Raw genomic sequence first — 72,089 nt, forward strand, 5'->3', positions numbered from 1 at the left:
TAAAAATGGCGCCCCATATTTAATTGCTAAGGTGTTGGTAGATGGTTGAATTGTGAAACTTGTACACCAATGGAAAAACAAATATATAAATACGCCAAAATCTCTTTACATGGAACTTGACGGAATTATTTATTCACCTTTTAGAATAAATAGATTGATGTATTGGACTTGGAACTCTGTTAATTCTGCTTTTAAATCTGTGACCTAATTTTTAGATTTCTTCAAAGATGTCCTACCCAACAACTCTGTTTGAAATTGGTGGTGGAGGAGGGTCGGCGTTTTCATTTACCGGTCAGAACAATGGTGCAAGTTTAGAGAAGATTGGTGTCTGGGTGGAAGACTGGCAGGTGAAGGCTGTCAAGGCTTGGCTTTCAGATGGCAGAAGTGATACCTTTGGCAAACCAGCCGGATCGTATCAGGAGTATACATTCCAGCCTGGTGAGTGTTTCACCTCACTGTCCCTCTGGGGGAATGGAGCAGGAACACGTCTTGGAGCCATCAAATTCAAGACCAACCATGGTGGAGATTTTTTTGCAAAGATGACGAGCTGGGGTTTAAAAACCGAATATCCCATTGATATTGGCTCTGGTTATTGTTTGGGAGTTGTAGGAAGAGCTGGTGCAGATGTTGACTGCATGGGATTCATGTTTCTCAATTCAGTTCAGTCAACAGTTCTCACCAATGTCAACTATCCCACAATAAACCAACTGATACCACAGGTGACCGTGGAAGAGCTCAAATCAGTTGCTTTCACAAATGACTCCTCTGAAAAACAACAGCAAAAGGTCGAAACCTCAAAGAAAATGATCAAAACATCTTCATGGTCGATGACTAACAGCTTTACAGCAACATTTAGTGTGGGAGTGAAGGCAGGGATTCCAGAGGTTGTAGAAGTTTCTACAGGATTCAGTTTCACCGTTGGAACGGAAAGCACTTACAGCCATGAGTACACTGATGAGAGAACCGAAACTCTGACTACCACTGTAGATGTGCCACCAAGAAAGAAGATTGATGTTGACATCACCATTGGAAGAGCCGCATTTGACCTGCCTTACACTGGCACAGTGATCATCAATTGCAAGAACGGCAGTGTGTTACAGTATGAAACCAAGGGTCAATACAATGGTGTCACTTACACTGATATAAAAGTGAATACTAAAGAATCTGATCTGTAATGTTAAGACTGATTGATTGTTTTTGGCTGGGCTTTATCTGACTTTTACCAGCAATGTATCACTCTGTTTGCTCCGAAATACTCTGCTTTTCCAAACATTCTCTAATTCTATTACAAAATGTTTGTCACTTCATATTTGTGCATTCTCTTTAAAGTCAATCTCTAATACCAGATTTGTACTTTTATACAAGAGCACTTAATAAAAGCATTTAATGATCCCGGTGTATAGACCGTTTTGTCTATTTAAAGTTGTTCGGACATATTTGGTTTAGAAGCCCTGCTGAGAATCTTTTAACGAAGCAGGTTGTTGAAAGTAAGCCTCTGGAAATATGCAAAATACGACAATGACCAAGAAGGCTAAGTGTTCCACAAGAGTACTGTACCATTTATTTAAATGACTGAATAACCATTTAAACTAAAATACAGGGTAATTTATTAAACCGCAAATATTTTGATGCATAGTTGTATGCTGTATATTGTGTGCCAAAATGTTATAACACTTATGCAAAAAAAAGTTTGAAGCAGGATGGGGTAAGAATCACAAGTTATAGATAAATGGAAGTAAAAATGCAACCTGGGTAGGGTTGCCTCCAATCCCTTTTAAAATATGGAATTGTCCCATGTTTAACCCAAAAAATGTCAAGGCCATAAAGATACCTCAAATTAACTTTTCCATTTTCAGTATCAGGATGTACAGCACTCAACACTTCATCTGGGCTTCTTTTGCCTGAATTACTGTAGCAATATGGCGTGGCATGGAGTCTATCAGTCTGTGGCACTGCTCAGGTGTTATGAGAGCCTAGGTTGCTCTGATAGTGGCCTTCAGCTCTTCTGCATTGTTGGGTCTGGGATCTTCCTCTGCACAATACCCCATGGCTTTTATATGGGGTTAAGGTCAGGCGAGTTTGCTGGCCAATTAAGAACCGGGATACCATGCATGGTCCTTAAACCAGGTACTGATAGCTTTGCCAGCTGTTGGAAAATTAAATGCATCTCCATAAAGTTGGTCAGCAGCAGGAAGCATGAAGTGCTTTAAAACTTTCTGGTATATAGCTGTGTTGACCTTGGCCCTCAGAAAAAACAGTGGACCAACACCAGCAGATGACCTGACACCCCAACAGGGGTTTTCAACTCCTGTATTCACCCCCCCCCCCCCCCCCCCACCGCATCCATATTTTGCATTCAGATAAGAAGCTCGTTAGAAGAAAGCAATGTGAATGAACTGTGTTTCCCTTTTGAATGGTCCCTACAGTGTTCACTACTCCCTATGCCCTGACCAGGGGAAATCCACTAAAGTTTTCTTCTCTTTGGAACATTAATTCATGGATTTGCGCTGCTGCCTGCAGCATATTCACACACACATATGAAACTTACTAGAGAAGTATGACATAATATACCATTGTAAATAAAGACAATTTAAATTCTCGTCTTGCACACTTTAATGCCCTTTGAATTGAATACATTCTCACATCAAACTGGAATCGTGGTGAAAATTTGGTGATGTCCACTTCGCAAGGCAATTATGGACAAATAGAACAAATGTCTGAAGTGATAGGAGGGGACAGGAGTTGAAAACCGCTGCTCTATAGCACTAATGGCATAAACTGGTACCCCAGTTCAAATTAAGTGGTAAACTTAAATCAAAATATGATTTCAACTGTTATAATAGTGATTTTAGAATGTCTAAAGATAAATACAAAAGCAGAAGCTAATAGTGAATAGAATGGGCCAGTCTCCATTGGATTTTGAGCTTAAGGCATGTAACCTTGGAAACAGAGTGAACAGATGTACCGAATGAAGTTGTTCACTTAGAATTTTGACACTACAAAATATTGTGCATATTAATCATAATAATGTTACGGTGTGGTGATTCTGGTGTGTTTTGAATCAAATATTGTATCAAGTGGCTACTTAGAACAGTTTTGTATTGTCAGTAATAAAATTAATTATACAAAGTTCACATTATCAATCAATTGGAACAATAAGACTTCAAATAAAACCATTATTGTAAATCCAACAAAGAGCATTTACAATATTAAATAGAGATTTATCTGCTATTATAAACTTCAGTCTACACATGGGGCTCATGTAATGCTTTTATTAAATGTAAGAGTAAACACATTTGAAATTCTCATGTAAAGAAGTACATCAAATTATTAGAGATTTTAGTGGATATTGATGAAGGGCTTACACAAAGTATGATTCTATATGTATATTCTGTAAAAGAATCAGAAAATATTATTCAGACAAAACAATGGAGAATATGTGTTCCCCCTGTTTAAAATCATTGAGCAACGTGTCTTTTGGACCAGAGGAAAAAAGCCTCCAACAAGATAATTAAATGTAGAACAACTGATACATTGCTGGTAAAATTAGATAATGACCAGCCAAAAACAACCTGTCTTGACACAGATCACAGATCAGATTCTTGAATATCCATTTTGATATCGGTGTAAGTGATGCCTCTGTATTGACCCTGGGTTTCATACTGTAACACACTGCCGTTCTTGCAAGTGATGATCACTGTGCCAGTGTATGGCAGGTCAAACGTGGCTCTGCCGATGGTGATGTCAACATCAATCTTCTTTTTAGGTGGCACATTTATAGTGTTAGATAGCGTTTCGGTTCTCTCATCGGTCTGCTCCAGCCTATAGGTGCTTTCTGTTCCAATGGTGAAACTGAATCCTGTAGAAACTTCTACAACATCTGGAATCCCTGCCTTCACTTCCACACTAAATGTTGCTGTAAAGCTGTTAGTCATCGACCATGAAGATGTTTTGGTCACTTTCTTCGAGGTTTCAATTTTTTGTGGTTGTTCGGCAGAAGAGCCATTTCTGTAAGTGACAGATTTGATCTCTTCCACGGTCACCTGTGGTATCAGTTGGTTTATTGTGGGATAGTTGACATTGGTGAGAACTGTTGATTGAACTGCATTGAGAAACATGAATCCCATGCAGTCAATATCTGCACCAGATCTTCCTACAACTCCCAAACAATAACCAGAGCCGACATCTATGGGATATTCGGTTTTTAAACCCCAGCTCGTCATTGATGCAAAAAAGTTTCCACCATGGTTGGTCTTGAATTTGATGGCTCCAAGACGTGTTCCTGCTCCGTTCCCCCAGAGGGACAGTGAGGTGAAACACTCACCAGGCTGGAACGTGTACTCCTGATACGGTCCAGATGGATATCCAAAGCTATCACTTCTGCCATCTGAAAGCCAAACTTTCACAGCCTTCACCTGAGATCCTCCCACCCAGACCCCGATCTTCTCTAAACTGGCACCATTGTTCTCACCCGTAAATGAAAATGAAGAACCTCCTCCACCACCAATTATCTCTAGAGTTGATGGGTAGGACATCTTTGAAGTAAATAGATCTGAAAGTTACATCACAGATGAATATTATCATTGGCAGTCAAAAATATTTTATATTACTAGTACATGTCCCTTGAGTATTATTATTTAAAATCAATAAGTATTTCCCGCAGTTGTTTTGAGGTCATTTAGAATATATTTTTCCTTCATATATTAAATAAAGCATAACTATAGAAGTGCTTCCCACACCTGTTTCTAGAGGCTTACCGGCAGTACACACTTTTTGATTTCTTTCTTATATATTTCTTAATTACTTTTGTAACGCGTTACTTCTGAGAAGTACATAAAGCCCATTTATAAGAAGTACATAAAAAGTAAACTAAAAACATACTTTCCTATTTTTAGTTTAAAAGAAGTTTACTAATAGCACACTTGAATAAGCTTCTTTTTTGTGAGGGAGTGTCCATCATACTGGGAGTCAAATGCTCTCATGCACTCAAATTCATTTGAACTAAAAAAGACAATTTGATCAATTAAATAAATGACAAGCAATAGCACAAACAAAAAACATAACAAGTTACAAATTAAACTAACAGCACTTTATGTTTTTCAGGTAGGTCTAACAGTAATGTTTCAGTACAGAATTACTAAACCGAATAATCTATTAAACTGTAAAATAACACTGGATAGTTTTCACTGTATAAATAATGTTTGGTACACACTAAAATATTTTTTTTAATCTTAAAAGATTTAAAAAATTTGAGAGACCACAAAAATGAAGACTAAAAAAATCCTAGATTTAACCGTTTTGCTCCTATAGTGTGCCTATAATACACTAAAACACAGTGTGTTGAGTTCAGTTGTGATTGTGTTCAGCTCTATCCAGACCGTCTCATCACATGGACATATGTCCACCAAACAGGAGAGTCTCTTCTTGTCATGTGTTTGCACAGGAAGTGCTGAGTCTATTACACAGTCTGTGTGTTTCACAGTGTGTCATTAATAGATCAGTATGGAGATCTGTTCACTTCTTCTAATGCTCTGTGAGTATATTTTCTCATTTATGCGCTATTTTCATAATGCTATAGTGATTCAGTGTATTGTATTTAATCATACCTATTTCACATTTTTATTATTCATGTCAATAATAATTTGTGATAGAGTATCAAATCTGTAGCTCTTGATAGACCTATCTGTATGTGAAGACGAAATACTCCGATGTGCTTCAGTTGATCTTCACTAGCAGTTAGTTCGTCTACATTTAGGCTTTACTTGTGATGTATAACTCATACACTGAGATCTTGTTCTTCTGGAAATTGATTTGTTGAATGGTATAGCAATATAATAACCATATATAGATGAGATGGCTTGTAGTCCTACAGTAACGCAGACACTGACCAGTGACGTTACTGACCACAATGATGCCACTTCCCACATGAATCACTGATGTCATGGAAAATAACATCTGCATTCAACTACGCCTTAATTTGTATCATGACTGCATTACCTAGATATTTTTGTGCATTACCTAGATATTTTTGCACTTAATGCACATGAATATTTCCTTCACACTTCCTTGCTGAGCGAACAACACAATCCAGCAGTGTTGGTCTGAAATGTCTTAAACCAGTTAATTCAGTGTAGCCTGACTGTGACTCTGTTGTTAATGTGCTGAAAATCAATGCTATAATTTCTCAAGAATGAAGTTCAGATGAATTGAGGATGTCTTTAAGATCTCTAGTTCTCCTCATCACTACAGCAGAGGTCTCAACATAAGCACAAGATCAAGATCAGTTTACTGCTTGCCAATTTCTGCTTGTCTTACAGTAATATTTACACAATTATTAGTAAATTGGTGTTCTGTTAATGAGCCTGGTTTCATTTCAGTCTTCCACCTTATAATCAGCATGAATTGTTCATATAGTGATTGAAACTATACATTTATGAATGAAAATTAATGTTGAATTTTCTATTTGTGCTTTTTTTTAGTGCTTATTTCAAACATCCACACTGGACACACTCAAGGTGATTTATATATCTCTTTAAATCTTCCTTCATAACTCAGTGTAGGAAGTGAATATAGCATATTGTGTGTTATGTGTTTGTTATGTAATTTGTTGTGTCCTAAATGATATAAATGAGCTCTGAATTAAATGACCATTTATAAGATTACTCATATTTTAATTACATCTGAGTGTTGTTTTATGTTATATTATATTAAGGGAAATCTAAGGCTGCAGTGATTATAGAGCATGATAATCATGAACCCCTCACTGTCAGATGTGAAATACAATGTATTGCACCGACACAAACTAAACACATACATGTGTAGATTATTGTGACTTATTTAGATGTTTCACCATAACTTCTGTTTGTTCTGTTCTTATAGAGGCAACTAAACCTCATCTGAGTTTTGAGAAAAAACCATCACAGATATTCAGAGGAGATACTGTCGAACTCGGATGTGAAATACGTGGGATTGATTTGACATACACATTTCAGTGTGGAGATAAACAGCACAACTCTATAAAGGATGAGTTCTTGATCACTGCAGAGCTCACACAGTCCTGCAAGTGTAAAGTCTGCAGAGGATCAGTCTGCTCTGAATGGAGTAATGCTGTGAATCTGACTGTTTCAGGTGAGTGATCATCAATGATACACGTCAGGATCTTACTCAGACAATATATTAAGATTTTTACTTTTTGTTGAAATATTAATCTCAACACAGATAAGATGAATCCGAGCCATCTTCAGTAAACAATGTATTTTTTTTATCTCCTTTCTATTCCTTACAAACTTTCGTAAACTTAAGCATCAGACTAGATCTCCAATCTGTCCCAAAATTGATCATGACCATGTGAACACTTTTTTTGTATTATTATTATTATTTTTTTTTTTTACAAATATTACAACCTGAAAGAAAATTAGAGAAGGTCTTCTTGAGCATTTAAGCATGAATTGATTATTTATTTTTTGGATCTCATGATTTCTATCCTCATGTGCCTTCATTATGAGAGTTTGTTAATAAAACTATTATGTTTTATGAACATAAAGATGAATAAAGAATTACCTGAATGTGAAGGCTAATGATGTTAAATCATCATTAATATAGATTATAGAAGTCATAAGTACTGAAAGATAATCTCTCAAGACTATTTATTAACTCAAAATTGTATCATGAAATATTTACAGATGATCCCATTGTAACTGTAAAGCCCCAGAGTTCAGTGTTCACTGGAGACACAGTTACTCTGATCTGTGATGTGGGATGGTCAACTGGACGGACAATTTACTGGTTCAAAGACTTTAAGAGAATAAAAGCTGGTTCGGCAACAGTAACACTGAGAGAAGTGAGAGTCTCTGATGGAGGAAGATATTCGTGTGCTTTACAAAATAAAACCACACAAAGCCAAGGAGTCGTGCTAACAGTAAGAGGTCAGTGCTGTTTTTACAGGACAATCTGATTTAGAGTTTACAATAATATTATGAAGATTAATGTCACCTGTTCACAATATCATGTGCTGTCAGTTAAAGTAACTTCAGTTTGTTTTGCACAGAGAGACCCAAGCCTGTAGTGCGTGTCCAGCCTGATGGACGTGTGTCCAGAGGACAGACAATCACTCTCTCGTGTGACATACAGCAGACAGACGTCATCAACTGGAGATACAGCTGGAATAAAGATGATTCAGAGATTCATGTCAGTCAGTCTCAGGAATACCGAATCAGTTCTGTTAATGAATCTCACACAGGTGATTACAGCTGTACTGGAAGAGAAACAGGAGGATCACGATACTCACACACCAGTGATAAAGTTACACTCACTGTATCAGGTGAGAATCTCATCAATCTGACAACATTCAGACACTAATCAACTTTTGCATATGTGGAAATTATTATGTGATTGATTAAATTAATTAATAATTATATGACACATTTTAAATCAAGGCTGTGTTAAACCAAGCCAACTCTAATGCCTACAAAATGGCAAAATTATAATTTACAGTTTTGCATGTAATTGTTCTTTATTTTATGCCAGCATTTCAAAAGCAAAAAAAAGAGGGTATGAGGAAAAAGTATTTCATCGATTATTTGACTGGGTTTTTTTTTTTTTCCAGGTTCTGAAGCCCCATTGCTGCTTCTCTCAGCTCTCAAACTGCTCAGTTTTCTGCTGGCAGCTTCTCTATATCTGCTAGTGTCCATCATTCTGGGAGTCAAGTGCTACAGAGCTCATGGTGAGATCTCTCTCTTTCTCCGATGTTCTTCTAACGATGGGTTTAACCTGATCTATCATTGTTAACTTCAATTAAAATGTCACTTACTCCATATGTTGTGTGTTTTACAGCTGAATCAAATGAGGTCAGTCAATATACTGTTACAGAGGAGTAAACATCTCCAGTCCTGATGAATAAAAAAACCTATGTTTTTTCTCTTTTTTAAAAATTGTTTAGTTAAATTTAGTCTATAATTTTCTGACAAAATACATGCTGTGTGTGTGTGTGTGTGTGTGTGTACTACTATGGATGTGCACTTAAATTTTTTAAATGCAGAGCTCAAATTCCAAGTAATACATGGCCACACTTCACTTCACTTCACTTTATTTCTTTCTCAAATGATCTATAAACTACTGCAGCTCCCCTTTGAGTTGTTTCTTGGCTTTTTTCTGTGTTTAAAATGCTGAGGCAAATGCATATCTTCATTACTGTTAGTCAAGCTGGTTTGAAACAGTGCACTGTAAAAAGCACTAACACCTTTTGCTGTGTTCGAAATGCCACACTATCTTACCACTCTTTCCAGTACGTATAATGGACACAGTATGCAAACTTTCTGTATGCATAAACCCGGATGAACTACTCTATTTGCCAGAATATGTTAAATGTAACTCTGTACACTGAAATCAGTGTAGAAGCTGTTTTGTTACCCACAATGCGCTCCATGTGATGTTAAATCTTCAAGTGTGTGAGTGAACTGAGTAATAATTATAAATGTTACACTTTTATATGTACATATGTGCATGCGATTGTAAACTAAAAAAAAAAATGCTGTGTATCTGAAAACAATATCAGCAGTAGCACATCAATTCTACTGTAATCTACAGTAAATATCCGATAAAGTCAAATGACGTCATCTTTATCTCTATAGCATTTTATACAGTAGGCTACAGAATGTTTCAAATATATTACAGTATTTCACAATTGCTAAAACACATTTCTTGAAACCTTCACCTATATTCTCAAAACTTTAAACAAAAAACCCAGTCTTTAAACTACATTCACAAAACCCCTGACTCTTCTGGCAAAATCAAACAGTTGCCTCAAAACCATTTGCTCTGTTCTCAAAATCAAAGAATGCTTTCAAAACATAAACACAGCCAGTCAATATATAAACACTCATCAGCATTCATTAGACACTACATAAAAAAATTGACAACACAGCGTTCCAGGGCATGTAGTTACAGATATATATATATATATATATATATATATATATATATTTTTTTTTTTTTATTGCATAGAAAATAATTTTTCCATAAATAAAAGTAAATAATTCACAACTCAGTACAGCAAATATATTGCATACTGTTAGTACTGCAAGTAATACAGTATAGAATTTTTGTATTTTCAGCATAAAAATAAAGTAAGCCCAAAGAACAAAGAGAACTCTAAATGCAAAGTGTATTACACAAAACCTTGTGCAATTGCAAAATCAAAGTCAAAATGTCAAATGTTTCCCATCCCATATATACCATGAAACACATGCATCAAATTTGTTCCACCATATTAATCGATATAGAAGCCTGAAAAGAACTAGGAAGACAAGACCAATTTTCCAAATTTGAGTTCAGGTAGGTGATCCGGATCCGCATCTGACAGCCTAGGTAAATCAAGGTTGGATAGAAAAGACGCAGAAGAGTCAGGGTCATCATCAGCAAGAAGAGTAAAAAGAGTGTAAGGCAACATTAATGTCTTTTGGGGATTCTTGATTTGATGTCAGGTTTTGTTGTACTGGAAACTGCTGAAACAGAGCTGAATAGTTCAACACCAGAATTACCATGTTTATAGCACAAGGCTTTTGAATGTTTGATTCTGATTGGTAGCGGAACTAGTGTGTTGTTTTCCAGTAAACGCACAGCTATGAAGTAGCTCCAGGTCTGTACTCTGCCAAATTATTCAAAGATTCTTACAAACTATAGTGAAGAGCAAACAAACCAAATGATGAACAATCTCCACACCTTTCCCATGGAATTAACTTTAATTGTTTGTAGAAAGTAGGCTTTCTTCTTTTGGTTCTTTCTCCCCAAGCTACAAACATACAGTATGTGCAGATCGACACACACAGCGGTTAACTTTTTCAATATTTGCAAAGAGTCTGCAACCAAAAAAACATTTCTCAGTAGCAAGACACATGACCACACACATGCCTCTTATTATTGCATAGTAATGGCTCAAGTTTCTATTTGCTGTAAAGTTATATTTTGAAATTATTGTAGCAACAGAGGTTTAGAATGAACTGTTTTGAGAAGTAGATCTGCTGACAAGACCATTTATTAAGGACAAAATCCTGATAAATATCTTGAAACTTAAACTTCTGAACAAAGACTTGAGGTTTTGTAACCGGGGTGGAAGCTGAATAATTGACTTAAATAGATGATGTTGTGAGACGTTGCACTTTTGCAGTTACGCAAACTGTGCCCACAATGATGAAATCAACCATATGAATTACTCATGCCGTCTGAAATAAGATCTGCCGTCCAGTGACTTTGAATTTACACTGTGGTTTTCAGTTATGAATCTTAGAAATGCACATCTCCAGTTCCAGTTATTGAGACATTGAATTGATTTGACAGAATGGAGATGGAGATAACTGAGCTGATTGAATATAGAATGATAGAGCTGAGCTGTTGAGGTCTGGTTTCTGATTTTTGGCTGTAAATGCATGTAACAAATCAGTTTTCTACTGTCAGCTTCTCCATATCTGCTAAACCTTACCAAAAAATAGTGTACTTCAAGTTTATTTTACTAAGTGTACTTAAAGTAAAGTTCTAGTATATTTGTATATGTGTATACTTTATGTAGGAAGTATACACATATCAGTGTTCTAGTAGTATACTTGTAAGTGTTCTCTTTCAATACTCCTTGGGACTAAATATTGGCCCACTTTCTAGTATATAAAAGTATACTTTTAAGTATAACTGTAGCAAACTTTGAGTACATTAGTAGTTTACTATGTTTGAATTTTGTATTGCAATTATACTGAAAGTGAACTTAAAGGTATACTGATAGTTTACTAATTAAGTATACTGTATAACTGTATAATTAATACAGTTTTGATGCTGTTTGATGTCAGATGATTCTGTTAGATTACATGTGATAGTATGTTGTTTCTTTTTCTTCATAATGTGTTTTTTTTAATCCTTTACAGAAGATGTGTACTAGCGCCCTCTACTGTATAACAACAAAAACACGGATTCTAAGACTTTTTGTAAGTATAAGTTAAATATATTAAATGTTATTTTAAGTATATTTCTGAGAAGTACCTAAAGCCCATTTATGAGAAGTACATAAAAAGTAAACTAAAAACATACTTTCCTATTTTAACTTTAAAAGAAGTTTACTAATAGCACACTTGAATAAACTTCTTTTTCGTAAGACAGCGTCCATCATACTGGGAGTCAAATGCTACAGAGCCTCTCTCTTTCTCAAGTGCTCTTCTACAGATGGGTTTAACCTGATCCATCATTGTTAACTTTCATTAAAATGTCACTTATTCCATAACTTTTTTTTTTCTTTTTTTTTTTTTTTTTTTACAGTTCAGACTGATGAGATCAGTGAACAAACAGATATAGAGGAGTAAAAGTCAGATTTGTTTCCAGCTGTGTTGGCAGGACTATTTCCCACACTGTAAAACCCGACAAGTTAACTCAACTCAAATCGTTTGAGTAAACTGATTGCCTTGACTGTAATACCCGACAAGTAAACTTTACTCAAACGGTTTGAGTAAACAGATATCCTTAAGTTATGTTAACTCAAACCGTTTGAGGAAACCGATTGCCTTAAACCGTTTAAGTTGAAAAAACTAACAGTTATGAGTACTCTGAACTTAATTCAGTTGAGTTCACTGAAAGAAGATATACATTGCAATTAAGTGATTAAGTGATTAATTGAGTGATAATTGAGCTTTAGTGATGAACACCTGCTGTTAACAAACAGAATCACTGAAGAAAAGAGAGAAAGGAACAACAGCTGACTTCAGACACAGCCTCACTCAAACCTGACAAGTTATGTTAACTCAAACCGTTTGAGGAAACTGATTGCCTTAAATCATTTAAGTTGAAAAAACTAACAGTTATGAGTACTCTGAACTCAATTCAGTTGAGTTCACTGAAAGATATATATTGCAATTAAGTAATTAAGTGATTAACTAAGTGCTGATTGAGAATTAGTGATGAACAGCTGCTGTTAACAAACAGAATCACTGAAGAAAAGAGAAACACAAGAACTACTACAACTGACTTCAGACACAGCCTTAGATGAAATCAACTGAAATAAAATACATGAAATCTCTGATCTGATTGAACAACCTCACAAACAGCATCTCCAGCTCCACTTATTAATAACCAGACTGACTTTATTTCTGTCAGACGTCTACAGAAGATCTTATTGAGAATGAACTAAGATGTTTAGATGTTGATTTATTGTTTCATTTGAAGTAACCATGTTAGAGATCAGTGTTTGCTTTAGTTGGGCTCTTGACCCTTGATTTCTGTCTTAGTTTTTTCTCTGGCTGTTATAGCCGTGTGTTTCTAAAACACATTTGTTGTAACTCGAAAGCCCAGAAGAAATGCCATCAGGTGTTAACCTGTACCTAGGTGTAGGTTGTTATACTTTATAAAGGTGATGGTAATTATTCATTATTATTCACAGTTATTGATCCATGTGGAGTCTAATCTCTGATGTGTAATTAGTAGAAGTGGACCTAGTAAAAATGACACTAAGAGCCAGTGATTCTGTAATATTCAATTAATATTAAAATGACTTCATAAACATTTTGTACACATTCTTTTGTCTTCTATGCCAGTAACTGGTCAAATACAGACATCAATTATCAGAATATGAACCTCTACAATGGTGACAAAAAAACATGCTGCAATGCATGCTGGGTACTATTGTAGAACAAAACTCATCTATGGCTCCCAGCATGCTCTGCAGGATTTTTTTTTTTTATGGTCACCATTGTTGAGGTTCATATTCTGATTATTGATGTCTGTGTGTGACTAATTGACACCATAGAAGTCCACACTGTTTGGAAAGTCTTTGTATTAACGGATTATCACAGAACCACTGCATCTTAGGATCACTTTTACTGTAATCAATCAAATTACATAACACTTACTTCATCAGAGATTAGACTTCTTATGAATCAATAATTGGTGATTATCACCAATATAAAGTATAACAACCTACACCTAGATACAGGTTAACACCTGATGGCATTTCTTCTGGTCTTTTGAGTTACAACAAATGTGTTTTAGAAACACACGGCTATAACAGCCAGAGAAAAGACTAAGACAGAAATCAAGGGTCAAGAGCCCAACTAAAGCAAACACTGATCTCTAACATGGTTACTTCAAATGAAACAATAAATCAATATCTAAACCTTAGTTCATTCTCAATAAGATCTTCTGTAGACGTCTGACAGAAATAAAGTCAGTCTGGTTATTAATAAGTGGAGCTGGTGATGCTGTTTGTGGGGTTGTTTAATCAGTTCTTGAGAGATTTCATGTATTTTATTTCAGTTGATTTCATCTAAGGCTGTGTCTGAAGTCAGTTGTAGTAGTTCTTGTGTTTCTCTTTTCTTCAGTGATTCTGTTTGTTAACAGCAGCTGTTCATCACTAATTCTCAATCAGCACTCAGTTAATCACTTAATTACTTAAATGCAAAGTTTTAAAACTTACAGGGTTTAAATCAAGGCAATCTGTTTACTCAAACGATTTGAGTTAAGTTAACTTGTCGGGGTTTACAGTGCATGGACAACGCCCCTTCCTCCTGGTGCTTAAACCTCCCCTCCCACGAACCACATGCACTCAAACTCATTTGAACTAAAAAAGACAATTTGATCAATTAAATAAATGACAAGCAATAGCACAAACAAAAACCATTACAAGTTACAAATTAAACTAACAGTACTGTAAGTTTTTCAGATAGGTCTAAAAGTAATGTTTCAGTGCAGAATTACTAAACTGAATAATCTATTGATCTGTGAAATAACACTGGATAGTCTTTACTGTATAAATAATGTTGGGTACACACTAAAAGATTTTAAAAATTTGAGAGACCAAAAACATTAAGACCATGAAACCTAGATTTAACCGTTTTGCTCCTATAGTGTGCCTATAATGCACTAAAACACAGTGTGTTGAGTTCAGTTGTGATTGTGTCTCATCACATGGACATATGTCCACCAAACAGGAGAGTCTCTTCTTGTCATGTGTTTGCACAGGAAGTGCTGAGTCTATTACACAGTCTGTGTGTTTGACAGTGTGTCATTAATAGATCAGTATGGAGATCTGTTCACTTCTTCTAATGCTCTGTGAGTATATTTTCTCATTTATGCGCTATTTTCATAATGATATAGTGATTCAGTGTATTGTATTTAATCATACCTTTTTTTACATTTTATTATTCATGTCGATAATAATTGGTGATAGAGTATCAAATCTGTAGCTCTTGATAGACCTATCTGTATGTGAAGACGAAATACTCCGATGTGCTTCAGTTGATCTTCACTAGCAGTTAGTTCGTCTACATTTAGGCTTTACTTGTGAGGTATAACTCATACACCGAGATCTTGTTGTTCTGGAAATTGATTTGTTGAATGGTATAGCAATATAATAACCAAATATAGATGAGATGGCTTGTGGTCCTACAGTAACACATACACTGACCAGTGACGTTACTGACCACAATGATGCCACTTCCCACATGAATCACTGATGTCATGGAAAATAATATCTGCATTCAACTACGGCAACTATTTTCTTCACACTTCCTTGCTGAGCAAACAACACAATCCAGCAGTGTTGGTCTGAAATGTCTTAAACCAGTTAATTCAGTGTAGCCTGACTGTGACTCTGTTGTTAATGTGCTGTAAATCAATGCTGTATTTTCTCAAGAATGATGTTCAGATGAATTGAGGAAGTCTTTAAGATATCTAGTGCTCCTCATCACTAAAGCAGAGGTCTCAACATAAGCACAAGATCAAGATCAGTTTACTGCTTGGCAATTTCTGCTTGTCTTACAGTAATATTTATACAATTATTAGTAAATTGGTGTTCTGTTAATGAGCCTGGTTTCATTTCAGTCTTCCACCTTACAATCAGCATGAATTTTTCATATAGTGATTTAAACTATACATTTATTCATGAAAATGAATGTGGAATTTCTAACCAGATATTCATATAGTGTTTATTTGTGCTTTTTTTTTAGTGCTTATTTCAAACATCCACACTGGAAACACTCAAGGTGATTTATATATCTCTTTAAATCTTCCCACGTAACTGTGTAGGGAGTGAATATAGCATATTGTGTGTTATGTGTTTGTAATGTCATTTGTTGTGTCCTAAATGATATAAATAAGCTCTGAATGAAATTACCATTTATAATATTACTCATATTTAATATACTCATGTTTTTTTTTAATGTTATATTAAAGGGAAACCTAAGGCTGCAGTGATTTTAGAGCATGAACCCCTCACTGTCAGATGTGAAATACCAGGACCTGAAGATGACTGGACATACAGCTGGTTTATAGAGGGGTCATCTCATCCCTTCAGCTCTGACAGAGAACTGAGCATCAGAACTGGTGTATCTGACACTAGCAGTAACGTCACATGTAGAGGAGAGAGGAGAAGTGATGGACAGAAGTCAGAGATCAGTGATGCTGTTACACTGACTATATCACGTGAGTCTGATGAGCTTCACTACATTATAAGTATATGACATTTAGTAGCACAGAAGAAAAGGAGAAGGTTGAAAATAAAGTGAGTTTATTGTTCTCATCGTGCAGGGCCAGTGGCTTCATTGGCACACAGCAGTAAGTGCTTTCAATATACAGTATTTCACCATTCCTGGACAAAGACAAGAAATAAAAACGGATACATGTGTAGATTATTGTGGCTTATTTAGATGTTTCACCATAACTTCTGTTTGTCTGGTTCTTATAGAGCCACCTAAACCTCGTCTGACTGTTGAGCCTAAATCATCACAGATATTCAGAGGAGATACTGTCACTCTCGGATGTGAAATGCAGGGTTATGATTTGACATACACATTTCAGTGTGGAGATAAACAGCACAACTCTACAAAGGATGAGTTCAAGATCACTGTAGAGCTCACACAGTCCTGCAAGTGTAAAGCCTGCAGAGGATCAGTCTGCTCTGAATGGAGTAATGCTGTGACTCTGACTGTTTCAGGTGAGTGATCATCAATGATACACGTCAGGATCTTGCTCAGAAAATGTAGTAAAAATTTTACTTTTTGTTGGAATATTAATCTCAACAGATAAGATGAATCCGAGCCATCTTCAATAAACAATGTATTTTTAATCTCCTTTCTATTCCTTACAAACTTTCGTTAAATTTAAGCATCAGACTACATGTAGATCTCCAATCTGTCCAAGTATTGATCATGACCATGTGAACACTTACTTCCTGTATCTTAAAAAAGGATTTGTATTTTTATTTTATTTTTTACAAATATTACAACCTGAAAGAAAATTAGAGAAGGTCTTCTTGAGCATTTAAGCATGAATTGATTATTTATTTTTTTGGATCTCATGATTTCTATCCTCATGTACCTTCATTTTGAGTTTAATGTTCATGAAACTATTATGTTGTATGAACGTAAAGATGAATAAAGAATTACCTTAATGTGAAGGCTAATGATGTTAAATCATCATTAATATAGATTATAGAAGTCATTAGTACTGAAAGATAATCTCTCAAGACTATTTATTAACTCAAAATTGTATCATGAAATATTTACAGATCCCATTGTAACTGTAAAGCCCCAGAGTTCAGTGTTCACTGGAGACACAGTTACTCTGATCTGTGATGTGAGACGGTCAACTGCACGGAAAATATACTGGTTCAAAGACTTTAAGAGAATAAAAAATGGTTCTGAAACAGAAACTCTCTCTCTCTCTCTGAGAGAAGTGAGAGTCTCTGATGGAGGAAGATATGCGTGTACTGGAAATAGAAAGACCACACAAAGCCAAGGAGTCGTGCTAACAGTAAGAGGTCAGTGCTGTTTTTACAGGACAATCTGATTTAGAGTTTACAATAATATTATGAAGATTAATGTCCCCCAATCACAATATCATGTGCTGTCAGTTAAAGTAACTTCAGTTTGTTTTGCACAGAGAGACCCAAGCCTGTAGTGCGTGTCCAGCCTGATGGACGTGTGTCCAGAGGACAGACAGTCACTCTCTCGTGTGACATACAGCAGACAGACGTCATCAACTGGAGCTACAGCTGGAATAAAGATGATTCAGAGATTCATGTCAGTCAGTCTCAGGAATACCGAATCAGTTCTGTTAATGAATCTCACACGGGTAATTACAGCTGCACTGGAAGAGAAACAGGAGGATCACGATACTCACACACCAGTGATAAAGTTACACTCACTGTATCAGGTGAGAATCTCATCAATCTGACAACATTCAGACACTAATCAACTTTTGCATATGTGGAAATTATAATGTGATTGATTAAATTAATTAATAATTATATGACACATTTTAACTCAAGGCTGTGTTAAACCAAGCCAACTCTAATGCCTACAAAATGGCAAAATTATAATTTACAGTTTTGCATGTAATTGTTCTTTATTTTATGCCAGCATTTCAAAAGCAAAAAAAAGAGGGTATGAGGAAAAAGTATTTCATCAATTATTTGCCTGTGTGTTTTTTTTTCCAGGTTCTGAAGCCCCATTGCTGCTTCTCTCAGCTCTCAAACTGCTCAGTTTTCTGCTGGCAGCTTCTCTATATCTGCTAGTGTCCATCATTCTGGGAGTCAAGTGCTACAGAGCTCATGGTGAGATCTCTCTCTTTCTCAGATGTTCTTCTAACGATGGGTTTTACCTGATCTATCATTGTTAACTTCAATTAAAATGTCACTTACTCCATATGTTGTGTGTTTTACAGCTGAATCAAATGAGGTCAGTCAATATACTGTTACAAAGTGAACGTCTGCAATCCTGATGAAGAAAAAACAAAGTTTTTCTCTTTTCCAACATTATTTAGTTAAATTTAGCTTATAATTTTTCTGAATTAGACAAAATACATGCTCAAAATACATGCAGGTGTGTGTGTGTATGCACTACTGTGTGTGCAAGTATGGGTCACCACTTGGCCACATGCACTTCGCTTCACTTTCTTTCTCTTTCTTTCTTTCTTTCTTTCTTTCTTTCTTTCTTTCTTTCTTTCTTCCTTGCTTTCTTTCTTTCTTTCTTTCTCAGATGATCTATAAACTACTGCAGCTCCGTTTGAGTAATTTCTTGGCTTTTTCTTCTGTTTTTCAATATGCTGAGGCAAAGGTATATCTTTATGTGGCGAGTGGGGCGGGGCCGAGAGGCGTGGGAACGAGGAGTGAGGCCAGGTGTGGTGATTGGAGATGAGCTACACCTGAGCCCCACCGCTAGTATCGAGTCCCACGTAGGAGATGGAAGGATATAAAACTGGAGCGACGACCGTGAAGGACGAGAGAGGACCAGGCCTGGGACATTATTTTATGTGTTTGTTTTTTATTTGTGCGCGTCAGTCGCCGTGAGGGGCTGACGCGCTGTTTTGTTTATTTTTGAATTATTAAAATGTTTTTGATTGTGCGCCGGTTCCCGCCTCCTTCTTCCCGATGATTAGGGAGTTTTTATCGTTACACTTTATTACTGTTAGTTAGGGCTGGTTTGAATCGGTGTGTTGTAAAAAGTGCTTAACACCTTTTGCTGTGTTCGAAATGGCATACTATTATACTACTTGTACAATGTACAATTACCATGTATAATGGTTACAGTATGCAAACTTTCTGTATGCATGGCATTCCTGGATGATCTACTCTATTTGCCAGAATATGTTAAATATAACTCAAGTAAGCTGAAATCAGTACAGAAGCTGTGAAATAATATAATACCATTTAAATACTGTTGCATTATGCAATGTGTATAGTATGTGAAATGTTTGTATTCAAGGAATTGGCAGATTACCTGCTACATTTGCGGAAATCTGATCTTTGCATCTCAAGACAATGCATAGGATATTTTGTCCCACAATGCAATGCGCTCCATGTGATGTTTATAATCTTTAAGCGCATGAGTGAACTGAATTGTATATCAAGTCTCCCAGGGCAGCAATAATCTTTTGTAGATCCTTTATTAATGTAACAAATTTATGTTTTGTTGATGGCAGAGGTACAGAGAGCAATTAGCCACTATCATGATGAATAACATTTTTATGTTTTATTTTATTTTTTATTTATTTATTTAATTATATCAAGAAAGCCTTACAGTAAAAATAAAACAAAAAGGCATCAGATACAATCGAGGATAAAAACACAATAAAGTCCAGGACTTATTTCCATTGTGGTCCTCAACACATAACATCAGGACAAAACAATTGCATATTGTGTAATAATCAGTGACATAACATACTGTACAAACATTAACAACGTGCAGTTTGTGTATGAAATGATTTATAAATAAACTTGCCTTGCCTATTGGGTGGTAGTTTTTATTTTGTGTGGCAATATGAAGACCAACAGATGTGAATTTGAACTGTTATATGAGGGATGTGAAGAGGAGCTGGAGAACAGAAATGTTCCCAATGTGGAAGCAGGAGAAGATATCCTTTATAATGGCATTTAAAAAAAAATCCTGCTTATCAATTATTAATAATTACACTACAGTGAAGTTGAATGCTTGAATCTGATTGGCTGATGTACGTTCTGAGGTGTGCAAATATTTTCTGGGAAACACACGTTGAATATAGTTGCCTGCAGCTCTCCTGACCGCATTACATGTCCATATCACTTCGCATAGTAAAACTGTAATAACAGAAATTACAGGACTAACAAAAACAACAACAAGACTGACAATTTTCCGAAAGTAATTAAACATGACATTTCTGGCGTAATAACAAAGCTGTTTAGAGAAGCTCTCTCGCTCTCTCTTTCTTTCTCTGTATGTTTCTGTCTTTCTTTCTAAAGACTTAATTAATAACTGCATTAGAATGCTATCAATGACTCAAGCCTTCATTACTAGCTTTAAAATTACGTTTTGGAACCAAAAAAAGAGGCATTGGATGAGATGCGGAAGAAATAATCCTTCTCACAATAACGATTTAAGTGCAAAAACTGGACCAGCAGACATGAAAAACAACCTGCGGCAACATTGTTAAAGTAGCCCAATTTGGCAACAGGGCGTCCATCGTTTAGTTGGGAATTTCCAAGCTGCTGTCAACGTCGCCTCTACTCCAGATCTTGTTATCGATCTGCCTTTTCAAGACACCCTTTTGCAGACAAAAGAGGAATAACTGAAGCATAAACTACTTAAACTGAGTTTGTGGTTTTGTGCGGCATTTCAAAGATTGCGCCTATGAGTGGCTAACAGCTAGCACCGAGCACAAGAAGTTATTTGACCATGTTTATTTTTTATATGAGCAAAGGGACATGGAATGACAGACTCACAGACTTTATATTCAAGTGACAGGTGTGTGCTTTACTATTTGACAAGTATTGATTCATGCACATTGTTACTGAGGTGTACGTGTTGTTTGAAAATACTGTTGCATGGTGTGTGGATGTGTGTATGTCCAGCATTTGTACAGTTCTGCAGCTGTGAGCGCGTCATCATTTTAGAGTGACGTGAATGTTCATAGTGAATCGTGTATAGGTGGATCCATGATCCATGTAGGGAAATTTAATCTGAATTTAACCCACCCCCATCTAGTCTACTGTTGAAATTGTTGATCATTGTTATTTCATTGTCGTTGAGAGCCTGTGTGCAGCATAATATGCAAATGATATGCATATGGCTGTGTTAGCTATTAAAGAGATGTGTATGATAGATGTGTTAAGGAATGTAGTTTACAGTTGCTTACTGAAGACCCTGACTGAAACACAACGGTATGCTACTGCCAATGAATAACTTTTTTATGTTGTGTTGAGATGCATTTGCTTGATTTTAAATGTCGTTTCCATCAGTTGTTCCTCCTTCTTCAACCACCATGATGTGAAAATATAAACATGGCACTTTAACTTCCCTTTAAGCTTGGACAATCTTGCAACCAACGCCGCACCCATGTTCTGTGCATTTGCAATCACTGTGCAATCGCTGTATTATGACAAACCTTCCAAGTAGTCCTTAAAGGGAAAGTCTAATGCTGTTTCATTGATTCTGACTTATTTACGCGGTTAAAGAGTTGGATGCTCATGCTAAACATGGGCAAAGTTTAAAAGAACGAGTTGGACATATGATGGAGTATTTCTTTGTCAAAGATGCTCCTTCGGGGTTCGTATAAAATTCTGAAAGTTTTAGAGTATCTGACTTTAACAGTACTTAAGCATTTTATTTATACTAAATATACACACTGCCAAAAGCACCAAAAGGTGGTAATTTTACCTGACCATGGTGTTGGTGTGCTTGACTGGCCAGCAAACTCACCAGACCTGAACCCCAGAGAGAATCAATTGGGTATTGTCAAGTGGAAAATGAGAAACAAGAGACCAAAAAAAAAAAATACAGTTGAGCTGAAGGCCACTGTCAAAGAAACCTGGGTTTCCATATCACCTCAGCAGTACCACAAACCCATCACCTCCATTCCACGCCAAAATAAGGAAGTAATTAAAGCAAAAGGAGCCCCTACCAAGTATTGAGAACATGTACAGTAAATGAAGTATTCTAATTTGTTGAGATAGTAAATTGGTGGGTTTTAGTTAAATGTGAGCCAAAATCATCACAATTAAAAGAACCAAAGACTTAGGCCCAATCCCAATTCTATCCCTTAGCCCTTCCTACCCCTCTGTTTCGCGTGTTCACTTGAAGGGGTAGCTTGATTCTCTTTTGGCTGGAGGGGTAGGGGAAGGGGAAGGACCAGATAGCCCTTCAAACGAAGATTTTTCGGGACCACACTTCAAACAAAGGGGTATGAGTTGTCTCGGCAACATGGATGCTACAGCGAAGAAAAAGACACATAAATGTAAGCTTTTTAGGCATAAATAAAGATTTTAACGAAAAGTAATCAAGTGTTTTATGTTCCATTCAATTGTGAGTTCATATTAACGATCATGCTACTCAAAGTAATGTTTGCAAAAAAAACGCTAATATTTGCTAACTTCATATCATTACAGACTGCATGATAGTGCCACAGCATATGTCTGATCAGGGCCATAACTGCTGTAGACAAATCCCCCCAATAATTAGAAGTCGCTAAACCATTTTCTCAAATATTGCCTATTTGAGAGAGAGAGAGAGAAATGGAAGTTGTGTTGTATTCGCGTCTGTGCGTTTCTCTTTTTAGAGTGAGTTTACTTAAAAACAGCGATTGTATCCTCTCGTCTCTGGAAAATATAATGTAGCGATTCAGTATTTAAACTGTATTTAATAAAAGTTGTGGGGCAGCGTTGACAAGTTTATTTTCTTCTGGATGTGTGAGCTGTGCAATTTCCAATATGTGTGTCAGTAAGCAGCTCATTAGTACAGAACGATAATTAAAGGCTCTAATGACCACCAGCACACGTGTGTATTGTAAGAGACGACGAATGATGATGTGTGACGGCACAGTAGTGGTGGCCCAATCCTTAGGGCAATATTTTCTTCGCTACCCCTTGATACTCTGTTTCAAGGGACAAGGGGAAGGGGTAAGCGGAGGGGTAGGGGAAGGGGTATAAAATAGAATTGGGATTGGGCCTTAAACTACTTCAGTCTGTGTGCATTGAATTTATTTAATACATGATTTTCACAATTTGAGTTGAATTACTGAAATTAATGAACCTTCACAACATTCTGATTTATTGAGATGCACCTGTAATATACCTGTGATTCACACCTACTTGCTAAGGAACTTGCTTTTACATAAAGTAGCCTTTAGAGTTTGGGTAAATAAGGGCAAAATGCACAAGATATAGTACTTTCAGTGCCCTATAGTTGGCCATATCACTTCTTTTGTAGCTGAAATAAACTGCCTAAAGTGCCTTGCAAAATGTGTATTTTTTTTACATACTTTTAAATAAATCTGTTTTTTTTTTAACTCTTAAATAGTGCCACTCAGATTTTCTACTTACTGTTTCAACATAATTGTAAATAAATCTACATTTTGTACCACTTCAATAGTCTCACAGCATTAAAAGGAAGCTGGAGGCGTGGCCATGTAAAGCAAAAGTGAAAGGATCTCAGAGCACTTATATGTCCAAGCTCAATACAATAACAGATTAAAGATGGAGAACAACGAGTATGCTGTGTTTTTTGAGGCAGAGAATCTCTCTGATGCAGAACTAAGACAAATGCAAAAGTATTTTAAAATCAGGAGAAGGTCTGGAGGGGGAGAGTGTGAGATCAATAAAGTGGGTGACAACACTTACAAGATAAGTTTTATGGAACAACAAGGTAAGGATGTTTTATTTATTCATTTATTTTGCACCATGTTATAATCAGTCCCATGCTTTTATCTTAATTAAGCTTTTCATTAAGCAAAACAAATGTAATGTAACACTTTACACTCATCAATAAGTGTGCTATTTGTATTCGAAGCCCAGGAAAGAGTACTAGAACGAAAGGATCACATCATTAAAATAGAAGGCCAAGAGGACATCCATGTTTCATTGAGGTGTGAAAGTGTTGCAGAAAGCAGCAAACAATCTCAAGAATCTCCAAATCAGGTAAGTGGCACAAAACAAACAGCTATTTTGCTTCTATACATGCTGTACCTTATTTCCTGGTTGTACAGGATCAAACCAGTTTTTCCAGAAAGAAACTCTCTGCCTAAAGTAAATACTGTAGTTCTCTGAAATCAATTGACCATAAGGATGGTCTGGGAAAAGACTAGGCAATAAACTCATATAAAGATTGCAATTCAAATTATGTTGATAACATTGTTGCCTTTAGGTGCCTAGTACACCCAGCTATGAACAGATGTATAACTGAACTCTCAGTAACTCAAATAATATAAAACATTACCCTACTTTATATCTTAATTAAAGGACAAAGGTGGGTGTTGGTGTATAGAAACACATAACTTTATTTCTTGTCATGCATTTGTATACATACAGTATATAAATACTAACATTTTCTCTCCAAGCAAGTCAGATTAAAAGGACATAAATAAATACACACAGACAAGGCAAGTTGAAAAAAAAACAATGCACACAATACTTCCCTTTACACAAGCAAGCAATCATACCATAAATTCATCAATCACCAATCAGATTCAGCAACCAGACCAGTTCTGTGATAATCCGTAAAGGAACTATTACACAATGCTATTGCATTAAAAGGGACCCTGCAGTATAAATATAGTTGTTACCATAAATAAAAAATAAAAATAAATGATTAATATATATATATATATATATATATATATATATATATATATATATATATATATATATATATATATATATATATATATATATATATATATATATATATATATATATATATATATATATATACAAACACACTCTGAGTTTGTACCCTAAGGTATATAATTTCATGTAAGCACCATTTTTACCAGCTTAGTCATGGTGAAAGTGAAACTTTAATGACACATAGTGCCTAAAGCCACATTGAATTTAAATGTTTACTGTCACATGAAGCTGTCAGAAAGCAGACAGATTTTCTAGAAGCAAGGATTAAATAACATTTTATACGCACCCTAAATATGGTACTTTCTACTAAAATACAGTAAGTTTAATCTTACCATATACAAAAACTTGATTAAATGCACTAGAATTTTAATTAAGAAGTTTTTAATTAAAATATGAATATTAATCATATTAATCAAGGATTTGTTGGCTTTTAATGCACCGGTAGCTGCACGGGTCCGATTTTGTAAATCCGCACCCGCCCGTACCCGCAGTGTTTAAAACCGCATCCGACCCGTTTTCCGACAGCGGCACTAATTAAAATCCGCACCCGACCCGACCCGCTTAAAATAGAACCGACACCCGACCCGCACCCGAAATCAAATCAGTTAAGCAAATCACATTAGACACACTTTTTTCGAATTTTATTGCCAGGTCATACAGAAGTTATTTATGGAAAACTCTTTTTAAAAGATATTAGTTTTGTATACATTGTATCTTAATTTTGATCAATGTTTTATCTATCTATTACCCATATTTTAATAAATAAGAAGCAAATATATAGCAGACAATGAAATAACCTTAGTGTACCTAATTGACAGAATTACTAAAAAATATTTTGCTATCTAAAATTTAAATATTTTTGTATCACGCATGCATGCATGTCTATTTCCCTCATATTAAATAGTGTATAAAACGCATGTGGACTGATATTTTCCAATGTCTGGACTCCTAATGGAGTAGGCTAAACAGACATTTCAATATACTGGTATAAAATGCATTTTCTGAGAATTTATATTTCACTTTTTTACTGCAAATGTCGAAATACGTGCTCTTTGGTCCATCAGTCACTGATCACATCAGAATAAAATATCTCATAATAAAATACAAAATTGACTGATTTATGAATGTATATGCATAGTTCTCATCAGTCGGAAATACAGATAAACGCTTTCATTTGTTGTATTTTTGATCCTGAAAGAAAACAGAACAACAAAAGAGCGAATCATACCACCGTCTGAGGTTGTGCTTCAAGTCGAACGCACCCATTTATTAATCCTTCACAGCTGAGCATCGCGAGAGGCGGATCTGCCCAGAGCGTGCATGTAAATGAGCTGCACAAACAACAACCCTAGATAGCCTAGATTAGGCCCATATTCACAAATGTGTTAGCTATGGAATTAAATATCTGATATTCCGATTGTCAAATACATGCAAGTGAAAGTGTATTGTTGTTTAAACACCTTTATAACGATCGCATTATGCGCAATATAATTTTATGACACAAATTTTAGAATAGGCTTAAAACAAACACATTTTAATTCAGATTCTGTATATATATATATACATTTTTACGTTTGCACGTGACTATTTTGAACCCGTGTTTAGACCCATGTTTCCCTGTGTCCGACCCGACCCGCACCTGTATCCGACACAGTTGTATACTTTTCACCCGTTTCAGCCACCCGCAGGTACCCGAACCCGTGCAGGACTCTACCAGTAGCACTTTATTTTACAGTCCTGTTCCCCATGTACATACTATGTACTTATTATAGTAATCACAATAACTATGTAATAACTAGTTACTAACCCTGAACCTACCCCTAAACGTAACTCTACACCATGTAGTTACCTTGTATTACCAGAACTTTCTTAAATAAATACACTGTAAGTACACTATAAGTACATGTTAGTACATGTACTGTAAAATAAAGTGCAACCAATGCACCTTATTTTGAAATCCATAAATATGTGCTTTCATATGTCTTAAGTTATGAATGTTTCAATTATTCACTATGCTATTTAGTTTATAGCCTAAGTCTAGCTTTTAAGTTCTGCCACTTGTATTTTGGCTTTAAAAAAAATCTATTATTATGTGAAGATTATCTTGATGGACAAAACGTGTAAGTTCCATGAACTATGGTTGAACACAGAGCTTATGCAATAATCCAAAAGCCTATGGAAAAATCCCAAAGGCATTTTTGGCAAGGGAACCAGTGTCTGGCTACAAAGTGAAGTCATGGTTCCCCCACTCTATTAAGTCACATCTGTAAACATTTAGTACTACCGGCCACCCGCTTGTGTGGAGGCTGCAGGTGGTGGACTTATGGCCTTTTCTCAAAGCAGCTAGAATAATTAAACGTCTTTTTGATGGTGGATTGTAATCCAAAAAGGGTGACTGATTACATTCCAGTTTTAAATGTGAATCTGATTATAGAGACTGGGGATTACACAATATTTGTATTCCAAAGAGAACCAGTTCTAAGGAACATTAATTTGCTTTCTGGGTTACAAATTCTTTCATATTAAATTCTAAAATTACATGACAAATATATATTAGACTGTACAGAATTTGAAATCTACAGATAATGCTAAAACATACAACTAAATAGCCTACACATAAGCACGCAATGTTGATGTTGTAAACATTACATTTTTTTAGAACAAAGTATAACAATAATAATATGGACTGTTTGATGTTATAGCTAAAGTGATCATTAGATTCAATCAGTATTGGTACCACAATTTATTGTAAACTAATGTTTTTTATTCCTCAGTTGGTCAGGACAAAAGTGGCAGACATGTTACTTCCATGTTACTAATATCCGGTGATCATTCTTATTTGGGTCATACTTAAGACATAGAATCTGTGATTCTGAAGTACAGTATCCACACCAGTGCATTATTGACTGACAACATCAAAATATTAGATTCATCCGTGCTGAGGAGTCTGCCAATGCACAACCCACGTAAATATGAAATATGATAATTCTGCAGATTACTGTAATTGCACATTTCAAACAGAGATGGTGTCAAAGAGGCAAAACTTATAGACCTCAGCTTTGAATAAACAAACCAATTTGCTGGGTAAAATTACCCTAGCATGAGTTCTGCCCTATATTTACCCAGCTTTTAACCAGTGTTTTTTTTTTAAGTGTAGAATAAACATTTATAATAGATTGTATAAATTAGAAATTTAAAGCAAAAACAGAATGGTCTGACTTTAGGTTTGTTAAACTATAACACTCAAAACAGAACTGAACAAAACAAAAACAGCAGAACATCTGAATGAGAACGCAAATTCACTCTCTGACAGCAGGTGGCACTAATGTTAAAATTGCAGTATAGCGATTTTTCCTCTAAGTATCAATGCTTTAATTATAAACATGCATGTTATGATCCAAGCACTTTTATTCTGCATTTTTTTGTAATGAACATTCTAGGTTGAAAATACCTTTTTGACCCCTTCTGAGGTAATAAAATTAAACATTTGCATCACATATTTAATTTTTTTTTTGTTTGTTTGTTTTTTTTAGAAATGTGCAAGTGCAAAAAATATGGAAAAGGTATTTAAACTGGACCATTATCTACTACGCTTCCTCAGCGAGTGTAAAAACCCACATTCAGATCTGGAATCACATCTCTCTATGATCTCCAGCACCTTCAAGATCAACGTTGACTCTGAAGAGTTGGTTGTGGTGAAGGACCCAGCAACAGAAGATGTTTATTCCCTGATGAAATGGGAGTTTGCAGTGGATGAAGCGTTAGAGGCTCTAAAGTCACGCTACATCATCCACTTTGAGGTTGAAAGCGACAGATTTGCGATTCTGGAAGAAAACTCTTTCCTTCAAAGTGATAACTTAAAAATGTATTTTGAAAAACTAACATGTTTAGCTGTGGTGGTTGGAGAACGAAAAGAAGTGGAGAAAATGTTAACATTTATAAGCGGCTTGCAGGACAAACAGCAGGTTCAAAAAGAGTGTTGCGTGTCTGAGAAACAATTTCACCTCATCAAAGAAGAGTTTGAGACATACATAAAATCTAATTTACCTGCGCTTAAGATCACACAGGAGCGAACATGTGTTCTCCTAAAGGGTCCTGAGAAAGAGGTCCATGCAGGTGAAAATGAGCTTTTAAAATTAGCAAAAGGAATCAAAGAGAAGAGGATCCCATCACATCGTCCTCTTATGACCTTTTTGGAATCAAGTGGCGGTATACAGCACTTTCAAAACCGGTTTCAGCAGAGCCTCCGCAGCCCGGTAATGCTCGAGACTTCAGGTTCAGATCTTCTTCTGTTGAGTCTCTCTGATGGAGCTCTAGAGGAGGCATCTGCTGCCGTGCAGAGAGACTTGTGTTTGGAGACTGTGCCCTTGGAAAATGTTCAGAAATCTTCTGCATTTACTAAGCTGAAGGACGATTTGAGCGAAGCTGTCAAGCAGGCCAATCACAGAAGTGTTAAACTGGAGCTTAAATACCAGGATGAATCAACTCCTGACCCCAAGGTTCAACTTGTGGGCTACACTCCTGAAGTCAGTAAGCTGAAGAACATTGTGCTGGAGTACAAAAGAAATCATCAGATCCATCACGTCTCCCTGCCTCTTCCCAGTCCAGAGATGGTAGAGCACTTCTCTGAGATCTTGGCAATTGGTGGCATAAAGAAGAGCAGTGTGGAAATAAAACCAACAAGTTCACCTTCGCCATGTGTCCACCTCACAGGACCTCGCTGTGAAGTTGAGACCTTGAAGGACAGCCTTGAGTCATGCCTTCAGAGTCTTGTCACTAAACGATGTGAGGTGAAAGGACCTGGAGTTCAACAGGTTTTTCAAAGTGAAGGTGCAAGGATCTTCCAAAGGATCAAGAACTCTAATCTGGTTAGGATACTGCCTATTGACGATAAGCAGAAAAGAGGTAAAGTACCCAAATACATGAGCAGTCTCAGTGTACCATTTACGTCTGCATCTACCCAAGACTCTCTGGACTCTGACAAAGCGATAGACATTAACGTTGTGGTTGGCAGTCTTGAACAACAGCGGGTAAGTCTAAATTATATTTTTTGACTTTGTATTTATATGTTATACCTCTCAAACAGAACTGTTGAGTAACCAATGTAACTGGTATAATTACAGGCAGATGTGTTTGTTGCGCCGATGATCCAGACAAACATGACCTCAACCTTGATTGGATCATCCCTGTTGAGTAAAGCAGGACAGCAGCTTCAAAATAACTTCAATAATGCAAAGGGAAATAACAAGCTTAAGCCTGGAGAAGTGCTGGAGGTGGACGCGACACCGGCGTTGGGATGCTCCAAGGTTTTCTTTGTGGAATGTGCGCCAAAAGGAAACAAGCACAATAGTGAAAAGGTATGACAAAAATATTGAACGGATGGGACTTAAAGAAAACAATAAATAGCTTTATTCACTTTTCCGAAACCCAAAGTGTCACAAACCATTGCACATAAAATACAGAAGTACAAAAATAATAAAAGGAAGCTATAAGTCATAAAATAATCATTGCAGTACAACACAACAGAGTACTAATCGTGACTATATGTCTATATAAGTAAGGGATAATGTACATCCAACCGGTTGTTATCGCAAAAAAACCCCAGACAGGGTGATCAAGACCCCGACATAAAGTTTGGAGTTAAAATATATTTGAACTCAAAGCATTTTTGGATGTTAGTGTGAGAGTTTTAAAAAACAATATGGGACGATTTAGTACAGTAGTTTTGCCATCAGTAATGTATTTTGTGATGTTGTGATCTTGTCTTAGGCGCTTCGCTCAGGACTTCGCAGAGTTTTTGAGCTGTGTAAGCAGAAATCTTGGGGATCTGTTGCATTGCCAGTTATCGGACCGGGCATTGTGCTGTCAGTACCGGTCAAAGACTCTGTTAATATTCTTACTCATGAGATCTGTGCTTTTTTATCTGGACCCACTGGTTGTCTGGACACCATTTGTATCGCAATAATGGCTAATTATCCTCATTCTGAAGAGGTAAGCTATCTATATAACATACGCACTCAGTGCAGTGGAGTTTATTTCAGTGATATCTATGCTTAACCCTATTTTGGACATTTTTTGCAGATGTTCCAGACAGTCTGTGGGAATCTGAGTGCAAAGATGGTGGACAACACAGGGAAAGGCAAGGGAGATTCATTTATATATATATAAATAAGCTCACTTACAGGTTAGATATAGTAACTTATGAACATGCCATATCAAAAGTATGATGCTGTGTGATAAAATAAAAAATAGTCAATGAGAAATGTCTGAATGAGCCTCAGAATACGTTCAACTGGCCAGAAGAGCTCATGCGCACAAATGATTTGTTGTTGTGTATTGGAAATTTCTACATTTAACTAAACCTTCCAGGGTTTCTTACATCTGTACATGTCTTTATCTGTCACCACAGCTCTGTTTCAGTCACTGACCTCTGACCTTGATGAGATCATCATGCCAGTAGATGGGATTGAACTCCATCTGGTGTTTGGAGACATCACTAACGAGACCACTGATGCCATCGTGAACACCACTGACTTTAAGGACTTCAAGACAGCTGGTATTCATGCAGATTTTGTAATTTAATAACCAAAACATTACTGATACACTATGTAGAACATAAGAGAGTGTTTACCTGTCCATCACAGGAGTGTGTAAGGACATCCTTACTAAGGCAGGACCTCAAATCCAGGCTCAACTGACAGGCGGTAAGAAAAATAAACTACAGCCTCTTTTATAAAGTTAGTTTTTGATTTTATTTTATTTATGAAAAGACTTTTGTCAAGAATTTTGGAATGCACTAAATAATACCTACACTGTACAAAATGTGGAGTAGGATTTACTTGAAAAAAAGCTTGCTAAGTTTTTTCACTCAGAAAATTCTTGTAAATTTACAAACATTTGCTAAGTAAAAGCCTAAACATAATTATTAGTAAGTTTAATTAGACATTTTTAAGTTAAGTTTACTTGGAAATTCCCAGTTAATTTTGTTGACTCTTTGTTTGTAAATTTTACATTGTGTAGTCTAATGCTTATTACTGAAAAAAGGTGTACAAATGTATTTTTCTTTTGCAAAAGAAAAGTAAAACTTAACCACTGAATTTAATAAAATCTGCGAGTTTATGCAATTTACTTTAACAAGGTACAGACTGGTAAATCACCGTGCTATTAAAGCATTTGGTTCACTTGCAAACATGCAAGTAAGCATGTAGACAGGCTGTTATCATTTTAAGATAATATGCCCACTCAATAATAAAAAAAAAAGAATAGCCAAATGAACACAGAGACCTCAATACTTGGTACACCACACACAATGACGGTAACAATCAGTGAATAGTGTTTGAGTATCAATGGGTCATTTTGAATAGAAAATAAACTCCAGGTGTCACAAAACAGTATGTTACTAAAACAAACAACAACTAACAACTAAAATAAACAACTAAAATAAACATAAAACAGTGTACATTTTTAATTTCTCATGCCCCATTGCTTGATGGGAAATATGGGATCATAACTTGTAAACATAATAAACAGTTCCAAGTAAAATATACTTATGAGTTTTAACTTTCATTTCTACCTAGGCAGTTCCATTTGAATTGACTTATGTATTTAAGTAAAATAAATAATAAAAATGAAACCTCATGTAGCTTATTGAATTAAACATGATATTTTTGAAGTAAAAAGACAAAATAGTATTTGTTTGTGAAATTTACTTAACTGATGCTATCTTTATTTACAAGTTCAAAATATCATTTTGTACAGTGGTATGCAAGCATTGAAAGTAATTTTAACACAAAGTTTTATGGAATTGATAGACCTATCTATCAAATGAAACTTTCCCTGGAAGCCATTTCTTTTGAAAATTGTCTAACTAAAACAGAATCGGATGCCTTTATTAGAAACAGAAAATTCAAGCATTCACTAAATTGATCCTGTTTGCAAGTATAGTTAGAAAACAATTTTAATAAAATACAGAAAACCAAATGGGACTTTCAAATAGATAAAGGATTTAATTTATGAAATATATACATGCAATATATCATCAAACACTATCCCTTTCATATATTCTCCAGTTCAGGTAGCGAGCGGGAAGATTTTCACGACCCCACCAGGAGGCTTCCCCTGTAAGACAATCCTGCATGTTTGTGGAGAGAGAAAACCTGATGTTATCAAGACCTTGGCAAAAGAAATAGTGGTTCAATGTGAGCACGGCTTCTACAGGTCTGTGGCCATTCCTGCCATCTGCGCTGGTCAGTACCTTCATTCTTACTTTCATTGAGAAAATAAAAATGTATATTTCTTGTTGTAGTAAGTAGTTTGTTTTATGTATTTTTCCCCATTTACTATCTCCTACTGTATAATGTCTGTTTCCACCTCAGAGTTAAAAATATTCTCAGAATTGGAAGATGCAAACTTAAAATTGCAAGACATAACCTCTGAATTATGAGATAAACTCAGAATGGCAAGATGCAACCTCAATATTGTGAGATATAAACTCAATATTGCAGGATAAACTTAAGATTTTTAAACAAAATAAAAATTGCAGGATATAAACTCAAAACTGCAAGAAATACTCAGAATTGCAAGTTATGAACTCAAAATTGCAAATGAATGAAATAGTAGGAATGTTTTGGCATCATAGACAGCCATGTTAATGTAAATGTGTGGGCTCTGCAGGACAGGGAGGTTTAGCTCCAAATGTGGTGGCCAAGTCCATTCTAGAGGGAGTAAAGGAAGGTGTTCAAGGAGCGAACCTTCAACGTCTCAAAATCATTCGGATCATTCTGCTGAAGATTAATGTTTTCCTGGCTTTCAAAGAGACAGCAAAACAAATTTTTGGTAGCAATACACAGTTAACAGGTGAGAATGAATCTGCACAATGCAGAGGCACTTTTATTTCTTGCCCATCTCATGCAAAAATTAATTGTATCTTTTTATCATTTTTTTAACTAGACACTCATTATTAATTTAGCAAATTCACCTTTTTCAGCTCCTGCACCTCTTGTACTTACCAGTGCAACCACCAGAGGACGCAGTGCAGCCAGTATCAGGCACAGTGGATCAACTAGATCAAGTAGATCACATTCCTTACCCTTACCAGTCGCTTTGGACTTGAGTTCTCTGGTGACATCTTTGCCGGACACCGAGAGCACAGCAGCGTTTCTAGTTATTGGTCACACTGAGGATGATGTTTCCAATGCATGCAGAGATCTTCAGCAGGCATATCAGGACCAGTGCTCCACACACTCTTTCTTTCCTGATGAGATTGAATGCCTCACTCCAGAGGAGATGGGCCAGCTGCTCTCTAAAGTGAAATCATTGCACCTGCAGATAGAACAGAGCAGTTCTGAACAATGGGTAGTAAAGGGGCAGAGGGACGGAGTGAATGAGGTGGTTAGACTGATACAAGATGCACTTCGCAGACAGGTGAGAATAACAAGGAATTAACATTCAACTTAAATGAGCTCTCCACACAATTGCCTCAGCACATAATGCATAGAATTTGCAAATAATAGTCAATGGCCATAGATTTGAGTTTGAAGTCAAGTTTGAGTTTGAGTCCATGACCTTTCCTGATCCTGAATTATATACACACACACACACACACATACACTGCAAATGTATACCAATCATTTAACCCTTAGTCAGTCCTCGAGTAGGGTTTATGTTTTTGGTCCTTGGAGTCAAACTTTCACAGAGTGATTGCATAAGGAATTTATTTTTATTTTTTACATGGCAAACTATATATTATATTTTATTTACTTATCAACTATACATTTATGCTGTGTTTTTGCGGATATTTGGTAGTTTTTTAACTATTTACTGCACAATTAAACTATGCCATAAATTGTCTAATTTTTTTATTTTAAAAAAATCACTGAAATGATGATCTTAATTAAATCTAAATTGTTTTTGGACATTGCTCTACACGTTAGGGATGGAACCCTGCCATATGCAGGTTTGTGGAAAAACTTTAGGAATTATAGTTAAAGAAAGAAAGTGCATTGACCACACATATCCAATAGAGGTCCATAGGGGCTCATTTCATTTTCACTTCATTTTTCTTGATGCTTTAACTTCTCCTCACAACTTTATGATAGATATTTTGTGAAATATAAATTTAAACATTCTAAAATACAGGAAATCAGTATTTTTGTCAAAGTTAGAATTTGTTGTTGTCTGATATCTTCTTGCTAATTATTATACATAAATTTGCGGAAACATTACAAGTCACCGCTAAAAGACAAGACTGTAATCACATACTATTTATTTCAGATTTATTTAATTTATATATTCACTTATTTCAATAAATTTAATTATTTTTTTAGAACAAAATATCAATATTGAGTAAATAAAACCAATATAATACAAAACAAAACAACAGCACCAATAAACAGTAATGGACAGGGGTGAAGGGTACACAGAACAATACAACTTTATATATATATATATAAATCACATGGCTAATAAACAAGAGGGAAAAAAAACAAGCAAAATGCAAAACACTGATAATTATACTGCATATCATGAACTATAGTTTCTACAAGTCCAAGCACATTTGGCAGACGTTGACAGTTTATCTGCCATTTTCTCTCTCTCTCTTTCCCTTTATTAGAAATTCTGACAATGTAGACTGTTCTAATCTCAACTATATAATGTAACATAACATAACAAAACAGAAACACACTTTTCCACATTCTCACATTCACCCTCCCCCATAAACATTTGATACGTATTAGGATAAATGTAATTATAATGGATATGTTGAAGCACGTTGTAGGTATTTTATGAGTGAATCTGTTAAAACAGCCTGTTGAAGAGACCAGATACAACTAGTTCCTACAACTATGTGAAGCAGGTTCTCCAAGTGAACCTCAAACCCAGGTCTCCGGTGTGGGAGGCACTTGTGTGTCTTTTTGGATCCTAAATAAAATACCTAAAGTAGTCTTAACAAGCAACAAAGGCAACAAAATAAAGGTTAAATTTACCCATACATTTCATTTCAATTTTGTGCATACAGTGGAAAATGACATACTTATACTTAATTATTTAAGTTTATGAATGCTAGATAATAGACATTTAGACATTTTTTTGTGAATTAAAAACAAGCAGTAATTTAGCCTAAATAAAATGAAAACAACATTGCATGATCATTTTCTTCTTCACTCATTTTTAATTATACCTTTTTTAAATTATAGAGCACATAAATGGCAAAAATATTAACTGGATGTGCCATGCATAGTTATTAATGCATTCATGATGTAGAAAGTGTTTAAATTAGTCCAGCATGACATGTTGTCATATCTTATTTTTCCGTTGATGTCAATTTTTTTTTTTTTTAAATCAAGAAACTAGGCAATTGCCTATGTCACCTATGCCATGGGCTGTGTCTAGTATTAGTCCTTCATATATGTATGGATATTTTTCAGATTTATGCCAGTCTTGTTGATTTTATGTGTCAGTTTTTTATAAAAATGCTCCCTGTTGCAGTCACATGTGTGTGTGTGTGTGTGTGTGTGTGTGTGTGTGTGTGTGTGTGTGTGTGTGTGCTCTTGTTTTTGTGACTTATCAGGACACAACTCTGTATAATGACATGGGTATGACACAGGTATTACAAGGAGAGGGTGACTTATGAGGACATAACCCATGTCCCCATTTTTCAAAGCGCTTATAAATCATACAGAATGAGTTTTTTTTTTTTTTTGAGAAAGTAAAAATGCACAAAGTTTCCTTGTGAGGGTTAGGGTTAGGTGTAGGGTTGGTGAAGGGCCATAGTATATACAGTTTGTACAGTATAAAAACCATTACGACTATGGGATGAACACACTTTTCACAAAACAAACATGAGTTTGTGTGTGTGTGTGTGTGTGTGTGTGTGAATAGAAAGTTTGTTCCACTTTGTGCTTATGCTCTATGACCAGTCCTTTATTTATATGTAGAAATTTTCAGATTTATACCGATTTTTTTCTCTTTTTTTTTCTTTTTGGACAAATTTTTTTTTTTTTTTCATTTCCCCATTTATTTTTAATTAAACCAATTTTTTTTACACATCTTTAGTGTGCTTTTAGAAAATGTAGAAATTATTTAGGGAAAGTCACAGAGTCTCATGCCCCTGAGATGAAGGTATAACACTTTTTAAAAATGAAGGAAAAGTCCAGGACTGATTAAGGGTTTATAGTGTTTCATGATTATTAATTTATTCATTTGCCAAGCCTAACATTTTATTTCTCCCAAACTCTAAGGTAAGAGAGAAGGACCAGACCTTCCTCTTCAGTCAGGTCACGTGGTGCATTCTGCCACCACAGGGCATTTGGCAGAAGTTACCAATAGATGTGAATTATAAGCTTGAGAAAAGAGATGTGAAAGATGGAATTGAGGATGCACAGGGTAAGAAATGGACTGTGGATCTGCAAAATATGAAGGCCACATCGTGTGATTCAGGACAGGTGACCGCTCTCAAACGACTGGAGAACCCTTCAGGTGAGAAACTGCCTTTATAGTATATGGAAATATGGCCCAGATTATTTTAAATATGTATTTGATACTGTTTATACAGATAAAAAAGATCAAATCTTTGTCCAGTTGAAAACCACCGATCTATATCTGTAATATAAACTGATACATAATAATTCCAGCTAAATCAAAACCCTCATTATTTTGCATTTCAGATTTCTCTGTGCCAGTCTACTGGGACAACATGAGTCAGAGTGACCTCTTAAAAGTGATTGCCTTAGATCCGTCATCTAAAGAGTTCCAGATTGTGAAGATGGGCTTCAAGACGACCGTCAACAAAACAGTGCTCAAGGTTTGACAGCTGACACCATCTGAGTGTGCTTTACATGACACAAACCATCGAAGGACATAAAGAACTCCACAATGGCTTCATTCAAATCTAGTTTTATTTTAGGATTATAGTCAGTCTAAAACAAGACTAGTGTGTTCGCTACTTACAGCTGTGTGCACTTGGATGGGTTAAATGCAGAGTACAAATTCGAGTAACGAGACACCATACTTGGCTTCACGTCACTTCACTTTCCATTTCGTATGGCAGTACAGTCTTTATAGTTTGTCTATGAAGAACAACAGATGTGAATGTGAAGTCCATCAGGTATGCCTGTAAATGGCTGTTTAATTGCAAATATATTTCCACAGATCGAGCGCATCCAGAACATGAATCTTCGGCGGTTATACGAGGGACGTAAAATAGAGCTGGAAAACAGAAATGATCCTCTTGTGGGAGCAGGAGAGAAGATGCTTTATCACGGCACATCAGAGGCATCCTGCTCATCCATCATGAAGTCAAACTTTAATCGCAATTTTGCAGGGCAAAATGGTAACTGCTTTTATATTATTATTTTAAAGGTTTTAAAATGGAAAATCTGTAACTATTTGTTTGTGACCAATATACAAACTTTATGAACGGCTTGGTTTATAGTGACTTTGAGTGTCAAGGTACGTAAAGGTACATTTAGTCATTTTTTGACCTTGAAACTCATAGTCACTATAAACCAATTGAAGTTCATCTGACTCACTCATAGTCCTTTGAAGTCATGCAATAACATGTATGAGTGACAAACCATCAGTGGGTGATGACAGAATTTTGGCCGAACATTGGATGAACTTCCTCTTTATAGTTTAACAGTCTAGTAAACAGATTCCCAGTCAGTCACTCATGGTCTCGTAAATTGTTCCGGAGTTTCTATTTACACTAAGAAACTTTACTGTTGCTGAAGCTATTTACATTAACTAAAGTGTGTGATTCTGACAGTCAACACTGCAAAAGACAACCAATACTCATCAACTCCAATGGCGTAGATGGTAAAACGCGTAACCTAGACATTTTAACGCAATTTACCTGGGTTGGAATCCGTCTTGGCATTTTTTTTTCTCCCTTTTTCAAATTTCAAATCACATCAGAAAATAAATTTGTTTAAATTAAAATGAAGAATATAATAAAAAAGTAAAAAATACAGCATCATGTAGGGTTATGATAGGTGTAGGGAGGGCTTTATTGTCCCAATAAGATGCCTTTAATTTACACTCTTCAATATTGTATAGTGTTTTACAATGTACTAAAATACTGAGGTGCAGATAATTGCCACTATTTGCAATATGTCGTAACATTTTAACTTTAAAAAATCACTAAAATATGCTGATATTGCTCAGTTGATAATGATTACTTTATCCATTCTCAGCCACCGTCTATGGACATGGGACATACTTTGCTGTGAACGCCAGCTACTCTGCCGATCCTACCTATTCGGTTCCTGCAGCAGACGGGACTCAGCTCATGTTTGTGGCTCGTGTGCTCACGGGTTATTACACTCAGGGTCAGGGTAACATGAAGACGCCACCTGTGCGTGCGGCACCTGACCTCTATGATAGCGTGGTGGATAATATTCAAAATCCCTCCATGTTTGTAGTTTTCCATGACTGCCAGGCTTATCCAGACTACCTCATCACATTCAAGTGAACTTCTGCTAAAACCAACCCTGGATTCAAATCCTGAAGATTTATATGCTTATTTGTTATATCATTGATCTTACATAAAAATGTAATGATTTAGGTGTTACTGTTATGTAGAGGGTTTGATTCAGTTAGTTACCGCATACCTTTTTAACATTTATGCCACAACTAACTAGTGCTCAGTGGATATGAGTGTTTAAGTAACCAGTATGATTCAAACTAGTGATTTCATGATAGCAAATAAAAATGAGTGTATTTTTCAGGGAATCTGGAAATTCAACAGAATTTATGAGCATATAATGACCAATATCAATTGCCAAAGTGGTCTGTAGTTTGACGTTATGATATGAATACTTGTGTGAATAGCACAAAATTGAGTCAGACAGATGAATCTGTCTCTTGTGCAAACCACATAAGTGACATGCAATTATGATATGTACCTTCAGGGCAATTTATTCATCACTCCTGGATAACAACGGTCTTTAAAATGTCGTTTGGGTGTTTTCTAATACTTCCTTCTTAGTTCCCATGTCTGCTTCAGGCTTTTTGCTATCATGAGGAAACCATTTGACATTGTTTTGCATGAAAGGAATTTGCTCAGTTTGCCAATACAGATATGCAATTATTTCAAACATCATTTGAAAGTACTTCAGGAAACAATAAGATCTGGAATAATAAGATCTGTTATGAAAATTGTTGTTCTTTTCTTGTATTATTTGGCTTCATTTCTGCTTTATCTAAATACAGTAATTTAGCTGCACACATAGATCAATCTGCTTTATTTAGTGTTTATTAGCTATACTTTTAAAAAATATAAAATCTCCCACTTACGCATACACTTTGAAAATGTTTGCAATTCGAAATCCATTTAAGAGACGTCGTTGTGAAGTTTGCATAATGAATTGTGATTGGTTTTTGGTTTCTGTCCCTTAACACAAGCTCTTTGAAACACCTGTATTATACCACATTATACAAAATACTACTACAATATATATATATATATATATATATATATATATATATATATATATATATATATATATATATATATATATATATACATATATATTAGAATGGGTTAAAGTGCTAAATGAAGTAGTTCAAACCAATATAATTCTGTCATACCCAGACAGAACAAATCAGTTTTGCAGATGCAGACGTAAAATAGACGTCTCTTTGATGTACATGTGCGATCAGGGTATTGAATCACCCTTGTAATGCACGGTTCACGTTTGTCAAGCTGTTTGTCAAGATCATAAAACTAGTCCACGTGACTTGTGTGCATTAATAAGTAATTTAATTTAACCTACAAAGTTATTAAATTATATCATGGCTCAAATTTTTGTTATTCACTGAAAACCTTCCCTTTCATAGCATGGATATAGGTACACTCTTAAAAACAAAGGTTCTTTGCAATGCCATAGAAGAACCTTTGTTGTCTAAATGGTTCCATAAAGAACCTTTAACATCTGAAGAATATTTGAACGTTCTTTTCTGGCGAAAGAAGCTTCTTTAGATTATAAAAAGGTAAGAAATAGATGGTTCTTTAAAGAACCTTTGACTGAATGGTCCTTTGTGGAACCAAAAATGGTTCTTCTATGGCATCGCTGTGAAGAACCTTTTAAGCACCTATATTTTTAAGAGTAAAGATGCCTCATTCTACAGCTCCAAACATGTAGACACGTCCGCCATCGAATATTTGAATACTGGATTTTATGTGGATGAATCTGAAGCTGGGATAGACTTAAAATGACACACACTTTATTAAAGCAAAGAATATAGAAGTCCTAGAATAAAGTCCTTGATCAAATAATTCACACAATTGTTTATCACGTTTTTGTTTACTGAGATCTAAAATGAACAACCCTGCTCATTTTATTCTTGTCAAAAATTGTATATGGCTATGCTGGCTAAAGTTGCGCACACTATTGCGACACATCCAAAACTTTTAAACATTATTTCAGAGTTTGAATTTGTTTTTATTCATTACACAAAGCTATATGCGGAAATAGAGTTTGCAAGTTTTATTTAACTTGATTTATGTGCCAGATTAGAGTTGTATGGGAAAAACACATATAGGTTGCAAACATTGGGTGAGTTAATGTGAGCAAGATTCAATTCGTGGGTGAATTATTGTTTAATATGGGTATGGTAAAAATGTCTCCACTGTGTTTAAACTAGTTTTGTAGACACAGTGTGTAATTGTAGTGACGTAGTTCTCACTGTCATATTTCATTTGATCAAGGCCCAGATGCCTTGATTCGTCATCGTGGCCTTTCCATTCTTTCAGTCTGGAGCTCTTCCAACAACACAAAGCAAGTAAAGGCAAGCCTGTGGTTTGTGCCTAAAATTCATAGTATCCCTATACAAAAATTTTCAGTGGGAAGATGAGGAAACTGCTGTTTACATATCTTAGTACCCATTAGAGGTGCGTATATGCATGGTCTGCCGGAGAAGTAGTCTCAGCCTAAGACGTCATGCCCACGGACAGTTGACTGAACATCTGATGCATACAACACACAAAATTGGAAACACTTCAGGAGTCATCGAATTGGATAAATTCTACAGGATTTCCACGAGACGTGTGTCGCATTCTTTAATGTACTGTCTGGAAACAATGAAGTCATTTTCAAAAGTATGTAAACTATTTAAAGTCTGCGGCACAGAATCCTTAAAATACATCTGAGAGTTTTACATACTGGTCTGTTATTGTGGTGACATTTCCGTGCCTCGAAACATGCTGCTGAACTAAATTAACTGTTATTGGCTGTTTTACAGGTCGATCAAAGGGCCTCATGGGCAAGCCTTGACCAATGAAAGCTGCCATGAATTCCAGAACTTCAGCTGTCAGTCTGCAGGTCTGGCTATGTGAGACTACTGGAGAGGCATCATGACTTTTTATATATAAATATCTCCATTTAGTTGCAATAATAAATAGTGGTCTTCACAAAATATTTCCTTTACAGTACTTTTAAAAAAAATGGAACCAATTTATCTTTCATTATTAATAATTATTTTCTCCCTCCTAGTTTGATATATCCGTTTACAAAACTGGCTCTTGTTTTGGACAGATAAAAAATTTAAACGAAATAAGAGCGAACTAGTGATATGTGAATTTAGACAGATAAAATAATTTGCAATACAATGGGGAGTGAGGACAGAGTTGCCTTAATATTTTTATCAAAAATACATATCGGTCACAAACCAGGGTAGAAACGGGAGGCTAGTAAAATAACAAGGTTTATTGAACGGTCTGAATTCAGAGTGAATGGCAGGTGAGAATAAGGGCAGTGGCAACAGTCCAGATGACGAGGGAAACCCCAAGAGGATCGTCAGAGTTTCTGGAGGTAAAAATAGACACAAGTTAGTGTAGCAAGAATCAGAATGAGCTTTATTGCCAGGTATGTTTACACATACAAGGAATTGGTTTTTGTGACAGAGCAGTGACAGAACAAAGGTGCAGGTGATCAGTACTCCAGCGATTGGATCGGTTGTGAAAGGGAACAGATATCGTTGATAGGTCGCCAGGATTTTACCAAGTAAGACATGTTCCTGGATCAACATCTTTACTTACATCTTTTGATGATCCTGGATCAACATTATTGTCTAAAAATATAAACTTAACCCAATCCCTGCCCCTAAACCTAACCTTACCCATAATTTATTCCTAAAATCAGTGGGAAAGGTTACTGTATATCTCAATTCTGACTGATGGGGATGTTGATCCAGGAACATGTTGTACTTGGTGAAATCACGCTTACCGTCGGTGATGTATCCCTGACAATATCAGGGGGAAAACACAAACTTGATTAAATGTGTAGTCAGGGTTTGGCAAAGATATATCCAAATGTATTTTAAAATAAAACACCAACTATCTTCATTTTAAGTGCATCCCAATAAACTGCAAATTAAAGCAGCCACGCCAGGTAAATCTTTTTTTTTTTTTTTGCATTTTATAAATAAGAGAAAATGCTTGTAAAAGAGAGCATTAATTTCTTTGAAAACCTTCTATTAACTGGCCTGTTTGATAAATCCCTTCACTGTTTGATAGCAAGAGCTTTTCATGCGATAAATCTGACATATGCATGATGCTACTAATCACCTACTTTAATTAGGGTACAATATTCAGCAATCAAATATTTATTTATCAATCACTGGACACCTATTTGGAAGTTGAAAACAAAGATTTTAGCATTACAACAATTATTAAATTATCAATATGTTTTGATTTTAAATGTAGCCAGAAATGTAATCAGAAAGTAGCAACAGACCTTGTCAAGGAGTATTAACCCATATGGGAGAGGATGAGAACACGTATACTGTACACTTATAATATGTGCAGCTGCAACGAGCACATCACTTCCTTTTCCACCCCAACATTCCAATCATTCCTGCCTACTAAAAGCTGCACTTATATATTTGCTGACCACAAGAGGCCTATGTATGTACTCGAAGCTACATCCATGCTTTGTGAAGTATTGCCAGTTACACTGCCTAACTGAGTGTTTACCTTGTTTTCCTGTTTGCTGACCACGTGTATGATTCTGCCTGTTTGTCTTTGATTGTCTGGATTATCCCTTCTGATTTGGCTGCCTGATTGAACTGATATCTGTGTTTGGACCTATTGCCTGCCTGCCACTTTGCCTTTGGATTCTTCCTTATGTATGCTCACAGATTGGACTGTTTTTCTGGTATTGGCCCCCCCATTCTACGATATATGTTTGTTTCTGAAGCTGCTTAATAATCCTCTGCAAGAATCCATCTACTTTTGACTCTGTGTCCTCTTTACAGAATACTTCGTCAAACATGAATCCAGCTGAGGTAGCCAACCTGCAAGCAGCATTAGCTTACCAGACAGAAGCCATAAAGGGCTTTCAAGAGCAGCTTGTTCAACTCCGATCAGTCAATAAACATCTGACTACATCCGCTCACTACCTCCACCCTCGCTGAACACGGTAATCCTTGCTCTTCCTGACAAATTTGATGGATCTGCTGAACATCGTAGAGGCTTTATTCACCAAATCAGATTATACTTTGATCATCAAATAGAGAAGTTTGAGTCAGATGAAAAGAAGTGTGCGTTTCTAATGACACTATTGACTGGCAAACCAATTGACTGGGCTTCTGCTGTATGGGATAGCGATGTACAAATTAAAACTTCTGTGGATTATTTTTCAACAATTGCGAGAAGTGTTTGAATATCCTGCTGGGGGCAAGAATACTGTATATCAACTCAACTACTTCACCTATCCCAGAACAACCACACAGCAGCTGATTATGCAGTCAAGTTTAGAACACTTCAAGCTCAGAGTTGTTGGAATGATATCTCTCTTAAGGCCGTGTTTCAGCAACGTCTCAGCCCCAAACTACAAATAGAGTTGGCATGCAAAGTAGATAATTTTTTGTTTTCTCAGTATGTGAACTTGGCCATACATGTTGACAATCTTATGAGACCAACTTATCAGCATATAAGTGCAAGAGGAGTTCAACAGAGTCATTTAACCCCTGCATTCAATGTATCAATCAGCGATGAACCCATGCAACATGCAACTTCTCTAGGCTTTCTGAGGAAGAGAGAGCGAGATGTCGTCAGTTCTACCTGTACTTTTACTGCAGCGAGGCAGGACAATGCAGCTCAGGATGTCCAAACAAGAGCCAAACTGCCTCTAGGGTAAATATTGAACATTTTGCATTACTTAGCAATAAGTCATTCAGACTTCCTGTTATCCAAAGAACTGAGAATTTTTGTTAATTTGACAGCAATGATCGATTCTGGAGCTGCCTTGAACCTGATCAACAAGGACATCACACAAATATATAACATCCCTGTCCAACCATGCACCCACCAATCAGTATCAAGGATTCACCATAGGAAAGGGAATAACTTGTCAAACTAAAATTCTGACACTTACTGTGGGACTATTTCATCAAGAATCCATTTGTCTGTACCTCATGGACTCCCCCCAGCATGACCTCGTCCTTGGATTTCCATGGCTAAGCGCTCACGATCCAAGCATCTCCTGGCAGCATGGTGAGCTCATTCATTGGTCCGATTTCTGTATGAATCATTGTCTTGCCACAAGCCCCCCATGTCTCGCAACCAGTGTGGAAACCCCCGAAACTAACCAGAATGTTGAAATCCCAACATGCTGCCATAACTTAATGGAGGTCTTCAGCAAAGTCAAAGATACCCAACTACCTCCCCATCGTCCTTGGGATTGTGCTATCGACCTCTTCCCTAACGCTATGCTCCCCCAAGAGTAAGATCTACCCTCTATCCCAAAATGAAAGTCAAGCCATGGAGGAATACATAACAGAGGCCCTGAATTCTGGCTTCATCTGACCTTCAACTTCACCGGCAGCTGCAAACTTTTTCTTCATCGAGAAAAAAGATTGTATTTGTGTATTTGAGTAAAATTTTATTTTGAGACCTTGTATCAATTACATAGGATTAAATGATGTAACTGTGAAATTCCGCTATACCCTTCCACTTTTACCCTCAGCTTTAGAACAATTACGTGAAGCTACCATTTACACCAAGCTAGATCTGCGAAGTGCCTACAATCTGATCAGGATCAAAGAGGGTGATGAGTGGAAGACTGCCTTTATCACCACCAGGGGGCACTATGAATATCAGGTAATGCCGTATGGCCTAGCTAACTCACCTGCCTTTTTTCAATCTTTCATCAATGAAATCTTTCGAGACCTGTTGAACCAATATGTTGTTGCATACAGTGTTTGGAATAACGGCGTTTAAAAGAACAGCGTTAGGTAACGACATAATTTTTTCAGTAACTGGGTAATCTAACTAATAACTTTTCCCGTCGTTACAACGCCGCTACCATTACTGAAAGTTAAATGCGGTGCGTTACTATGCATTGATTTAATAAACTATGCAATCCGAACATGCCTCTGGCTCACACAGCGAGTGTGGAGGTGGGTTAAAAACGAGATAAGCGATTATGATTGGCTAAGGCAGTCATGTGTTTCATGGTAGCCAACCAGAGCCAGTGTTTTTACACACATGCCGGCACGCTCGCCAGCGGTGCCAAACACACACACACACACACAAACACACGCAACAGCTACAAAGAGATTCGCAGCAGCAACAGAAATGGCGAGTCAGGAGCAATCAGATGAAAAGTTGCCATTTTCAAGGTGGAGATCTAAGCGCTACTTCAAATTCATTGTGGTCAAAGGCAAGAACTTGCATGTAATGTGTAGATGTAATGTGTGACACGCATCTAAAAAGCTAGTGGCCAAAAACACTTTTCTTAAAAAGATAATACTTGAAGTGCAGGATAAAACTCTTGCTGTCTTTTGACGTGCAATAAATGTATAAAGTTATGTATGAACACCTGTCTGTTCTACTCATTTCAACTGACTTGTGAAAACTGCTAAAAAAAAAAAATTATTTGACATATAGCAACTTTTTTTTTTTTTTTACAGTAACGCAAATAGTTACTTTCCCTGGTAATGAGTTACTTTTATTATAGAGTAATTCAGTTACTAACTTGATTACTTTTTGGAACAAGTAGTGAGTAAATTCAGTTACTAACTTGATTACTTTTTGGAACAAGTAGTGAGTAACGTTCCCAACAGTGGTTGCATACATATATAACATGATAAATTCCAAATCAGAGGCAGAACACATCACTCATGTCAGAACAGTCTTTTCTTGGCTACTAGAGAATTAACTCTACGTCAAGGCAGAGAAATACGAATTCCATGTCAAACTTCATTTCTAGGCTACCAAATAAGTCATCAAGGGGTGAAAATGGATACAACCAAAGTGAAAGCAGTCACCCAATGGCCTCAGCCCTCAACAGTGAAAGAACTTCAATGGTTTCTGGCATTTGCAAACTTCTAAAGACATATAATTTTTAACTATAGCATGATAGCATCACCTCTGACCTCTCTCTTGAAGGGAAAACCTACAAAAATTAGTGTGGACAGATGAAGCCAACAACACATTCAACTCCCTGAAAGAAAGATTCACCACAGCACCCATCTTAAAACATCCAGACCCCAATCTGCCCTTCATCGTGGAGATAGACTCATCCAATTTTGGAAGCAGGGCAGTACTTTCTCAACAACATGGTCAACCAAGCAAACTGTATCCTTCTGTATTCTTCTTCAGGAAATTCTTACGGCAGCCAAAAATAAACAAGGAACTTCTTTCCATGAAATCCCCCTTGAAGAATGGCGACACTGGCTAGAAGGTGGAGCACATTCATTCCAGATCATAACTGACCATAAAAACCTTGAATACATAAAGAGTGTAAAATGCCTGGACCCACGCCAAGCTTGAAGGTTGCGGTTCTTCAATCGCTTCCAGTTTGCTGTAACCAATAGGCCAGGCAGTAAGAACAGCAAGGCAGACACTCTGTCAGTGGAGAGGTCATACTGTTTAGACAATGTCCACCCTGAATCCATTCGTCCACTATCCATTATCTTAGCTCCTGTAACTTGGGAAATCATGGAGGAAATTCAGAAAGAACATCAATCAGAACCAGCACCCTCCATTACCCACCTGGCAAACAATATGTACCACAAAGTTTATGCCTCCTTGTCCGTTCTGGCGGTCAGCAATTACAGCTATGTGAAATCATGCCAAGGAATTACCCTCAGGCCTCCTACAACGATTACCAATTCCCCAATGTCCCTGGTCTCACCTCTCGATAGATTTAGTCACTGATCTACCCCCTTCAAACGGATTCACCACTATTCTAGTCATCACTTCTCCAAATCTTGCTATCTGGTACCATTAGAGGGACTCCCCACAGCCATGGAGACCGTAATGTAATGCTGTATTGGGTGGTTGTTCTACATGCTTAGTAAAAACAAACTACAGCTAGTCCAAAATGCAGCAGCAAGAGTTCTTACTAGAACCAGGAAGTATGACCATATTAGCCCGGTCCTGTCCACACTGCACTGGCTCCCTATCAAACATCGTATAGATTTTAAAATATTACTTATTGCTTATAAAGCCCTTAATTGTTCAGCACCTCAGTATTTGAATGAGCTGCTTTTACATTATACTCCTCTACGTCCGCTACGTTCTCAAAACTCAGGCAATTTGATAATACCTAGAATATCAAAATCAACTGTGGGCGGCAGATCCTTTTCTTATTTGGCTCCTTAACTCTGGAATAACCTACCTAACATTGTTCGGGAGGCAGACACACTCTTGCAGTTTAAATCTAGATTAAAGACCCATCTCTTTAACCTGGCTTACACATAACATACTAATATGTTTTTAATATCCAAATCCGTAGAAGGATTTTTCGGCTGCATTAATTAGGTAAACCGGAACCAGGAACAATTCCCATAACACCCTATGTACTTGCTACATCATTAGAAGAATGGCGTCTATGCTAATATTAGTCTGTTTCTCTCTTATTTCCGAGGTCACCGTAGCCACCAGATCCAGTCTGTATCCAGATCAGAGGGTCACTGCAGTAACCTGGATCCAGTATGTATCCAGACCAGATGGTGGATCAGCACCTAGAAAGGACCTCTACTGCCCTGAAAGACAGCGGAGACCAGGACAACTAGACCCCCAGATACAGATCCCCTGTAAAGACCTTGTCTCAGACAACCACCAGAACAAGACCACAGGAAACAGATGATTCTTCTGCACAATCTGACTTTGCTGCAGCCTGGAATTGAATTGCTGGTTTCGTCTGGTCAGAGGAGAACTGGCCCCCCAACTGAGCCTGGTTTCTCCCAAGGTTTTTTCTCCATTCTATCACCAATGGAGTTTCGGTTCCTTGCCGCTGTCGCCTGTGGCTTGCTTAGTTGGGTTCACTTCATCTACAGCGATATCATTGACTTGATTTGCAAATAAATGTACAGATACTATTTAAACTGAACAGAGATGACATCACTGAATTCAATGATGAACTGCCTTTAACTGTCATTTTGCAATATTGACACAGTGTTTTCCTAATGAATGTTGTTCAATTGTTTTGATGCTATTTATTTTGTTTAAAGCGCTATATAAATATAGGTGACTTGACATGACTTGACAGAGGCACCCAATTCACTTCTCAGGTTTGGAGGACCTTCTGTAAGCACCTTGATATCAACATCAGCATTACCTCAGGTTATCCAGGTTATAGGTTATACCTAGGCTTCCAACCCCCCCTGTTCCCTTGGTCTGGAGAACCCTCATCAGTCCCAGCAGTGGACAAATGGATTCGGCACAGTGAAAAGGAATGAGACAGTGCTTACATCCATCTGCAGAGATTATTGAGAACTCAGGAACTGCAGGCTAAGCGACGCCGCTGCCAACATCCTCCTTATGATCCTGGACAATGGGTCTGACTCTCCACCAGAGATCTCAAGTTGTGGCTACCAAGCAGGAAGCTCAACCCAAGGTATTTGGGCCCTTTTAAAATTCTACGAAGAATTAATGAGGTCACTTACCAATTAGAGCTTTTGCAAATTACCATATCTTTCCCTTCTTTCATTTTTTGCCTGGCCCCAACAATGCTCAAGAGCTACCACTGCCATTGAACATTGACGGTGTCCCTGTTTATAGGGTAAACCTGATGTTGGACTCGAGGTGCAGAGGGAGTCAGCTCCAGTATCTGGTGGACTGGGAGGGCTACGGACCTGAGGAGAGATCATGGGTAGCAGCCCGTGACATTCTGGACCAATCTCTCAACGAGGAGTTTCATCGAGCCAGACCCGACCGACCTAATACGTGGTCAGACTGTTTGCTGACCACGTGTATTATTCTGCCTGTTTGTCTATGATTGTCCGGATTATCCCTTCTGATTTGGCTGCCTGATTAAACTAATATGTGTTTTTTTTTTTAATTGCTGCAAATACCTGTTTAGTGAAGCCAATACCGCTTCTAGGCATAGGCAAGCTAGAGCTCCACCAGCAGGCCTGGCACAACATATAGCAAGAATGTAAATGTATAAAGAGTGGCATGGCCACCTCAAAATATTATTTCCGCCCCCACTGGATCCTCCAACATCATTGGGCTATAGAGTACTGTCAATTTGACAATGCCTGTATGCTATTGGATCAGAGCGCTGTCAATTGCTGCCGGATTGTTGTATGCAAAATTTGCATTTGGAGGGCTCAAGTCACCAACACCATTAGATCAGTGGGTTCTGTCAGTGCTTTGGCAAAGTAATGCTTTTTTTCATGAAATAAAGCTATGTTCAAAGGCCAATTTAAATTATTGGTATAGTAAAAAGTGCAGAAAATGTGTATTTTGTTGAACAGTAGTCTATTTGTGCAAGTCAAGAAATCATGCTGCAAAATTGGTCCAAAATGTATGCGTTTTTCCACCAACTAATTGTAGTTCTAAAACTAAAGGATCAAAGGAGTGAAATTATTTCCTTATGAAATTAACTAAAAAAACTCAGGAACTCACAAAAAACAGATGCCATGCAACAAAACAAAACTTATATGGAGAAGAAATCTACCCTCTCTGTCTCTCCCTCTTTTCCCCCAAAAGGATTCACTCATGCCGCGTTTCCACCGAAATTACCCGGAACATTTGTACCAGGAACTTTTTCCCCAGGAACTTTGTTTCCCCCAGACCTGTTGCTTTCTGCATTTCCACCGCGGTGCAAAGTACCGGGACGATTAGGCAAATAGACTGGTGGCGTAGGTCTGCGCTTGTTTCTCAATACAAATTACGCTGATTTTGGACGTGCATCCTTGGTAGTTAAGACTTTGTGCATTCGACTGGGGGGGTGTGATGTCCGTGACGACGCAAATCCGGTAAATCTGCAAACAGCAGCGTACTTGATAACTTCAGTCAGCTGACCATGGCTACTGCAATTTTCCTCTCTGTATATTTACAATAAAACAAAATAGGATATCAAATACCACTGCCTCCTTTCGTTTTCACTTGAACATAATAACATACGCAGAAATGTACTTAGTCCAGGGATATGTGTATATATACAGCCAATACAATGAAACAAAATTAACATATAAATAAATTGAATACAGACCAAAGATAACCTGTTAGATTTACCCAAAACAAATTATATTTTATATTGAACCACTAAAGAGACATCAAAGCCAGCGGCACATATCAGAAGGTCTAGCCGAGGTGAGGCTGCTCTCGGCGGATACATAAGCACTAAGCTCTCGCTGATTGCATGGAGATCACCGTCTAAGAGATCGGTGAAACACATTTTTAAATAAGCGCTGTCTTTATAAACAAACCACAGATTTTTGTTTTAAGCAACTACATTATTACCTGAAATACTTTTAAAATTACATTTCATGTCACAATAACAGTAATATTTTAAAAATGATCAGAATAAATGGTGGTTGAACTCAATCAATGCTGCGTGAATTCAACCAATTCAACCAATCAACCAACCAATGTTTAGCGCCCAAGTCCCGCCCCCAAAAGTTCCGGAACTTTGAAAAAGTACTACCTCGCCAGCAGGGACTTTCTGAGGGGCACTTTTTTACCCAGAACTTTATTTAGTTCCTGGTTCCTGCGGTGGAAACACACCAAGTACCAGGCCAAAGTCCCTAGTTCCTGGGTAAAGTTCCTACGGTGGAAACGTGGCATCAGAGTTCATTAAGAATATGTTTATCCCACACATCATGTATTTTGTGAACCTGTTGTTTTTCCCCTTTGTCGTGTTCGGTATAATTTTAAAGGTCTCTGTGCAATTGGTGAATTGGTCTTAATTTGACAGTTATCACTTGTCTTATAAGAAATATTAAACACCTTTGTAGACCCCGGAGCACATGAATCTAAAAAAAACAAAAGGTCTTTTATGTTTTTTAACTGATTTCTTTGTTTTTGTTCTGGGAGTGTTTAAGGGAAAGTTGTAAATCAGTCATTGTGATTCTGTAACCAGATCAGTCCATAGTGTGGAGTGCATTATCATATGTCTCTTCCTGGAGTCAGGTATACATTTCATTTTTAATAAAAAAAACTACTGTTTTCGCGCCTTTCGGATGTGGGTATTTCTGGTGCTGCTCTTTCCTGGTTCTCCTCTTATCTCTCTGACAGACTGTTTTACATTTCACTTCAGAATATTCGCTTACCCACTGTCCCCCTGAAGCAAGGTGTCCCTCAGGGATCCGTTCTTGGGCCATTATTATTTATAATTTATATAATACCTCTTGGTCAGATCTTCCGCCGTCATGGTTTTAATTATCATTTTTACGCTGACGACATTCAATTATATACTACCTGTACATCAACTTTATCTTTCTCAACTCTCTGCTTGTGTGCATGAAATAAAAGATTGGCTTCATTCAAATTTTCTAAAACTTAACATGGACAAAATTTTCACTGGACCTTCATCACTCACTAATAAAATTCCTACTAACTTCACCTGTGAGATCACCGGCTCTCTTATCAAACCATCTAGTACTGTTAAAAATCTTGGTGTAATTTTTAAATCCTGTCTATCTTTCCACTCTCACATTAATTCCATCACTAAATTGGCATTCTTTCATCTACGTCATATCGCTCAGCTCTGTCCCTTTATCAGTATCTCAGATGCTGAAACTGTCATCCATGCATTGGTCACCTCACGTCTTGATTACTGGAATGCACTTTTCATTGGCCTACCAGCTAGCTCCATTTCCAAATTACAATTACATTAAAAACTCTGCTGCCAGACTACTCACCCACACCAAGCGTTCTGCACATATTTCCCCAATTCTGCATGATCTTCACTGGCTTCCTGTGGCTTACCGTATTAAATTCAAAATTCTCCTTCTCGCTTTTAAGTCTCTGCATGGCCTTGCTCCCCCCTACCTCTGTAACCTGCTTCTCCCCTTCACCCCTACTCACTCTTTACGATCTGCTGATTCCAGCCTCCTCGTTGTCCCTCGGCATCGCCTTGCTTCAATGGGGGGCAGATCATTCAGTGTTGTTGCGCCCAAAATGTGGAACTCTCTCCCCCCATCACTCCGTTTTGTTAACACTATCTCTGAATTCAAATCCATGCTCAAAACACACCTATTTTCTGAATGTTATAGGTCTTAGTTTTTTTTTTTTACCCAATTCTCTCTTACTGTACTTGCACTCTCATTTGCCTATTGTTGTTCTGTCTGCTCTCTTTGTCAATTGTCTTTATTGTAGTTTGTTTATTGTAAAGTGTCCTTGAGCTCTGGAAAGGCGCTATATAAATAAAACTTATTATTATTATTATTATTATTATTATTATATGTAACGATGTTAAAATTGTTTCTCTCCTGCGTGGAGCATTTGGCTATTTTTCATATAGCTACAGTAAACCATTTACTAGTCTCCATGCGGCTACAATGTGATTCACAATTGCAGCTTCTAATTGTTCAATTATGTAATTGGCATGATACAATTTTTACTGACTATTATTAAATTGTTATATTTGATTTATTCTGATCTCTTCTAATCTATATTTTTTCAAGTACGGTGCAAGTAATAGACTGAATACGCATTAAACCTTCGAACAGGCTGCTGGATTCCACTCTTTTGGGCCGGCGTGTGGATTCTTACAGTGTGTCGTGTGTTCACATATAAAACTTTAATGGCAAGTTAAAAAATATTGGTATAGTAAACTTTTTTAATTTACAAAATCAATACATCCTTTATTAAACCACTTTAATCAATTTAACGCATCATTACGCAAGTGTTGAAATGCAAAATTAATTTAAAGTTTTTGAGTGAAGCTGTCGTCTATCCTTCTTAAACCCATTCGTTTCTTTGGAAGTGCTGAGAGCTCAGTGAACCAACAACAGCACTTGTGGAGAATGATCAAATTTAATTATTTAATTATTTTTCATGATAATTATTTTGTACATTATTTTGTTCAACAGAAGTTGATTTTAAAATGCAAAGTTAAAAAATAATAATTAAAGCTCTGTAAACACTTGCATTTTTACAACACTGTAAGTATTAAGTCACAAACTTGTGGTCTTCATGCTCTTTTGAACTCTTGGACCACATACAGGAAATACATCATATAAGTAAGTGATTACGTGCAAAGGCCGCAAGTGCAGGTATATGTACAAGGGGATTGATTTGTTTGGTTTTTGTACTGAAATTTTTAGAAAGACAACGAGAGAGACAGAGACACAGAGAATGAAAGAGAAAGAGAGAGAGAGAGAGAGAGGGCTTGTGTGAATTAGGCTGCAGCAGAGTCTCTAAACAGCGCTGTTATTACCTCACTAGTGAGAAATGTCATGTGTATTTACTTTCGAAAATCCTCTGTCATGTTGTTGTTTTTGTTTATCCTGTCATTTCTGTTATTACAGCTTTACATTTACAATTTTCATTCAGCCTTTTTTGTTCAGACCAATGCGAAAATCAAATAGATTTTATTTTTTTGTTGTAAATCTTAACATGTATGTGGAAAACAAGATAATACATATTCTAAAATGCCCATTATTGACCTTCTATGAAAATGAGTTAAAGACTGAAATGTGAGGTTTATAATTTCATATTTTATTTCTTGTAGATAACTCGTTGTGTTGTAAGTCACAAAACCAATATTATCAGATCATTTAAAATCCATCATTTTTAATATTAGTATTTTAATGTTAATGCAAACAAAAACTGCATAGTGCCAATTTTATTTGTTTGTTGGTTTTTGATATTAAACAGTTGCTTAAAGCTGCGGTAGGGAACTTTTGACGCTCTAGCGGTTAATAAACAGAACTGCTTGTGTCTTGCGGAAGAACATCGTAGCCGAAACTACTTCTCTCTGTTTATGTCTATGAAGAATCACAAAGGTACTGGGTTACTCCGCCGCGGTACCCCTGAAGCAATCTAAAATAGTCCGAATATAAACACTTATTATAGGTGCACCCTAGTGATTCAGGACAAGCCAAAAACATGGTTTGAAAAATGGATTCGTAAAATTTATATAATAAGCGAGTACACCTTGAAAAATGGATTCATGGTGTACTCGCTTATTATATAAATTGTACTCATTGAACACAAGTTACGGACCGCAGCTCTGATTGGTTGTTTTCTTACCAGGAGCGATGGAGTTTCTGCAAATAGCAATAGGACACTGGGAGGAGCCAGAGGAGCTTGATTTTTTTCACAGATTATCTGTCTCATATTCTACTGTCAGGACATAATGACAGGTTTAATAAATATGTTAAAAATATTTTTTTACAAAAGTTCCCTACAGCACCTTTAATTTATTTTCCTTAAAGGATGTTAATAAAGTAATTTTCTGAAAATATTATGTTCTTAGTGTTTTTTTTTGTTTTTGTTTTTTTGTTGTTGTTTTTTTTTCACCAGGAAGAGACTGTCATATTAAGATTTTACTAAAACTGACTCCCCCACAGCTGTTAGACCAAAATGTCCCCCTGAATTAATGACTGTGTTTGAATGAATGACTTGAAAAAATGCATGCATGTTAATTGCAGAACACAATTTATCATTCACAATCTTTCAACCACTTGTAAATATATGTAAAAAAAAAAAATTAGTTTAAGACAAACCCCTGCGTAAAGTATGTACAGTACCACACCCAGCAGGTATTTACTTCTGTTTTATTTTTCATTGTAGAAACTACCTCCAATGCATAATCAATATATGAATATGGAGAAACCTGCACATAAATAAATGGTGGAAAGATATCTGATGACTTCTACTCCATGACCAGAGTGCTGAAGAGGTTAACACCATTAAAGGACTGGAATTTAGTGTTGCAGGCTGCAACATCACCATTTCTGGGAAGGCTCACTATACTGTGCCTAATTTTTTTCATTTGGAGAAAATGTTTTTTTTTTTTTTTTTTACGTTGGAGACTTAGTTCTTTGGAGTCCAGTTGTGTTTGAAAGAGCTTTCCGTGGAAAACTGAGGTGATCTTGGCAAGCAGAAAACACTTTGTTTTAAATTGAATCATGATTCTGCTTCCCCCAATTTCTGTTTTCACAGCCGTTCAGTGAAAACATTTAGAAGAGCTTGATTAAGTGCTTGAGAATGTCATCTCTTGTCTTTGGTAACACAAATCCTGCATTCTAATACTAATATCTACTAAAGAGCAGAGCATTAAGGATGTTTACCTTTGACATTTTGTCTTTCTTGTGCTACATTTTTCATTTCAGTGAGTCAGAGTTTTCAGTTCTTCTCTGTTGCTGCAATGGTTCTGTTAAAAGGAACTGCAACATGACACATGCAAAATAAAAGCTATGCGCAATATAAGTTTTGACAGATAATGGTATCTGAATGTACTGTACTAAACACATTTTTTCACATTTTCTGGATTTCCAGCATGCTCAGTGTTGGTGCCTTTCTTCATCATATCAGAATAGAATGGAATTTACTGTTTTAGTTTTATGCATCATGTTGTGCACCATGTTCTACTGTCTGAGTTACAGTAACTTATATTTCTATTAACCCTGTAAATACTGAAATAAAATAATAGTGAGAAAAATCTAATTTTCTGTATTTTTTTTTTCTTTTTTTATTCAAGTTTGCTTTTTTATATTAGCCCAAACTGAGCAAAACTATGCAATTTGGTACAGATACTGATATTTAAATGGACAAAAAAAATTAAATGACATTCTGATAATTTATAATGTAAATCAATAATTTTTTAATAACAATAAAACATTTTTTTTTCAAATGATATAAATACCAATCACACTATAACTCTCAAACATGTCTTAAAATTATATTTAAATGCGTAGTTGATCAAAGCTCTGTACACTGTTAAATTGTTTTTTATATTTTTTAAATAAAATTAAGATTATTGGAGTATGTTTTACAAGAAAATACTATTTCAGTTTTCAAACACAAAGCAGTTTTACAGTTATACTTAAAGGCGTTTTGTTTGCTAAAAATAAACTGTCATTCAGATGACAAAAGGAATGTAGTAGCTTGTGTGCAACATATTTGTTTGTGATGATAAATTAGAGGCATTAGAAATGTGCATATATATATATATATATATATATATATATATATATATATATATATATATATATATATATATATATATATATATATATATATCTGTGTGTGTGTGTGTGTGTGTGTGTGTGTGTGTTTATTAGGTCAATTGACATTTGGTAGCAGTTATACTGTTTATAAATTATTTTATTATCAAGGGAAATTAAAGATACAGTTCGTAGGAAGAGAAGAATGCTGAGAAATCATAATTGCACAATAACCTTGTGCATGTTGTGTGGGAGGGACTGTCTTTAAAAGGGAGAGTGCAGGGCGCTGTATTCTCATAACCTACAGACTACAGCTTTTTCATCTCTTCATTAGTGTTGCTCTGCACAGTACTGGCTCAGAAAAATGAAACTCACAGTATCAGCTTTCGTGCTTTTGATCTGCACAGTTGCACTGCTGTCCACAACAGAGGGTAAGCAGACTAACATTAATTTATCATGCGTTTTGACATTTTGATGAATATTTCATGCTAATCTTACAGGACTTTTCTCTCTCTCTGTCACTGCAGGTAGACCTGTTCGCCCACAGCTACGTTGCAACTGCCCTCAAATGTATTCAGCTCCAGCAATTCCAGCTAATAAAATACTCTCATTGAGGGTTATTTCCGCTGGACCACATTGCAAACACGAGGAGATCATGTGCGTGTGAAACACTTCACATACAGACATCTAAAGTGCACTACCAGTCAAAACATGATTTTTTTTTAAAGCATCAAAAAAACAAAAAAGAGTGATTAGTTAACTAAAACCAATATATATATATATATATATATATATATATTTTTTTTTTTAAATGACAAAAACAAAACAGCAAAGTTTAAATTTAAAAGTTCTTTACGATCAATAGTGTACAAAAATTTAAGTGGTAGTGTGATGCTTCATGGATAGTACACCTAAATGAATGAAATTTGGTCATTTTTCACCTTCAGCCTGTATGAGTTATAGCTTCACCAATGGAGAGATTTAGCAGAATGCCTGAGCTGTTCTTTAAAGTTTATTTAATTTTCTTTTATTAAATTATAAAAGTCTTGCTTTTTGCCTGACAGTTGTTTTTGTATTTTTGGATTAACAGTTCTGTTAGAATGATGCGGTCAGAATGTGATTCGTGTATCATTTTATGCAGTGGTTAAGAGTAATTCTATCAATTTTAAAGAATGACATAATTTGTTACTTACAGTGCCAAAATGAAGAAAGGAGAGACCTGTCTTGATCCTACGAAAGACTGGGTGATTTCTCTCAAAGAAGAGTAAGTTCTTGTTTATGATGGCTATAATTATCCGTCTTAAAATGATTCATGATGTGAATTGTATATAAAATGTTTTCATTGCATCACTTTGGTACACCTTCAGACACTAACACGTTTCTTCATGTTTGCAGAATCAACAAGAGAAACATCAAGAGTCAACAATGAATGAATATCACGGTTCAAAGAGCGACTGAAGAAACTGATTCAACTTCTACTGTAATAGAGTTTCCTCATCTCTGGGTGATACATGAAGTATCGATTGTGAAAATGTGCTACCACTTGTTTATTAAAAGTAAACTTGAACAAACTTCATTTTATTTTATTAAATTATATTTATTGTTATTGTGTCACTGAATTGTCTTTTTATATACTCATGCAGCTTTGTATTGTTTTTAAATTAATGCACACTTATAATAAAAAGTTTCATAATGGATATTTTAGCTGGTCTTCATTGTGCGTGTTTGGCACTGCGCATTGTGACATTACAGTATCATTCCCTGAGCTGTGAATTTCACAGAAAAAAAAAGTTTTTTAATTAAAACTTTCCTCTGCAGAACCCAAAATGAGACAGTCTGAAAAATTATATTTTTATTTGCATGCGTTATAGAAAACTTAGATTTAAAAAATAGGCCATATAACTTATCCACTGTAAATGTTTTTTGTAGATGTCGGTGATAATCCACAAAACAAGCATGATTTTTTTGCAAACCTGACTATCTCTTTTTTGAGTAACAGATAGTCCTTTTTTTGTCTTAGTAAGATTGAATTAATTGCTTAGTATTCTAATCAAATAAACGTTCCTCAAAACCCTGAGGATTATATTTGATACTTACTTAAACATGATTTTTCAAAAAATACGGTAGAAAAAGATAATCAAGGAAACCTGCTTCAGTCCAGTAAGTGTTCAGTAGTCCAATCTAGAATTATTACTAATAATATAAAAGTTATTCATATATTTACCTCACGAATATCAGTATATATTTCACAGCAGAAAGACATGTGGAACACAAGCTCTGACGGTGGACAGTTTTACAGTTATACATACAGGTCCTTCTAAAAAAATTAGCATATTGTGATAAAAGTTCATTATTTTCCATAATGTAATGATAAAAATTTAACTTTCATATATTTTAGATTCATTGCACACCAACTGAAATAGTTCAGGTCTTGTATTGTTTTAATACTGATGATTTTGGCATACAGCTCATGAAAACCCAAAATTCCTATCTCAAAAAATTTGCATATCATGAAAAGGTTCTCTAAACGAGCTATTAATCTAATCATCTGAATCAACTAATTAACTCTAAACACTTGCAAAAGATTCCTGAGGCTTTTAAAAACTCCCAGCCTGGTTCATTGTCCAGAAGGCCATCATTGACACCCTCAAGCGAGAGGGTAAAAAAGAGAAAGCAATTTCTGAACGAATAGGCTGTTCCCAGAGTGCTGTATCAAGGCACCTCAGTGGAAAGTCTGTGGGAATGAAAAAGTGTGGCAAAAAACGGTGCACAACGAGAAGAGGTGACCGGACCCTGAGGAAGATTGTGGAGAAGGACCGATTCCAGACTTTGGGGGACCTGCGGAAGCAGTGGACTGAGTCTGGAGTAGAAACATCCAGAGCCACCGTGCACAGGCGTGTGCAGGACATGGGCTACAGAGAAGCAGCACTGGACTGTTGCTCAGTGGTCCAAAGTACTTTTTTCGGATGAAAGCAAATTTTGCATCTCATTCTGAAATAAAGGTGCCAGAGTCTGGAGGAAGACTGGGGAGAAGGAAATGCCAAAATGCCTGAAGTCCAGTGTCAAGTACCCACAGTCAGTGATGGTTTGGGGTGCCATGTCAGCTGCTGGTGTTGGTCCACTGTGTTTTATTAAGGGTCAATGCAGCTAGCTATCAGGATATTTTGGAGCACTTTATGCTGATCTGCTGAAAAGCTTTATGGAGATGAAGATTTCGTTTTTCAGCACGACCTGGCACCTGCTCACAGTGCCAAAACCACTGGTAAATGGTTTACTGACCATGGTATTACTGTGCTCAATTGGCCTGCCAACTCACCTGACCTGAACCCCGTAGAGAATCTGTGGGATATTGTGAAGAGAAAGTTGAGAGACGCAAGACCGAACACTCTGGATGAGCTTAAGGCCGCTATCGAAGCATCCTGGTCCTCCATAACACCTCAGCAGTGATTGACTCCATGCCACGCCGCATTGAAGCACACTTTTCTTTTATTGGTCGGATGAAATATGCAAATTTTTTGAGATAGGAATTTTGGGTTTTCATGAGCTGTATGCCAAAATCATCAGTATTAAAACAATAAAAGACCTGAAATATTTCAGTTGGTGTGCAATGAATCTAAAATATAAGAAAGTAAAATTTTTATCATTACATTATGGAAAATAATGAACTTTTATCACAATATGCAAATCTTTTGAGAAGGGCCTGTACAGTCGGCATCTAGTCATAGTTGGGGGCATGGCGAGGGTGGAGTCGGCGTGGGGGAAAACACAGCGAACATCATGTATATTTGAATTACAAAAATACACATAATGAGCGCTCATTCCCAGAGATGCGCTTACAACAATTGCAGTCTCTTTTAACTTTAATATTCATATACACTAGTCCATATCGATATTTGATTAATTGTACAGCCCTACTTTAGATTTATTCATTTAAAAATAGCCAAATTCCGTGACGTTCTCCAGTTCCATTTTTGACTGGATCCCGCGATTCGATCTGTGTCGCTTCGCAAACACAGACGGGTGAATTTATGAATGAAAGTGTAAAAGTTCTGACACAAAACAAAGTTGTTACGTATCCTTACACTTTTTTATGTGGGTATACGGAAATCCTTGGCCTTTTCTAGTGGTATCACGTAGAGTACACCTCTTAGCAGACGCGTTTTCATGCGAGTTTAGGTTCGACACTAGGCTAACGTTACATAGTTTTGCTTCAAGTAGAATGATAAGGCTAATTATGTATGCATTCCACTTTCTAAAACAATCTTACTATCACGGTGTCTGGTCTGTGTTTCCCTGGGTGTCCACTAGTGGTCTCACTTCCCCACAGGCACCTCACCGCAGGCACTACATTTCCCACATACCCTTGTCCCTTCATCACAGTTAATTGCACACCTGCTATTGCACTCAGCTGTCTCCACTTCCTTCGTTATCCTATCTATATAAACCGGTCTGTTTTCTATCTGTGTCATGGAGTCCTTATTTTCCGTCACCCAGTCATGTTCACTTGTTTTCTCTAGTTTCCTGTTTATTTTGTTTCCTGACTGATTTCATGGTTTTGACCCCCTGCTTGTTTTGGATATTGATTTTTGGATACCCATTAAACACACTGCTCTTGGATCTCTCATCTCCTGTGTCCTATCGTTACAGAAGGACTCCATCCAGATCTAATCCAGCGGTGTGGGATTTGTGTCCATTCCCCAGCCAGCATGGAGGAGCGGAGGAGAAGATTCCTAAAATTAACCACCCTCCGTCAAAAGGGTAATGAGGTGGGTGGTGTGGCACAAGAGTTCTGGACCTTGGCGGTAGGATTGGGCTATAATGATGCGGCCTTGAAAAACTTTTTCAACGTCTGTCTGGACAACCCTGTGCCAGAGAGTGAAATGAATGAGCTGTCCAACTCCCTCTTGGTCTCCTTGTTTTTATTTTTTGCACTTCCTGTCTCTGTTTCCATCTATTACCTGGCCCTCCATTCCTACCCCTGGTCCTGTGCCGGTCCTCCTCCCTCTTGGTCTCTGTGTTCCTTGGTTTGTTCTTGTATTCAGGTGGAGCATCTGATAGCTGCTCCATAGAGGAGGGGGTAATGTCACACTGTCTGGTCTGTGTTTCCCTGGGTGTCCACTACATTCTTCTGTTGTCTAAATGATAGTTCATATTAAAGGGCAAGAACACTTTTAAGTAACAAATGCCCCCCTTCAGGTGTGGTACACTTTATTTATTATTTTTTTTGGTCACACTTTATTTTAGGGTCCAATTCTCACTATTTACTAACCCTTAACTATGACTTTTGCCTCAATTAACTCCTTATTTGCTGCTTATTAATAGTTTATAAGGTAGTGGTTAAGTTTAGGGTATTGGGTAGGATTATGGATGTCATGCGTTATATGTACTTTATAAGCACTAATAAACAGCCAATTTGTTAATAATAGACATGCTAATAAGCAACTAGTTATTGGTGTGAATTGGACCCTATACTAAAGTGTTACCTTTTTTTTTTTTTGACAATCATTGTTTATGTAAAATAAACAGAATATGCATTCCCTTGTGTTCTCTAGTTTCTAGTTTCCTGTTTATTTTGTTTCCTGACTGATTTCATGGTTTTGACCCCCTGCTTGTTTTGGAAATGGATTTTTGGATACCCAACAAACACACTGCTCTTGGATCTCTCATCTCCTGTGTCCTATTGCTACACTTACACAGTTTTTATAATGTTAATAATGAACACAATGTTAACGTAGCCTACTGTGATGATATCCCGACTGCACACATGCACATACTTAGTCTTGGGATTTCCACAACTTCCCTTGATCATCCTCACAACCAGAGATGTATAAAGTACTAGAGACCCATACTTGAGTAAAAGTACAAGTGCTCTATCAAAAAAGTGACTTGAGTAGAAGTAGAAGTGCTCTTTAAGCACCACACTTAAGTAGAAGTACTGAAGTATGCAACATTTTTTGTACTTAATTATTGCAAGTAGTCTATTTTAAAATTTACTACTCAAGTACTGAAAGTAAAAGTAGAAGTATTGTGTTATGTAGCTATTAAAGAAAATAGTCAAAAGTTTGAACATATTGTTTTTTCTATTTCAAATGATTAACCTAAAGGACAATCACAATTCCTTTGACTGTAACTTATTGTAAACAAAAAACGGTTACTAGGGTTAGTTAGCCCAATTTGCAAAATTATGTCATTAATAACTTACCCTCATGTTCTTTCAAACCCGTAAGACATCAGAGGGTCATTTAGAATTTTTTGAAGCATCGAAAATACATTTTGGTCCAAAAATAGCAAAAACTACGACTTTATTCAGCATTGTCTTCTCTTCCATGTCTGTTGTAAGACAGTTAAAAACAAAGCAGTTTGTGATATCTGGTTCGCGAACGAATCATTAGATGTAACCGGATCTTTTTGAAACAGTTCACCAAATCGAACTGAATCGTTTTAAACAGTTCGCGTCTCCAATACGCATTAATCCACAGATGAATTAAGCTGTTAACTTGTTTAATGTGTCTGACACTCCCTCTGAGTTAAAACAAACCAATATCCTGGAGTAAGGGTGTACTCACACTAGGCACGGTTGCCATGAACCGGGCCCGAGTACGATTGTCCCCCCTCCCTACTCCCCCTCTGGCCTGCACTCACATATAGGGTTTCAGCATTTGTGCCGGAGCACGCTTACGTCATTATGGTGCGACGGTTTCGGGATAAACAGGAAGAGCGGCGCTCTCTGAACACAATGGAGTGCATCGCTCTGTTTTCTTTGTGGATAATTTTGTGTTGTTTGGTCCATAGCCTGTTGTTAAACAGATGTGTCGCCTTAGTGGCGCGAAAATTTTCACGTAATCGTGCTGCTTGTATGAGGATGTTTGCAAGGTACCAGCTGAAGTGCAGCAAGGACTTTGCAGTTTTTAGTTTTTATGCGTTTTGCACCTCTGCCGTAGACCAAAGCAACCCTTTCCCTGCCATGTAGGTCGCAAAACCGTGACGCAACGCGTCCTTGTCCGTGCTCCGGCACAGTTAGCGCTCACACTGCATGCGAACCGCGCCCGAGTCCAACTGAACCGTGCCCTGGCCCACCTCTTCCAAGCGGGCCAGGGCCGGCTAATCGAGCCGCGCCCGGGCACGATTCGGAGCACTCACACTAGTCAAACGAACCGTGCTTTGGTGGTCAAACGCACTCGGGCGCGGTTCAAACTGGCTAGTGTGAGTACACCCTAATTCATTGACTCAAACAGTACACTGACTGAACTGAAGATGAACACCGAGCCGAGCCAGATAATGACTCGTTCACGAGTCAAGAACCGTTTCTGTCAGGCGCGTCCGATTCGTGAACCGAGGAGCTGATGATACTGCGCATGTGTGATTTAGCGTGAAGCAAACCGACACACAGAGCGTCTGAACTGAACTGATTCTTTTGGTGATTGATTCTGAACTGATTCTTAATGTTATGAGCCCATGTGCAGTCAACGCCAATGACGCCATTGCATTGAGCGCAAAAGAATCGGTGAACTGTTTTCTTCAACTGGTTTATTGAATCGAACTGTCAGAAAGAACTAACGTTACTGGTCATCCGAAAACCGATGCAACCGGTTCTTGACTCGTGAACGAGTCATTATCTGGCTCGGCTCTGTGTTCATCTCTCTCTTCACAGCAGTTCAGTCAGTACGCGCAGTCTCGCTTGATTCGCTCAATGATGTGCCAGCTTCATCAAACCTGCCATCTACAGTTCTGGCAGTGGTTTGTAATGGAATGATTCGTAACATTATTATAATTGTAACGAGTAACGATGCAGCACATAAAAAAATATCGGAGTAAAAGTATTAAACTCAGCGAAAATATGTACTGAAGTAAAAGTGGAAGTAGGAGAAAAAAATAATACTCTAGTAAAGTACAGATACCGCCTTTTAGTACTTAAGTACAGTAGTGAAGTAGTTCTACTTCGTTACTATACATCTCTGCTCACAACTAATTGCTTGTAGCCATTTTGTCATCCTTTCCGGTTCTGTATGTTTATTAGGAAGGATGTGTAACTTCAATACATAGTTTGTTAGTTTTTTGGCGGTACAGAAAATGTGTATTTCAATTGGCGCCAAGGCAATGTTTTCCCCCATGGGCTAAACTCAAATCACATGACGGGGCGTTCCCGGGGGCATTCCCAGACGAATTTTGAATTAGCAATAAAATATACCACATTTTCCCATAATGGTTATGTCTTACAGCCTACTAGTGTTTCACGAGTTCACATCTACGTATATTAATACCGTAAGTTTATGCGTATTTGGCGTGCTGTCCGGGTGGAGGGCTCCGAGCTCGGGAAGTGGCCCGAACCCAGAGTACTCCCCCCGGTTGTGGTAAGAGTAGATGGATCTATAAGTGAGGAGAAATGGGGTGGAGGAGGGATGCTGAAAACGGTCAATGAACAGAGATAGGTTCTGCTGTCATTTATACCTTGTCATGAGTTGATTACTGATTGGTCTCCACTTGTGTTAATCAGGTTAATGAACTGCGACTGTTCCTCCAGCATTTCCAAAACAGCATTTCACGAGTTCACATCTACGTATATTAATACCGTAAGTTTATGCGTATTTGGCGTGCTGTCCGGGTGGAGGGCTCCGAGCTCAGGAAGTGGCCCGAACCCAGAGTACTCCCCCCAAAACAAGAGAGCAAAAGGACAGCCGCCGGACTACGAACCCCCCAAAACGCAGAGATTTGGCGGGCTGACGTTTTTAGAAGTATGGTCGTTGACCAGGAGATCTCGCAATACCTCTGGCAGAAGTAGAGGAGCAGGCAGGTCCTGTTGGTTAATAGTTGAGGAAGAAGCGGTTACGATGTCGGGAAGACAAGCTCCACCGTCTGCCTGCGAGGTGTAATGATATATTGACTAGATGCTTAATGTGTCCTCTGGGAGGCTGAGGCTCGCTGGACAGATAGAGGAAACAAATTATATTCCTGCGTCCACTGGGAGACTGAGGCTCGCTGGACGGGTAGAGGAAATGAATAGGTATTTACTGCGTCCGCTGAGAGACTAGCGCTCGCTGGACAGACATGGGACACCAATAGATATTTCTGTGTCCGCTGGGAGACTAGTGCTCGCTGGACAGGCAGGGGAAACTAATAGATATTACTGCATCCGCTGGGAGACTGAGGCTCGCTGGACAGATATGGGAGACGAATTATGTCCCTGCGTCCGCTGGAAGACTGGGCTTGCTGGACGAAGAACAGGAAGAGATGGATGCATACTGCGTCCGCTGAGAGACTAGTGTTCGCTGGACAGGCAGAGGAAAAATAGGTATTTACGGTGTCCGCTGGGAGACTGATAGCCTGACTACGACAGACTTCCTACTTCCGCTCAATTTTATTTCGCTTCTGTACTCAGTCTGATACAGCGTCAGAGCTTTCGGTTTGCCACCGGTCTGGAAACAGCCGGGCCAATCAATGAGCAGAGGGCGGGCTGAGAGCTGTGACGTAGATGCTAAGCACAGAGTTTTAAATTGTAGGTTAGAGAAATCGAAAACTGAAACGACCGCGGAAATGGGAAACGAGACACGGGATGCAATTCGCTTTGTTATGGAGAACATTCAACTCTTTTTCAAACTGAAGCCAGAACAAGAAGAGTGTTTAACAACAGATTTATAGTGGAAGTTCAATCATAGATTTGAGTTCGATGCATGATGTCTGTGCTTCGATGCGGCTGTACAGGCGCATAACATACGTCATAACTAAACGTATCTGATTGGCTTACGGGTAACCAATGATTTTAAACTTCAGACAAGTGCCCCCTAGCGAGAGAGAAAACACTTCTCTATTATGCCATTGCAGACTCTGCTACTTCACTTTGCTTCGTAGACAGAGTCTGGTATTACCAGGCTAGGAGACTGAGGCCCACTGGACAAACAGAGGAAAAATAGATGTTATTGAGTCCGCTGTGAGACTAGTGCTCGCGGACTGATAGAGACATAGGTATTTTCTGCGTCCGCTGGGAGACTGAGGCTAGCTGGACAGACAGAGGAAAGAAAAATAATAATGAAAATAGATATTTACTGCGTCCGCTGAGAGATTTGTGCTCGCTGGACGGACAGTGGAAACGGATCAATATTTACTGCGTCCGCTGAGAGACTGGTGCTCGCTGGACGGACAGTGGAAACAAATAAATATTTACTGCGTCCGCTGAGAGACTGGTGCTCGCTGGACGGACATCGGAAACAAATAAATATTTACTGCGTCCGCTGAGAGACTGGTGCTAGCTGGACGGACAGTGGAAACAAATAAATATTTACTGCGTCCGCTGAGAGACTGGTGCTCGCTGGACGGACAGTGGAAACGGATAAATATTTGCTGCGTCCGCTGAGAGACTGAGGCTCGCTGGACGGGCAGTGGAAACGGATAAATATTTACTGCGTCCGCTGAGAGACTGGTGCTCGCTGGACGGACAGTGGAAACGAATAAATATTTGCTGCGTCCGCTGAGAGACTGGTGCTCGCTGGACGGGCAGTCGAAACGGATAATATTTACTGCGTCCGCTGAGAGGCTGGTGCTCGCTGGACGGACAGTGGAAACGAATAAATATTTACTGCGTCCGCTGAGAGACTGGTGCTCGCTGGACGGACGGTGGAAACGGATAAATATTGACTGCGTCCGCTGAGAGACTGGTGCTCGTTGGACGGGCAGTGGAAACGAATAAATATTTACTGCGTCCGCTGAGAGACTCGTGCTCGCTGGACGGACAGTGGAAACGAATAAATATTTGCTGCGTCCGCTGAGAGACTGGTGCTCGCTGGACGGGCAGTGGAAACGAATAAATATTTGCTGCGTCCGCTGAGAGACTGGTGCTCGCTGGACGGGCAGTGGAAACGAATAAATATTTGCTGCGTCCGCTGAGAGACTGGTGCTCGCTGGACGGGCAGTGGAAACGAATAAATATTTACTGCGTCCGCTGAGAGACTGGTGCTCGCTGGACGGACAGTGGAAACGAATGAATATTTACTGCGTCCGCTGAGAGACTGGTGCTCGCTGGACGGACAGTGGAAACGGATAAATATTGACTGCGTCCGCTGAGAGACTGGTGCTCGCTGGACGGGCAGTGGAAACGAATAAATATTTACTGCGTCTGCTGACAAACTTGTGCTCGCTGGACATGCGGGGGAAAACAGAGCAGATAATATATGTATAATATATATATTTATTTATTTATTTATTTATTTATTTATTTATTTATTTATTTTATTTATTTATTTTTTTTTTTTTTTTCAGCGCGTCCGCACCGCATCGAGTTGAAAATATCTCAACTTTTCAGAATGCCGCAGCGCAAGAATATCAGACCTGAACCAGGAAGTTGGTCACCAGATCACAGGGTAACCAGTTAAACTGCATGGAGACACCGGAGAGCGCCTAGATGTTTTCTCTGAGGTGCTCGCTCATCGCAGTTGTGCTGCCGTGGTACACCATATCGGTTTTGCAAAGGGAACAAAGAGCCATTTTATTTGTCCTCTGTTTAAAGTATTCTCATACTTTTAATAACAGTGGTCTCGGTTTGTGAAGAAAGTTGCATTCTATTATTCGCAGTATGCCATTATGCGAGATGTAAACAGTGTGACGCGTTCACGCATTTCACACGCGTCAATGTATTTTGTAGTCGACGTAAACGATGATGTCGACGCGTCGTTGCAGCACTAATTAGTGGTGGAAATTATGATTCTTTCTAGAGATTCGTTCATTTTCAGTTCATTCACCAAAATGATTCATTCAGATTCGTCCAGTGATGATTTCTTCGTTTTACGCAAAATGTGCCACCAGGCGGAAAAAAAAAAAGAGTGTATTATGTCTTAAGTCAACGAACGCGTTCACTTGTTACAAAAGCTGATCTGGCTTTATTAAAATGTGTGTGTAATCGCATTCAATATATAAAGTCTAATTGAGTTGTTCAGATGAACAAAGCACAAGGTTTCTTGCCTAATTAGCATTTTAATTGTTTGGTCAAACAGTTTGTATATTATAAATTCACATCCATAAATCGGGGATTAAACCTTTCTTTTACGGTCTATGGATTAAACGTGGAGTTGCTAAATATCAAAACGAGCGTATGTGCACAGTACTGTACCTATAACTGCGCTTTGCATTTTCGAGATTGACATGCTAAGTAGCAGACTAACCCGGTTTACTCTAATTTCGTTCACGAACAAGGTAAGCTATGTGCCAGTTCATTTTCATTCACGAACGACATGTATCCGTTCATTCAGTTCGTTCACGAATGACATGTGTGCCAGTTCAGTAATTTCACTCACGAACGATAAGATCTCTAGATCTAGTTCAGACTCATATGAAACTTGTTCATTGAAGGGCGTATTCGTTACTACATTCAACGAATCACATACTCTGTCACCTCATACTCGAAGGCTATCGGCTCGAGGTTGAGTAATTCTGCTTATAGCGCCGCGCTGCTATGGAGGGAGAAACTTCATTGAACGAGAAATATGAGTCAGTGGATAACATGAGCGATTCGTTCACCTAAAAGATTCGTTCAGCTAAAAGATTTGTTCAAAAGAACGATTCGTTCATGGACGACACGTCACTAGTCCTAATGGATACATTTGGAACACTGGTTTCACGTTGTAGTATAGACTGTGGAAACAGAGGCTTCTGAAAACTATGAATGTCATTATACAATGAATATCATTATGTCTGTAAAACATACCAAGACATGATTATGGCAATAACATTAATTGCAGTTATGTGCTATTCACTTCCAAGCAATTCTAAAGACATTTACTTGCATGCTTTTCATATTACAGTCCTAGAAAGACAACAGAATTTTACTCACACTGCTGTCCTGCGGCAAAACGAGGGTAGTGATCACAACAGTAGATGGTGAAATATGCCCCTAAATAAATTGGTCCTGCCAGAATAATTGAATGAAACTTATGTCTGTAAAACCTCAGTGAGGTTTAAACGTGCACGGTAAGGCAGGTAATATCTTTGGACATTTCCGTGTGGATGATGACTACGTCATAGCCTCATTTAACAACTTTAAGCCTCCTTTCCACAGCACACAGCATTTGGAAACGATTGTCGCATACTGGTCGTGCAGCAACTGTTACCTTGACGTGTTCAACATGGTAAAATTAATCGTGGAAGTGTAAATATTTGTACGCATCCGAGACTCAATTTGGATCTGAAATTCCACATGCGTATGTGATCGAATCTCCACGCGGCTCCCGCACTACTTTCTAGCCGAAAACCTGTATTTAGCGTCTTCACCTGAAAATGTATTAATTTATGATGCACGGTCTGTGCCGCTAGAGGAGGCGGCCTCAAACTGCGCCTCGGCCGGAAAAGCCGCGGTGAAGGGCTGAGCCGCGGCGGGAAGTGAGAGAGGCCTGCTGCTGCTGCAGTAGGAACTGAGGAGCGGGCTGGTTGGGTGCCTGCTGGAGCTGCGATTCCAGCGCTCAAAGAGAGCCCGGTCTTGATCGGATCGAGCGTGGTGTCGAGCGAGGTAAGCTCGGCTTGCACGGTCTATTGGCCACGACGTGTGGCTTGGCGAGAAGAGCAACTGTCGCGATGACGTTTGATGGTGCTCAACTGCCGTGTTTAATGATCATGGGTGTCAGAAAAAGTAGCATTTCTGAAAAAATCCCCGGTATGGATCTCCTTGCTGGAAGGAAAATCGGGTCTGTGATGAGAAGACAGACAGCGCGAACCGGGATGCTGAAAACGGTCAATGAACAGAGATAGGTTCTGCTGTCATTTATACCTTGTCATGAGTTGATTACTGATTGGTCTCCACTTGTGTTAATCAGGTTAATGAACTGCGACTGTTCCTCCCGAACTTTGTTATAAAACAGCATTTAAAATGCATATACCGTAAATACTCAAATAAAAACCGGTAGTCAAATAAACGCCGGTGTCCTGACATTCTACCCGTCAGATTTTCTTATCCGGGTTATTGCGCATGCGTACATCAATATTGCATCCTTTTTTCTCATGCTAAACAATGATATTTAATGTATATGCATTACTGTAAGGGTAGGTTTAGGGTTGTGGTAGGTTTAGACTTTAATAAAAACGCAATCTAATTGGTAGAAAATAATAATTAATGTTGGTAAATTTAACACAATTGCAGTATTTGCAGTACTGTAAGGGTAGGTTCAGGGTTGTGGTAGGTAAACCATAACTTTACAGTAGCACTTTTCGTTGTAGAACTGTACTTCCCACTGTTTTAGTGGTAGGTAGGAAAATCTGACAGCGTAGGACAAATCGACAGAACACCAGGGCTCTGATAAGCCCCTTTCACACTGCGATTCCGGCAAATACACGGGTAAAGTGTTCCGGCAATTGTTCCCGGGATCGCAAGATTTTGCACTTTCACACTGCCAGTGATTACCCGGGATATGTGTATGCTTTCACACACAACACGTAAAGATCCCGAAACGACACGTGACATCAGGGCATGTCGTGTAATATACGAGTCGAAAACGTTATACTTTCACTGAAGCTGGTGAACGATCTCGGCGTGATCTCTGCTTCGTTACAGTTTGCACATATTTTATTTGTCGCAAACGTTGATCTTCCTATAAAGCCGATAAAAGAGTCGCGCGATAACGTGCATCATCACTACGACACG

General features: G+C 37.5%; 6 protein-coding genes across 6 annotated transcripts; 5 read left to right on the plus strand and 1 right to left on the minus strand.

Annotated features, from left to right (window-relative positions):
* The first annotated feature begins 216 nt into the window (after nucleotides 1-216).
* On the plus strand, nucleotides 217-1,392 carry LOC113096698 (aerolysin-like protein). The gene has a single exon (XM_026262111.1). It carries the CDS (start codon nucleotides 228-230, stop codon nucleotides 1,173-1,175), a length of 948 nt encoding a protein of 315 aa, XP_026117896.1. The 5' UTR covers nucleotides 217-227; the 3' UTR covers nucleotides 1,176-1,392.
* A 2,195-nt stretch (nucleotides 1,393-3,587) lies between these two features.
* Nucleotides 3,588-4,544, minus strand: LOC113096693 (aerolysin-like protein). Its single transcript, XM_026262104.1, has one exon. The coding sequence runs from the start codon at nucleotides 4,533-4,535 to the stop codon at nucleotides 3,588-3,590; it is 948 nt and encodes a 315-aa protein (XP_026117889.1). The 5' UTR covers nucleotides 4,536-4,544.
* Nucleotides 4,545-5,461: 917 nt separating this feature from the next.
* On the plus strand, nucleotides 5,462-9,552 carry LOC113096700 (low affinity immunoglobulin gamma Fc region receptor II-like). The gene is made up of 7 exons (XM_026262114.1): nucleotides 5,462-5,533; nucleotides 6,480-6,515; nucleotides 6,880-7,128; nucleotides 7,683-7,925; nucleotides 8,048-8,320; nucleotides 8,606-8,722; nucleotides 8,833-9,552. Exons 1-7 carry the CDS (start codon nucleotides 5,503-5,505, stop codon nucleotides 8,874-8,876), a joined length of 993 nt encoding a protein of 330 aa, XP_026117899.1. The 5' UTR covers nucleotides 5,462-5,502; the 3' UTR covers nucleotides 8,877-9,552.
* A 5,285-nt stretch (nucleotides 9,553-14,837) lies between these two features.
* Nucleotides 14,838-19,122, plus strand: LOC113096699 (Fc receptor-like protein 5). The gene is made up of 9 exons (XM_026262113.1): nucleotides 14,838-15,078; nucleotides 15,975-16,010; nucleotides 16,201-16,449; nucleotides 16,555-16,581; nucleotides 16,712-16,960; nucleotides 17,534-17,785; nucleotides 17,908-18,180; nucleotides 18,464-18,580; nucleotides 18,691-19,122. Exons 1-9 carry the CDS (start codon nucleotides 15,048-15,050, stop codon nucleotides 18,729-18,731), a joined length of 1,275 nt encoding a protein of 424 aa, XP_026117898.1. The 5' UTR covers nucleotides 14,838-15,047; the 3' UTR covers nucleotides 18,732-19,122.
* Nucleotides 19,123-23,917: 4,795 nt separating this feature from the next.
* Nucleotides 23,918-40,188, plus strand: LOC113096645 (poly [ADP-ribose] polymerase 14). Its single transcript, XM_026262054.1, has 15 exons — nucleotides 23,918-24,140; nucleotides 24,285-24,412; nucleotides 28,654-30,150; nucleotides 30,244-30,477; nucleotides 30,890-31,111; nucleotides 31,202-31,259; nucleotides 31,530-31,676; nucleotides 31,765-31,824; nucleotides 33,190-33,366; nucleotides 33,794-33,976; nucleotides 34,107-34,543; nucleotides 37,360-37,597; nucleotides 37,786-37,922; nucleotides 38,270-38,450; nucleotides 39,313-40,188. The coding sequence occupies exons 1-15, from the start codon at nucleotides 23,972-23,974 to the stop codon at nucleotides 39,588-39,590; spliced, it is 4,146 nt and encodes a 1,381-aa protein (XP_026117839.1). The 5' UTR covers nucleotides 23,918-23,971; the 3' UTR covers nucleotides 39,591-40,188.
* Nucleotides 40,189-57,759: 17,571 nt separating this feature from the next.
* On the plus strand, nucleotides 57,760-59,136 carry LOC113096690 (interleukin-8-like). The gene is made up of 4 exons (XM_026262102.1): nucleotides 57,760-57,903; nucleotides 58,000-58,129; nucleotides 58,668-58,736; nucleotides 58,868-59,136. Exons 1-4 carry the CDS (start codon nucleotides 57,837-57,839, stop codon nucleotides 58,899-58,901), a joined length of 300 nt encoding a protein of 99 aa, XP_026117887.1. The 5' UTR covers nucleotides 57,760-57,836; the 3' UTR covers nucleotides 58,902-59,136.
* Nucleotides 59,137-72,089: the final 12,953 nt, after the last annotated feature.

Source organism: Carassius auratus, unplaced genomic scaffold (assembly GCF_003368295.1).
Source record: "Carassius auratus strain Wakin unplaced genomic scaffold, ASM336829v1 scaf_tig00216014, whole genome shotgun sequence".
Classification (NCBI taxonomy): domain Eukaryota; kingdom Metazoa; phylum Chordata; class Actinopteri; order Cypriniformes; family Cyprinidae; genus Carassius; species Carassius auratus.

Coding starts and splice junctions, on each gene's coding strand:
- LOC113096698 (XM_026262111.1), top strand. CDS start 228: ATGTCCTACCCAACAACTCTGTTTGAAATTGGTGGTGGAGGAGGGTCG.
- LOC113096690 (XM_026262102.1), top strand. CDS start 57,837: ATGAAACTCACAGTATCAGCTTTCGTGCTTTTGATCTGCACAGTTGCA. Junction 58,130..58,667: donor TGCAAACACGAGGAGATCAT/GTGCGTGTGAAA, acceptor TGTTACTTACAG/TGCCAAAATGAAGAAAGGAG. Junction 58,737..58,867: donor GTGATTTCTCTCAAAGAAGA/GTAAGTTCTTGT, acceptor TCATGTTTGCAG/AATCAACAAGAGAAACATCA.
- LOC113096693 (XM_026262104.1), bottom strand. CDS start 4,535: ATGTCCTACCCATCAACTCTAGAGATAATTGGTGGTGGAGGAGGTTCT.
- LOC113096700 (XM_026262114.1), top strand. CDS start 5,503: ATGGAGATCTGTTCACTTCTTCTAATGCTCT. Junction 6,516..6,879: donor CCACACTGGACACACTCAAG/GTGATTTATATA, acceptor CTGTTCTTATAG/AGGCAACTAAACCTCATCTG. Junction 8,723..8,832: donor CAAGTGCTACAGAGCTCATG/GTGAGATCTCTC, acceptor TGTGTTTTACAG/CTGAATCAAATGAGGTCAGT.
- LOC113096699 (XM_026262113.1), top strand. CDS start 15,048: ATGGAGATCTGTTCACTTCTTCTAATGCTCT. Junction 16,961..17,533: donor TGTGACTCTGACTGTTTCAG/GTGAGTGATCAT, acceptor AAATATTTACAG/ATCCCATTGTAACTGTAAAG. Junction 18,581..18,690: donor CAAGTGCTACAGAGCTCATG/GTGAGATCTCTC, acceptor TGTGTTTTACAG/CTGAATCAAATGAGGTCAGT.
- LOC113096645 (XM_026262054.1), top strand. CDS start 23,972: ATGGAGAACAACGAGTATGCTGTGTTTTTTGAGGCAGAGAATCTCTCT. Junction 37,923..38,269: donor TCAACAAAACAGTGCTCAAG/GTTTGACAGCTG, acceptor ATATTTCCACAG/ATCGAGCGCATCCAGAACAT. Junction 38,451..39,312: donor CAATTTTGCAGGGCAAAATG/GTAACTGCTTTT, acceptor ATCCATTCTCAG/CCACCGTCTATGGACATGGG.